The 51,339-nt window shown below is 41.1% G+C and overlaps 2 protein-coding genes and 1 long non-coding RNA gene across 6 annotated transcripts; 1 reads left to right on the top strand and 2 right to left on the bottom strand.

Annotated features, from left to right (window-relative positions):
• Positions 1–2,641: 2,641 nt before the first annotated feature.
• On the bottom strand, positions 2,642–26,663 carry PLEKHS1 (pleckstrin homology domain containing S1). 3 transcript variants are annotated; one of them, XM_054206473.1, is made up of 16 exons: positions 26,537–26,663; positions 24,857–24,972; positions 20,905–21,044; positions 19,766–19,857; positions 19,554–19,660; positions 18,070–18,204; positions 16,690–16,765; positions 15,907–16,014; positions 15,130–15,213; positions 11,532–11,642; positions 10,407–10,522; positions 8,906–9,115; positions 8,694–8,795; positions 6,658–6,793; positions 5,770–5,858; positions 2,642–4,079 (listed from the first exon to the last, which is right to left on the bottom strand). In XM_054206473.1, exons 3-15 carry the CDS (start codon positions 20,933–20,935, stop codon positions 5,790–5,792), a joined length of 1,377 nt encoding a protein of 458 aa, XP_054062448.1. In that variant the 5' UTR covers positions 20,936–21,044; positions 24,857–24,972; positions 26,537–26,663; the 3' UTR covers positions 2,642–4,079; positions 5,770–5,789. The 3 variants fall into 3 exon arrangements, with proteins under 3 accessions (XP_054062448.1, XP_054062447.1, XP_054062449.1); XM_054206472.1 differs by lacking the exons at positions 24,857–24,972; positions 26,537–26,663 and adding an exon at positions 23,471–24,843 and having other exon boundaries at positions 2,643–4,079; XM_054206474.1 differs by lacking the exons at positions 15,130–15,213; positions 24,857–24,972; positions 26,537–26,663 and adding an exon at positions 23,471–24,843 and having other exon boundaries at positions 2,644–4,079.
• On the top strand, positions 8,472–11,522 carry LOC128911483 (uncharacterized). Its single transcript, XR_008467093.1, has 4 exons — positions 8,472–8,939; positions 9,022–9,162; positions 10,043–10,212; positions 10,459–11,522. It is a non-coding gene; the product is annotated as an uncharacterized LOC128911483 (long non-coding RNA).
• CASP7 (caspase 7) lies at positions 25,390–49,573 on the bottom strand. 2 transcript variants are annotated; one of them, XM_054206477.1, is made up of 7 exons: positions 47,406–47,435; positions 47,181–47,293; positions 30,417–30,562; positions 29,393–29,521; positions 28,710–28,885; positions 27,811–27,949; positions 25,390–27,193 (listed from the first exon to the last, which is right to left on the bottom strand). In XM_054206477.1, exons 1-7 carry the CDS (start codon positions 47,418–47,420, stop codon positions 26,970–26,972), a joined length of 942 nt encoding a protein of 313 aa, XP_054062452.1. In that variant the 5' UTR covers positions 47,421–47,435; the 3' UTR covers positions 25,390–26,969. The 2 variants fall into 2 exon arrangements, with proteins under 2 accessions (XP_054062452.1, XP_054062451.1); XM_054206476.1 differs by lacking the exon at positions 47,406–47,435 and adding an exon at positions 49,460–49,573 and having other exon boundaries at positions 25,391–27,193.
• Between the last annotated feature and the right edge of the window lie 1,766 nt (positions 49,574–51,339).

Here is a 51,339-nt window from a genome sequence, read left to right as displayed (position 1 = left end):
GAGCTGGGCTGGTGGCCTGTGCCTAGGGCTCTGGAGCACCTCTCGAATGACGATAATAGCAAACATTTGGCATTTTAAACCACAGAGTAGCACCACTGGTAGCCACGGTCTTAGTGTGCCCACTGACTGCTCAACTTCACCCTCCAGTGCTGGGTTAGAGAAGAAACCAGTTCCCTGGCGCAGAGTGACCCAGGCGCCCCAGGAGGGAAGATTCAACACGGCCGGACACTCGCTGCTGCAAGTCCAGCCCTGCTCCCACCACGGGGGCTTGGTGGCCCCTGAAGAGCTGGTCCCGCTGCGAGACGGCGGTGGGACGGCTGCGTCCCTGAGCTGCTGTTGCCAGCGAGCAAAGGGCTCCTGGCCGCTGAATATCCTCCCTGTTTCTCTTCAGGTGCTTTTGCTGAATGAAAGATTTGTATCAAGCTTGGCTGGCCTCTCCTTGTCTTTAAATGATGCAATAAATTAGGAAGTGATAAGGGGCCAAGGGGAACATTTAAAATTCCAGTGGCATTTCTAGGAACTGCCCGGCACGCTCCAAGTTCCTCGCAGGAGGGAAGCGGCTGGCTACGGCAAGGCACGTAAGTGGGACGGCTGTTCGTCCCTGGGAAGCAAACCAAAAAAGTCCTCAGCGCATCTCAGATTACGCTGACAGCTCCCCAAACCTGAAGGTAGGCGGTCCCGTGGCTAAGGCTTTCTGCGGAGGAGGCAGTACCCTGTCTGTCTGGCCCCTGCACTCACAAAGGGAGCGCCAGCGAGGAAGTACCCTTGTAAATATTAGTATTTTCCCTAATGGGGCCTGAAGTACTGGACGAATCCGTTTGACTGAGGAGATTTCTATAGACCCTGCTCGGTGCGGCTCTCTGGGGCGAGCCAGTTCCCTGCAGGGAAGCGGGAGCATCACCCAATGTTCGCTCGCGACGGTGCTGTCTGAGGGGTGACTGAGGGTAAGCCGCCTTTCTGCAGGGCACTGGGGACGGCTTCTCCCTTAGCACTGGATGGGCACATCAGCATCTCTCCGTAGCATGGGGCATTGAGGAACCGGCCTCCGCACCTGTAGCGTACAAGCCTGATGGAGGCGTCTCCAGCAGATGTTCTGGGAGGAGCAGATGTTCTCCGGAGCAATTCATAGTATTGAATGTGATGCTGGAGATCGCGTTCATTGTAAGAGATAGCGTGATGCCAACGTGTCCGAAATCACTTTTTAATTTTACTGAGTGCGTGCGAGGAAATGGCTCCCCTGAGGTCACGGGAAAATTTGTGGCAAAACATAGATTAAGCACCTGGTGTCCTCAGCTCACTCCTGACCCACTCCTCGGTGTGCAAGGTGAGATCGCTCTCCTTTATTGCCGCCGCTCCTCTATGGACTCCGTTTGCTGGAAGTCCAGCCACAGTGCAGCCAGCCTGGCTGGGTACCGCAGCTTGGAGGGACGCTCCGTAACGCCCAGTCCTGCGCATTGCCGCCACAGCCTGCGCAGAGCTTCTCTCCAGCATGGACACAGACAGAACCTTTCCTGGCTGGACTCGTTCTCCCGCAGGACTCCTGCTCTCCTTGATCGGCGTATGACTCCAAGCCCGGTTCTCGGCAGCGTTGCCCTTGAGAGGAAGCGCGGGGGCTGTGTGGGCTGGTTTGTGCTTGCTGCACAATGGGCTTTTTAGTTTCTTAACTTCAATGACCTCACACCGATTTGGAGACTTCTCTTACCAATACTTTCTTTCTGTTCCGGGACTTGTTTTTCTCCTGGACAGTTTTTTTCTGGCTGGAGAAGGGTACTACCGTGGTAGAAAGAGCATGATTCATTTTTGGGAATTCAGGGGGGCGGAAATTAGCAGCCACTAATGAGTGAGTGTGGCATGGGAATGTGCCATGAATTAAGAGCCAGGGAAACAACCTAGAGGCAGTGGTTGTATTCAATGACAGGAAATAAAGAAGTTAGTGAGGAGCATGTTAAACATTAGCTAATCAGGTAATCTGTGTTGCAGTCCGTTGGGTTTTGTCTCTTGCACACCCAGTTGGCAGATGCTGAGCGATTCAACGTGACGTGCGTTGCAGCCAGCACTGGCCCCTGCGTCCAAACAGGTGACTTCATGGGGTCAGCAGTGCAAGACGGTTTCAGGATCTGCAGCCTTCTTCCAGCTGTGTTTTATGTAGATGTGCCAGTCTGTGGATTCACTGAATTTCAGCATGATGTAGAATCATAGAATGGTTGGGATTGGAAGGGACCTTAAAAGTCACCTAGTCCCACCCCCGCTGCCCTGGGCAGGGACACCTCCCGCTAGACCAGGCTGCTCAAAGCCTGGCCTCAAACACCTCCAGCAATGGGGCATCCACAACTTCCCTGGGCAACCCAAATTTAAGCATCTGTGTCAAGAACCTTCCACAACCCAAAACTTACCTGGAGACTGGCTGAGAAAAGATTTTGACACCACAGACCACGCTGCAACAAGAAGCCACGTTATCACCTATTTCCTTAAGAGTGTGTGCTTATACGACGCATTTAAAATGCCAGTAGGTGATCTAAAAAATTACCAGTTACCCCTCAGACACCGTGGGTTTAAAGACATTCCTGTCAGGTCTGAAAGCGAGCACTGGGTAACGCCGTGCACGTAGCCATTTCCCTCTGTTGTTGCTTCTAGAAGCAGTCCAGAGATTTAGCGGAATTTGCTCATTTGAAGGAAAGGTAAAATTTTCACATTGGGAAAAACGTTACAGAATGAGGTTGATCTTGTTTTTTAAGGGTAGCTTTTTTTAAAAAAGGTTGTTTGGTGACTCAGCTGCAGGTTTCTGGGAAATTACAGGTAGTCTTCGGAGAATGAGGAGAGGCTGTGTCAGGACAAAGTGAGGTATTTGCAGAATACAATGTGTTGTAAAGCGTTAATGCATTTATTAATCACATGTGGGCAGACAACTTCACACACCCTACCAGAATTTACTGTACCGATGTCAATTCCATATTGTATTTGTCTAAGTGTTATGAATCAGCCAATATGTGACATTAATTATCTGCATTTATCACTGTGTAAACTGACATAATGATCAATTATGGGGTAACACATCAGTAACTGTTTACCGACGTACAGAATTAATCCCTCAGTTTTCTGAAATGTTCTGGAATTATCCTGTGTGGGTTATATCTACCCAAATCCTATTTTTGTCCAAAGGTAACATTCGTCCACGGCGGAGAGGTGCAGCATGCGTTGCGCAACCCCTGCTTGGGCAGCAATGCCGCGTGCGGGTGCCACGGTGGTGGGTCTCCTCCACCCCATCACCATGTACGGGTCACAGCTGCTTTGCTAGTTCACCTCTTTTTGGAAACGTTTCTCTATGAAGTGCCAGGAAATTGCGTTACAGCTGATCTCACCTCTTTTGCTCACCCATAACTGGAGAACAAGGTATTTGTCTCACAGTTCAGTGACATATATGACCACTTTCAGGAAACGTTTGAAAAAATGTTGAAAGAATGCAGGATGTTTGGTCTAAGAAAGGAGAGAAGGAAGAACAGGCAGAAGAAAACACCTTCCAGAATGAAGATTTCTCTGGAGGCAGTGGAAATCAAGCATTCCCCATGCCCACTGACAACAGGGCAAGAAAAAATCAGGTTAATTTTCTAAAAAGACCGTCTAGGATAAATACTAGAAAAAAACTTCCTAATTATACAGAGAGATGAGTCTTGGAACAACACAGGAAAGTTTGGACTTCCCTTTTCTGAAGCTCAGTAGAAGAGCTCAGGCAAACCGTGGGCAGGAAAGGTTGAAGGTGACATCTTCAGTGGATACTCTTGAACTAGGTGATCTGTGATTTTAGGATTCAGGCCTAGAGGACTGTCCCAGCAGGCTGACACAGTTACAGAGCTGGAAGAAGCCTTGTGTGGTGATGGCAAGCCATCCCACCTCTCAGAGACTCCTCAGGCAGCAACGGATTTGTTGTGCTCCAAAAGGGAGGGCGGAGCAAAGGAGTCCCATGGCAGCTTTGGAGGAGAGCTCCCAAGGAATGTCTTTTCTTCCATTGTCAGCCTCTGTAGTTCCAGAACTGGGGTGTCCCTCTGTCTTCATGCAGAATTCAGCACAAACAGGCCTCTGAACTGAACAGAAACAGAAATAGCAAAAAGTGATCCTTTCCTGCCATGAGAAATACGCGTGTCCCAAACGCTCTTAGCTCAAAAGCAGAAGAGACAGGCTGTGGACACATTCAATCTGGAAATTAATCTTTCGAATAGGAGCTGAGTCTGAATAGACTGTATGAATATTTGGGTTTATAACGATTTTTTTAAAGTCCAGACTGGATTTTAAAGGATGTATACAAAGCAAATTCACTACTGGAGTAAGTGGCACCGATGCTGATTTTAGTGAGCGTAGGCTCTTTCTATAGTAACTGACTCGGCCTAATTCAATTGGAAGCCGGACAAATACCTCCTTTGGGCCTAATCCATCTTAATCAAAGCTTATATAAATCTCTTAAGATCAATAATCCTATGCCTGCTAAACCCAGTAGTTATTTTGGTTCTACCTGGCAAGACAAAATTATTTGTACTCAAAACCAGTGATTCGTTTTGTTGCCACATCATTGTATATGAACCCAACCTATTTTACAGCAATATCTATGTATGTCAATATGTCCGAACACAAGCACATATACACAAATGTGTACACATCCATAGGTATGTGTTCTGCACACACGCCATGTCACACCATGTTTCTGTGAGCAACAGAGGTCACTGTAGCACAGCACAAAGCTCCCTTTTGGCATCCAGCAAAGGCACCCCTGCAGCAGCTCCACGTCAAGGACCAACAGGTTTTGGTGTGATATTAGCCGAAAATCAGTCGCGTTTCTATGATAGCAATGGAAGCAAGACATATTCGCAAATAAATATTGACAGGAAATGTCCTTGTTTGGGATACAAATAAGCACTTGCTCTGGAAGTGCTGCAATACCGGGGGCGTCCCCGTGGTCGTACTTGGTAGCATCGAAACTCTTTCAGTGAACTCTGTTTGCGCTGTGCTGAGTGCACGTGCCTTCCTGTCTATCCCATTTCTCTCTCGGGTTTTCCCAGCTGTCTTTACCAGTAGCACTTCCACAGAGCAGGCCAGCCCTCCTCTCTCCCAAATCCATTCATTCATTCTTCACTTAGGGCTTATTTTGGCTGCCAATGAAACCACAGGTGCTCCAGACACATTCCATTTCTCCCACCAGATCTTTTTCCTGTCGTGCCTTGAATGTATTTTTGCGGTTGTAACCTAAGAGGGGCATAACACAAAAGGAGGCCCCCCCGAATCACTACACAACGCTCTCTTCACCAGCCTTCCTTCCAACACTACAGCTCTCAGCTTGCCTGTGCCTTTCTGGAGTTAAGGGAGAACATGGGAACACATGGCTTTGTTCCAAATGTAAGTTGTTTCCACACCCCTAACTGATTAGGAGCACAGTCTAAATCAACGTGACTCAGCGTAAAGTGGTGAGCAGAGGTGTGAACCAGTATTTTCTACTGAAGTACTGAGTTTACACGGGGCAAAAGTTTCATAAATTACTTGGCCCGCAGGTTTTTTCACGTAGCTGAAATACACGCCAACATGAAATACAAGCCAAACACATGCCATTCATGTCCACAAAACAAAAGTCATTAGGACATACAATGAAAATGAAACCCACGTTCTCTATTCTTTGTACTTTAGCAACAAAAGACATCTGGCAGCTCTAGAAGATAAAGATTTACCTCCATACACTATATATCATGTTCTTCTCCCTGATCTTTTCCCTTGAACTTTGGCACTTACTTAATCATCGAGGTCATCTTTCAGGAACATGAGCAGCCTTTAACATGGAAGATATCTGAATGTGGAATCCTACATACAGTAAGTTTCACCTTAAAAAAGGAAAAAAATAAGAGAAATTTTAATAGCTTGTTATACCTGATCAACGTTTGTGCTACTACCTAACTTGTATTTTAACTAGCTAAATAAAAATGCCCAGTTAAGAGAGATGAGTATTTTTTTCTTGCAGAGACTGGCTTTCTTTTCTTTAGATTGCCACAGCATCTGGAGACCTCAACCTTCTCAGCAAAACTCAAATGGGAATGTGTTCAGGTATGGGTCAGAGAACCTGGATACTGAAATATGAGTCCATCTGACAAAAAGGTAGGTATCAACATGTAGCAGATCACAGTGGTGTTAAGGCATCACTTAGAAATCTCCCACGTTCCTCAAAAAAAGTGGTATCACACAAGGAGATGTGTAGTGCTTGACACCCAATAGGAGGTGGGTATCTAGGGCTCTGCCCTCAATACCTAAAACCACTATAAGCAACTACACATCCACTGGAGGCAATTGTTTATTTCCCAAAGTTTGCAATTCATGGGCCTTAACAAAAAATACCAAGTAACTCTCATTTATGGTTGCCCGGTAGTATCTCCTGGGGTTGCTCAGACTCTTTGAGATCAAGTCCTTAAACACAGCAGTGCTGATCTTGCATTCCCCAAATAGCCCAGAAATAAGAGATGCTACATCAGAATGATGCTGAGGAGCTATTTGGTACTGAAGTTATTCATGCCAAACTGAAACTAGAGTAAACTGGTTTGAATGGAGCAGCTTGAAATGCAAGAAGCTACTCGCTTTCTCATTCGGCTTGATTCATTTGACTATCACCTTCAGGTTTGTCAAGCTTACCTCCTTTCTTGTGGACCTGCTGATGAAGAAGTAAGCCTCCTCCACGTCCTGCGGTTGCAGGTCATTCACAGCCACTATATGGTCTCCGTGGTTAAACAAACATCCCAGATGGCGAGGACCAGTCCACTGTGAGACGCTAGGGTATTTGGAGGACAGATAATAAAGGAAACATACGCGATATCCAGTTACTGCTAATAGAACGGCGATGGTTAAACAGGATTGCATTTATGGTACTGCCCTCTGGAAATAACACACAGGCTGAATGACTTTGCAGCTTTTTGATTTGGTTCTAGCTGAAACCAAGCTGCTTCACCCATCTCCACCCGTCCTCCTAAAAGCGCACGTGACACTGACATTGCAGCACGTTAACAAGTGAGAATGGTGCTAGCAAGGTCACCGGTGAAAGCCGGGGATTCCGGTTCAAAAGCAGCGGGCCAGACACGCTGCAGATGTTCTAGCTTGATGTTTGAGTGAGATGATTTCCGAAGTCATCCCAAAAGAATGAAATTAAAACTTATTACCATGTGTTTTATCTATGATCTAACTGCAAGGCTCAGAGACCCATTGCTGTCCTGACAGGACCCTTATGCAAATTCCAGTGTCTCTTTCGTGCTGGTCTCTGATAGACTCTTCTTAACAACAAGCTATTTAGGACTAGCTGAGCTGTCAGATCTAGTGCTCTCCCTCCCGGAACAAGCCCCGAATTCTTTCAATATGAATTTTCACTGAGAAAGCTCTGTAAATTTAGATATCGATCGAATTATTGAGGTGGAGGCCCGTTTCCAGTCCCTTTTACAATGCTGTTTTTCCTTCTTGCTGACAGTGGCTGAAACAAAATGTGACTTGCTGTGCACACAGTGCATCTGATTAGTGTAAACACGAGAGCAACAGCAAAAGGCAGTCTCCGTGATGTGTGGTGGTGAAAGATCAACAGGCAGAACAGGAGTATGCACCGAATGGTTTTTCTGCTCCCACTGCTTCATCCTAGTTATTGATATTGAAGGTCTAAGGAGAACACTGATTTCCAGTGAGGCTAATAAACAGATGTATGTGCTCTAGCCCTTAACACCCACTTGTGAAAATCTCTGCCTAGCACTCATTCCTAGCACTGAACCAGCGCTGGGATTAATTTGGATTAATTCCAACTCATGGCAACTTGATCTATGTAACGTCATTTAAGTTTTCGCTTACAGCTCATGCTTCACTGGAGAGACTCAGAGTGCTTTGCAGGTGCTACTGCTTAAATGACAAAATGATGTGATGGAGGTCTATATGAGGGACACAGGCTAATAAGTTAAAGGAAAAAAGATAAGAAAGGGTGAGAGGAAAGAGAGTGAATCACTGAATTTATTAGGTTTGGAAATGGTTCCCTCTGTGCCAGTGGGTTCCATATTGTCACCCTTTCCAGTGTTTTATGGTATATGGCTTTCCGAAGATCTGTCATCTCTTTCCACAAATTCTCCTTTTCTTCATAAGACTTAAGTATACATAAGGGGGTACAGAAGTCAAATGAATGGGACTTGAAATCTGTCCCTTGTATGTGCTTCCTAATTTTTGGCTTTATCATCAATAACAAAGTGTTATTGGCCACCTATGCTAAAGCCTGTAAGATTTTTGGTTGAAAGGCCCTATTTACCCTATCACAAGATATATCCCCTCACTATATCTCTGAGACACGCCACCATAATGATTCACCAGATCAAAGGTAAAACTGGCTAGCAGTGATTAGGTGACTTCACATCAACATTAGAAGATTAGCATTTGGGGTGGGACTTCCTTGCAAATTATTACACAGCACGGCAAGGTATCTTGGTTCTACATAGCCCTTTTCAACAGCAGTTGAAATAACAACTCAAGTACATTAAGAGTTAGAAAGAGCAGAAAGGAATCACTGAAGTTCCAGCACAGACTGACCCTGCTCTGTTCTGCACTGCCAAAACTGTACATGGATGTGTGTGGTTGTACCCTTCTGTACCTACACTGATTGTCTCTCGTTCACATCTGACAAGCACCATCAGAAGACATCCAGAACTTACCATATTTGTCCTGCAGCTTCGGTAAGTTTTAGGTAGCTGTTAATATCAGCCAGGGGGACAAAAATATCCAACATCTGCAGTTTGGTCTCATCTTTAACTTGACTGTGAGAGAAAACATCAGAGAGCAGGAACACTCTACCAGTACCTCAACTGAAACCCACAAAGAAGACACATCTGTCTTCTCTGCAACGAAAAATGGAGAGGACACTTACTTGAGCAGTATAGACAACTGAACCACTGAAAGCGGTAATGAATTTTGCCTTCCCTGGAGGGCTGGCTGCTGGCTGGGGCTGCTTTCAGGGAGTTTTAGGTCTCTCTTTGCTTCCAGGTCTCTTGGACATGCACCGTTGTCTTGGTGTTTGGGAAGAGATGGGAGCCCATCACGTCTGCATGGGAACTGGCAGCTCTCATCCAGCAACCTACTGAAGAGGAACCGTGATACAAAAATTAACTCGTTTGGCCATTCCAGGTAATCTTGCTGTGTTTGAAGCTGGATCAAATAGCTGTCAGTGAAGCAAAAGAATAACAAGTTCTTGTAGAATATCCAGTGGACAAAATTACAGCTAAGTAAAATAAACAGTCCATCCAAAAATGGACCATAAATCCCAAATAAACCTTTTCATTATTTAAAGACTATTTATTAAGCCTGAAAACATTCCAGCTAACAACACGCCTTGACGAAGAAACTGAGTACAGATTGTTGGCCTTGGCTGTACTGGCTTCTGCAAGGATGTAATGCTGTCCCATGGGAGATACAATAACTCAGATGTGCTTGAATGCTTTTTATTTGATGAGCCACGTAATTCCTGGAGCCAACTCCCCTCCATGCCCCAAACAGCACCAGGGTTAGTAGCAGAAGCTGCTCCTGGTACATTTTAACTGAGATGGCATAGGCTAGCGAGGTTTTTACAGTAATTCCCTCCAGGGGCTCCCAAAGAAATAGATGAGCTTGAATAAGTCTACTGGAATAAGCTGTTTTGTGGGTCTGCATTTCCAATTGCCTCCCACTATGTGGCATAAGACCTGACTGTCTGTAGCTGGCAGGCCATAGCGAACAGCTAAGGACCAGTCTTCTGGCTCAGGAGGTAGGCTTATAGCATGTAGGCACACTTCTCTTCAGTATACTGTGCTATATCGCGGAGGTTGTAAAGTTTCCTTGTGGCCCTACAACTGTCATACAAAGTTCAGGTCTTTCTTTGTGTCATGCCGAACACTGTACCTTCAAAGTACACAGCATCAGACCCATTCTTTGGATGGGAAAACGGAAGGAAAGAGACAACCTACTCAGGATCACATAACTTCTTACTGGAGTTAATGCCCCATGTCTACCCTTCTCTTTTAACCCCTAGATAACATTGCCTGCTCTGAAGAGCACCTGTCTGAAATGTTGCTGGAGCTTAGCTGCGGTATCTGAGTCAAGTGGCGGGCTGTTATGTCAAGAAAACCTAGAAAAAGTGTGAATCAACAACAAGCGCTGCATCCTACAGTCAGAGCCTGTCTGAATGCAGGAGTTTGCAATGTGAGTTTTAATTTCACTTTGATGAGTTCGAATTTCGCTCTGGTATTTCCACAAGTTCTGAACCAAGACTAAAGAAGGACTCATTCTAACAAGATGCAACCTCTAGATATTGTTATGTAAATACCATAAATGATAGTTCTATCTGTACCACCATATCACTTTTAATTTGCAAACCTTAATGAAGTTTTACTTACAGTGATTTCATTGACATATAAATGTTCTCCTTTACTGGGTTCTTCTGCACAGGCTTCTCTTGCACAGAGACATCAGACTCAGCTGTATGGTCAGGCTTTGATACTTCAGCAGCGCACTGTTGGAAACACATAACAACATAAGACGTACATATCCTTGCCCTGCCTGCAGAAAAAAAATCTTAATTTCCTTATTTCGTTCAGTGATTGTGCTGTTTAAAGACATCGGCTAATATAGCTTGGCTTTCCCCACATAACTCGCTTCCCAGAAGCCGCGAACAAGAAAGGTGGCTCAAACTTACAAGTTAATGTTGTCTGGTATTATTGACTCTACCATTTGCTTCCCTTTCAGTTTGGACATAACCAGCTTATTCAAAAAATACCATCACAAAAATTTTGTTACGTTTTCATTTACGCACTTTGAAAAAAGTCTTGTGGTTTGGGTGTACTTAACTTAAAGCACTTCGATTATGTGACAAAATCACGTTGCTAATGTCCTTCAGTTAGCTGTACGGTCTTGGGAGAGAGGCAGTGACTTCTGCAGGAGCTGGAGTCCATTCCTCCTGACCACCATATGGGAAGCCTGGAGAAATCAGCCTCCCAAATTACATGCCAAGATTCGTTTAAAATAACCAGTATGATTCCTCCCGTTCCTTTGTTTCACAGTGAAATGCAGACACCAAAATGTTTCACAGTGTTTTTAAATTACTGCTTGGTTTTATGCAGCTTAACGATGCTTCAACCGAATTATATTTTAAAAGATATGAAAATAATATACAGCTACATTTTCTAAATGAAGCTTTCGCTTTTGAAAAAAAAAAAACAACAACCCAACCTTGTGATGCAATAGGCAAAAGCCATTTACAATGAAACAGTCAATTTGGGGAATTTCAACAAAATCAGCAATGTTTTTGTCAAAATGCCACTTTCTACCAGAAAGATCCTTTTAATGAGTCTAGTGTATTTTTTCTTGTACAAATGAAACCTCTGTTATCTACTGCTTTATCTACATATTCCTTTTGCAAGGTACTAGTGGTTCCTCATACTGGTTCCTTTTTGGCTCATTAAATGTCTCCTGTCTCCTTGGAGCTATTAACAAACCAGCAGAACCCACAACCAATAAACTACCTTTGCTAAAACACTGCGGGGAGTTTGGTAATAGTCTTCTTCGTCCTTTTTGATGTCTTCATCTGTATCTGACGACAGCAGGTTTTCCTCACTCTTTCCGAGATCTTCATCCTGTTAAAAGAATGGGTTTGTATTTAGCAAGGTCAGTTATACAGATTAACAATGTATTTTTCCATTTACATTGTTAATTTAATAGAATCAGCAAATATCCACAGAGAACCGAGGGAGACATGTTTCTCCTTGAAGTGAGATACGCCTCAGAGCCAGTCTGTTTTAGAAACAAGGTTTCTGTGTTCGTGGTCCTTCTTGTATTTTTGAGATTCGCTGCACACGGACAAAACCGGCTACTGGCATTAGTACTTCTCATGGATGGATCCGTGGTAACCGGGCAGTTGCAATTGACTGCGTGCTCACAACCGGTTAATTTGTAGAAAAATCAAGTGGGTTGAACATGTCATGCAGGCATTTAGGGTCACTTGCGTGGAAAAGACTTTTTACTTGCGCTCAGTTCTGAAGTCCTTACACTAGGAAAAACATCTGTAGGAAATCTCGAAGTGTATCGGGATATATTTGTCCTTTTTAAGCACCTTTTAACGGCTACCAAGTGAAGAATGGATCTGGGACTTCCCTGACTAATGAGAAGTCTGTTAACTCATACTTCTCCATGATCAGGAACATACTCTGGAGATCTGACATTGAATCCTTCGTGTCCTGAGTGATATTTTGCCTTATTAAATACCTGAAATACTAGAGTTTGTGGTAATTTGGTAAAACAAGGAGACATGAATTGCTCCGGTAAGTTTACCTTTCTAAGTCACAAATATAAATTATTTATTTTTATGTCTCCTTGTTGACTTCACTATAATGAAGAGTATGGTAATTAGTATTTAGCTGCCTCCTAATGCAATTCTCCATGCCGTGTTTGTGATGCAGCAGTTGTTTGTCTCTCCACTTACATCCTTGGTTTCCATGGTAATCATTTTAATAATTGCTAAATATGCCACAGAATATATTACTGTTTTCAAGGTAAAGTAAATTAAACTAATTACTTTCTTACATGTAAAGAGAAGAAACTGGCATTGAATAGGAATTAAAGATGATGAATGTATTTTTGTTCCTTCTTGGTATAAATGCCATAAAAAGCAGCTTATGCTGTAGGAGTCAGAACAAACCTGCAAATGGCCCTTCAAGAATTGCATAACAAAACCACAGCAGGACCCAGACTGGCTCTGTGGTCATGATTTAAAATCATCAACGAGTTTCCTAGTGACTTTTCAGGGGCTTTGGATCAATCAAACAAGTAAGCACTTGGGGAAAAGGGGGAAGAGGAGCTGATTTTATGGTTTTCAGATCCTCAGTCTCCTAGGAAATCTCAGAGAGCAGATGACACTCATCAGCTTCCCAAACTGAGCCTTCAGTCACTGACAGTGGCTACCTTTTGCCAAATAAAGGGTTTCTCCTTGGCACCATTGCAGACATTGGGGACAATGGGAAGGAGAAGGTTATGCTGCAGCACTGTGTTTCCCTAACGTGTTTTGCTGTTCCTCCAGGCGCTTTACAACCAGAGCAATACAGTTAACCCCAGTGTATAATTATTCGCAGACATACAGCTAAATGAGTACTTGAAGCCTCTGTTGAACCATGGTGTCGATCTACATTAGAGAGAAAGAGATTATGGAGAAAACTGGCTGTAGAGGAGAGTTATGTGTTGCCCTTGGACAGAGGAACTTCTCTTTCAGAAAATCAGGTGTGTCTAACAGATGTTGAAGACAGACTTCTGACGAGGATGCCTTGGTGCCTGCAATACACTAACGAGCAGTATGGGGTGATGCAAGTCAGGGCTCCTTATTTCGATGTATTTGAGGTATTGAAAGCTGTGTGTCAAAATAGCTGGTATTGAGTTGCTGAGCCGGATGTGGTTTGGTAGCTCCAAAACGTGGGCTGAAAGGGAGCCAGGTCCCTAGACATCTCCAGGGTCCCTGCCTGCGTGACGAGACTCAGCTGACATTGACAGGCCTGTTTGCATGAGTAATGGCTGCTGACCAAAGAGTTTTCAAGATCTGGGGCTGGATGAGGGAACCACTGATCAAAAGCAAAATTAATCAGATGATACTAGAAATGTGGAGTCATACTTCTAACAGGAAGTAAATACAAGGATTAATCTGGAAGTCAGCTGTCTAGGTATCACTGAGCAGAGAATAGATCCGGAGATGTTAGCGGATGCTAAACTTGTGAGGGAAGTGAGATATTTTTAGGAAATGAATAAACATTTTTGTTTCTGGTTAGCTGGATGGCAAGCTGCTTTGTTTTCACACCTGCTGAAACAGAAATATGATCTTCCTGCTATTCCTTCTGCTTCAGGCTAGAAAGGTAAAATCCAAACTCCTTATCTTTTAACCCTCATGGTCTGTCTGTCCTAGTCTGAACAGCTGCATATAACGCGTGATCTCTGAGTCACCTTAAGTTTGAAAAGAATTAATGAATGAGACAGAAAAGGCATGTCTAAGAAAGGGACAGAAAGAGAGCCTTGGTATGCATCCAGAGCTGCACTAGTTGAAATCAGACGCGGTGCATTTCAGAGGTCAGACCCACAACTGAACTATTGCAGCTTCACAAAGTACTGTGCATCAGCTGAGCTATGCTAACTGCCCATAGCATTGCAATGTAGTTTCAACTATTTTTTACTACTTTCCACTAAGTTTAGTTGTATTATCTCATACTTGCTGCCAGCCTACATACATGGGTGGTGACTGGAGCACATGATTTACCACCCTGTTAGCTATGATAGCAGAACAGATTCTTTTCCCTGTGTCTCAGACAATCCAGATCATAGTCCAATGCATAAACTGTTAATAAAGATGGGTTTAAACTCATCTGCCAAACTGTGTACTGGTGTGGTAGAGCCTTGGCTGTGCCTTCTGTTCTGTTGACTCTGCTGCAAAGGCAGTAAACCAGGGCAGAGGAATGGTGAAAACTATCTGAAACTGCTGCAGGTGTTTGTTCAGGGAACACAGGTCAGAACACTCAGGCAACAATACATGATAACATCCATCGTTCCATCTTTTTAAATCATTCCTGCCAGATATGGAAGCTAAATTACTTGAAGCTACATTTATGCCGACAGAAAGTCAGGCCTGAGGTGTGCCCCCATTTAACGAGCCCTTGTTCTGTACTTCAGTTACATTGATTCAATTGCTACTGGCAGAGGCTGGAGAAAGAAACCCTTTAGGAAGAATATGGCACAGCTGAGAAATGTGAGGGAAGGAGCAAATCCTCAAGCAGCGCAACTTCATAATTTTCTTGATCAAGTTTGCGACAGCTGCTACAAGTTGCAACAGCTGCACAGAAATTCTGAGGATCCACCTCTAAGAAACAAAGTAAACAAAGGATATTCCAACTGAGTTCGTAGAGGGTTATTTTCAGTGCTAAAGGAGACAACAGGCTAACCATATTTAGGATACTTCACAGTGAAAACCAACTCAGTGTGCTGGGAAAGTAGGTGAATGATCTATAGTTACAGATACTCAGGTGAGATGAGAGCCAATCGTCAATTCTGCAGACTGAACAAGTCAAGAGCCGATTGGTTTGTTCTGCTCACCAGGCTTGGAAAAACTCTTCTTGGAGCCTGATGAGGGCCAGGATCTGAATTAGGCCTGTTCTTGTCTTCTGAGGGACCATTCTCCTGTATACAAAAGAGAAATGTTGACTCCTCCTAAAGATAACACCGGAGGTGCTTCACCTGCATTCCGCTTCCTCCAGCTGGGCCGTTTGCTCACAGCTTTGTGACTGGAGAAAACCAACACTCCCCTGGCTGCTGTTCAGCTGTCACCAGAGGATGGGGACTGCAATTGCTCGGTGACAGCAGCCATGCTTTCCTTCCTTTCAATTTAAGTATCGAGGGAGAAGAGCTGGAAGGCACAGCAGAACTGGACCCAAACTCCTCTCTAGGCTTTACAGCCTGAGGAGGGAGACAAAGAAAAGCACAGTCACAAACCAGGAGGAATGTGGGAGGCAGCTGCCAAAACAATCATCACATGGCTTTGCCAAGGCATGTCAAAGCGAAGCCGCAGTGGCTTATTTCATGCCCACTAATCTTTGCCAGTCAGTTGAGAAAGCCAATGAATATCGTTGCTTATTGCCATCAAGACCTGCCTTTATTACGTGCAGACTTTACTCAAAAGTCTTTCCTTTGTGGGGATTCTCTGATGTTACCATCCAGGTCCTGCTCAGAAATCCCACCAGGGAGCAGAACAGACCGGGCACCCATTGCACAAGCTCTGAAGAACTTTTAAACGGAAAAAAGCAACTACACAAATCAAATTTCACAGTCACCCTTAGGACCAAACTCATCAGTAAGGATGGTGAATCTGTTTACCTTCTGGTAGCTTTGCCTTTCCAGGGAACTGATTGTACTTGAAGAATTCAAGAACAGTGGCAAAGAGGAGGGCCGGCTTCTGAATTCTGGATTTGGAAGATCTTGGGTCTACAAATAAAATGACAGCAGTATAAGAAGAGAAGCACCTGATGGGCACGGACTACCGTGCAACAACACACCCCACTTGTCCACATTTCACTTCGAATGGCTCAGAGAGGTTGTCTGCACGGCGTTTTTCCGGCAGACGTGGATTTGCCCTGCCTGCACTCTGAGCTGAGTGGGAGCTGTCGGGGTGCAAGTAGCTTAGTGCTGACTCTGAACTAGCAGGTCTGGCTGGCTGACAAGGTGCAGAAACTTGGGCCAGAGCTTCAACTAACAGAGCTTCCAGCTGCTCCTACACTGACAGACTAGATGTGGATCAGTTTGTAAAAGAGCATGTAAATATAACCAAAAAGCACACAGTAAGAATATCGCACAAGTTTTCATTCTGATGCATCAAAGGGGCAATTCATTGCAGCATAATGTCAGTCATCTCCTAATTTCCATGTGGCTTGCTCTTCAAAGAGATTCCTTCAATGTAAAATCAATCCCAGCGCAGACAGACGGTGCAATGCCTGCTTAATGCATAAAGCCAGGGTACAGGATTTATATGGAAAATGAATTTCTGATTAACCAAGGCAAGAGCCAACTTGCAAAGGCAAAACCAGGAAAAACTCTTTGCACGGGTTTCCAATGAAATGACAAAGTTCTTTCTTTCTAAAATCAAGTGCAGTAACACGTCACCTGAGGGCAGCATCCACCTCGTTCGGCCTCCCCGCAGACTGAAGACAACACAGTGACCCAGTCCTCTGTTTCCTGCCTGTAGGTTGGAACAACAGAAATGAGAACCTGCTCACAGGTAAAACACAAGCAAAGTCCGTTTGCCTCCCTACTTCTTCCTATGGGGCCCAAAATAACACTTCCTGAAATCAACGGGGAAAATCTGCACCTTCCTTTCAAGAGAGGGTGCTGGGGTGGCCACAGCCAGACGGGAAAGTGGCAAAGTTTGACGGCAGAGAGGTGCAGCCCGGGACTGGGAGCTAAAACATGTGCGGGGTGGGTACGTGTTGTGGGGGGAGGTTGGTGTACACAAGAGACATGGAGAGGTGGGACGGTGCTTTCTGCTTCATTTTCTGCGTGTAATACTTGGGCAAGCAGGATGAGAAACATGCCATGAAAGGAATCCTGAAGCCCTGTTCCACGCTTGCGGTGGAGTGAGTTGGATTAATTCTGGAACACTTCCCACGGAGCGAGGGCCGTGAGAGCGGTGCCCCGGGGGAAGGCGTGGGGTGGCACGCTCAAGTAACACAGAGGTATGTGTTTTTCTTCTGCGCTTACCAGCATTTCACACATCAGCTGCTCTTCTGCATAAAGGCAGAAAAAAAACCTGGAATGCTCGTGGCTGGGAAACTGAAGAGGAGAAGCTGGGAAGCAGCAGTAGAGGAGCACTCTGCCAAATGTCCTCCCTCACCTAACTGAGCTTTGGCTGTTCAGCTCGACAGCAGCAGTTTCTGCCCTTGCTGAGGACTGGACTTCGGTCTGGGAGAGCAGGGAGCACATCACCCCGCTGCAGTAACAGCCCCAGGCATTCCTTTTGGGATCTGTTTTCCCTCAGGGGAGTTTTCCCCTTAAATCTGCTGCCCTTGATTAACAATCTACTTCCCAGGGCAAGATTATTTCCTGTGATTTATCCATAAGGACCAGAAGCTTTCCTTAACTCTCAGGAGCCGCTGGGTGAGAAGACAAAGCTCTCTGCTCTTCCTTGACCCTTAGCCGGTACGGTTTGACACGGCACCGCCACCCCGATGTGCTGCCGCTGCCACCCCCACTCCCAGCTGCACGCTCCCACTACTTCCACATGTTGGACGTTGTAACCTGAACCCGCAAAAATTAACCTGGACGCAGGGGCAAAAAAACCCCCAAACGACTCAGAAAAGAGCAGTTTTCCATTGGATCAACCAGCTGAATCATTTCATCCCAGAGCTGCGCCATCCGCAGCCGGGACACAGGAATGGATGGGAGCGGCTGTGAAGCGGTAGGACCTTGCCTTGGGGCAGTGGCTTAGTGTTACATTAGCTTAACTGTAATGTCATGCTGCATACATACGCGTCTTTCTATGCCTACCTGCTGCTCCCGATGAGGTAGTAACATCTGTTTCCAGTACTGATGGACATCACCTGTTCAGGAACGCATTTAAACATCTTCCTCACCGTTTCCATAATTTCATAATTGCTTATGCCAACTTCGATATTTATGATTCTGTTGAGACAACCACACAAAACATCCTGTATAACTATACATACAAGCATACACACACACATATGTGTGTATGTGCATACTTTACTCGAAGTACAGCATAGCATGGTGAGATCTACATGGGAAAAGGTAAACATTTTCCCACAGAAAAAATTCTCAAGAAAATAAGCATGCACGTTCAAAACGGATGGTTGTTCAATGAAGAAAACTTCCAAGCAATAAAATAAAATCAACTTTTGCAAAGACTCATGTTCAGATTTTAGATCCTCATTTCTGAAAAAAGGGGCCGTTGGCCTAACACAGAATCTTGAAAAGCAATGATAGTAAGAAAAATTCCTGGCAAATGTTTTTGAACCACTACAGGACAATACATTTGATTTGAAACTAATTGTATATTAACAGTGTTTTAATGGAGGGGAAAAGGAACAGACAAAAAGTATTCTTAATGGATACTTAAATGGAAGCACTTCTTCCATTAACTTCCAAGAAGTTAAATTAGTAAAAATAATAACAACAATAATGATGGTAATAACGTAACCACAAAACATTGAGCAAGCAGAATTTTTTCAAAAGCTTCACAATGTAAATCCTTTTAATAGACGAAGCTCAACAGCAATGGGAGTCCAGTGACCTCCAAGCCTAACAATTCCAGGAGCCTGGAGCTCCAGGTCTGACTGGTAAAATCTTTACATTTACTGTTTCCTTTCTATGTATCTCACACCACATGTGACATGGTAAAGAGCGCTAGTACAAAGCCAAAGATACGCAGCCTTGCTGCAGTGGGCACCGTGCTGAGAAGAACGAAATGACGAACTCAAACAAGCCAAGCAGAGCAATTCCTTGTCGGATTAAGAGGCATCGGGGCAGCCAGCATCAGCCCACAGCGCTACGTGAAAGCCAGGAGAGCTCTGCACAACTTGCAAAGCACTTTGTAAAGGCGTAAGGTGGGAAAGGTTGTGTGCCACAGTTCAGAGTGGCGTAGCCCATCCTTACTCGCATGTAAGTGAATGCATAGCACTGTCCTCACAGGAGATAAAATACCTTCTACTACAGGAATACAGCCTTTGGGATCACGGAGACAAGACATCTGGTTTGCAGATACCACATCACCACAATCACTCGCGTAAACGTATCAAATTTCATCAAAACAATTTAGGATTTTTACTTCTCCATATATCACACGCTGTAACTTGCACCCACAGCCTACAAAAGACCAAAGGACTATTTTCTGGACTTCAGCAGGAGTTGGATCAAGAACCTCAATCGGGAACAAGTGTCTATATAATCAGTGGCCATTTAAGAGTGCTGATACATGATTTAAAATAGAAAGGTGATGCATTTGAGTTACATACTGATCAACAGCTATGGAGCCTTTTATGTTCTGGCCTTTTAGATACTTCAGGATGTATTTGCCCTTGCTGGATTTGGACAGGATGAAAAAACGCCTCTTCCAGGAATTCTGCCGAAGAGAAAGTAATTTGTCTCTCATTAAAATTTAGGATAGCAGAAAAAACAGGTGCTTGTTGAGGGATTGCTGGAACATGACTGATCTGTGCTAGCATACCTGCGAGTTGAGAAGTTGAAGAGGTGGTGATTTGATGAGGAAGCCGTGCTTGCAGACTGCACCTTCAGGGCAAAACGTATTTTGAGTCGTCACTAATCAAAGAGAAACGAACAGCACCATTACTTAATTTGTTGCCAATTAATCTCTTCCAAAGACCTGCTTGAACTGGAAATTGTTGCTGAGCACGGGGTTTCTGTGCTTAAATGGCCATAAAGCACGTTACAGTTAGAGAAGACAAACACAAATCAAGGCTATAAACCGTAGGGCCAGGCCATGCTCCTCTGTTAGTTTCCTGCTGACAATTGGCCCAAACTGTAAACAAATAATAGTGACTATGTATGTAGGGCGCTTGAAAGACATCATGAGTCTCTGACTTATTTAACTGGTCTTACTTAACTTCTGGAGTCTGGTCTTATTTAACTTCACAATCAGCGATCTGAAAGACAGTAAACAGCCCCCTAATGAAATCTGCAGATGGCATTCAATTCGGATAGGTTGCAAACGCAGCCAAGGGTAGATTTATCTTACACCCTGAATCATGATGTGACAACAGGCAAAAGTCTTACAAGTGAAATATGAGCTAAAACCTTCAGGGGGAAAATGCCTGACTCTATTTGCTTACAACCCTGCGTACTCTGTGGCCAGCTGTAGTTTAAGATCTGCATTTTCTAGTCACTGGTGGATTTCTGATCACAATCTCATTTTTATTAAGGCACTTTAACATTGGACGAAAGGAGTGACAATCCCATTACATTTTGTAAGCTATAAACTGTGTATGGGAAATTAAGATTTTTCTAAGAATCCAGTGACTGAAAGGAGCACGGTTTTAACGTTTTTTACAAATGGCAGTTCAACCTCTGCGTCAGGGACAAGAAAAATTCTGCTATAAAGGGAAATGCTGCATTTAGGACAGATTCTTTCAGGAAGGAAGCAGAGGGGCAGAATTAACACACGGTGTAAGTCCAGATGAGATCTCAACATTTTTCTGTAGGCTATTTTCCCTTGTTTTTCACCTCTTGTTTACTACAAAATCCTTGGCAGGTGGAGGGCAAAGAGAATGGTATCACATATGGATAAGAATGGATTGAAACCTGATTCAACCTTACTACTGCCAAATCTTAGCAAATGAAATTTTGTACCTGCAGAATTTCTTTTACTTGAAGAAGCCATCCTGATTGATTCTTCCACCCAGATAGGTAGTGAGGAGAGCAAAAACCTTGAAGCTAATCCCTTTCGCTTTGCTTGCTGCCGAGCAGCATCTCACTGCATGCATGGTTGCCTGAGAAAATAACAAAAATCTCACAAGTGTTTATTTTCATAATGATGATTAAACTATATAATATAAACATAGACCAATCTATAATAAACTATACAAATAATTAAAACAATTATTATTCATTTAAGCATAGTATTATACATAACGATATATTATAAAGTAAATTATCCATTATATGCTATAATATTATATTTATTCTACTATAATATAATTATAAAATTGCGAATAGTCAGAGACGATTTGCCTAGGAAGTGGCGAGACCTGCCAACAGAACTTCATTTTGCCCCTTCCTTTGCAGTAGACACAACACCTGTAACCTGGGAATATTGCATCCCATATATGTTTCTGACACTGCCTTAGCAGTGTGATCAGCCCTCTATAAAATAGGCATTGCTTGGCCTAAAGAGGTCAAAATCTATCTAGAAAATCTAATCATAACACTATAGTAATCACAATAAATTGCAAGTCTGTAGCATTCTTAATACAATGCCCTCAGAGCAGTTTATAAACAGTGATGAAATAAACTTTGCAGCTTTTGTAGAGGCGGAATAGTATTCTGATTTTTCAGAGGGGTACACAGAGAGTATCTGTTTTTATTTATCTCAACTTATTTTTGCAATGTCTCCTCCAATATTGCCAGGGAAATGGGATTCTCACTGTAAAGCTGAGCAGCAGTTAAATAACCTGCTCATCGGTATTAGCCAGGCTGCGGCAGAGACGGGAACAGAGGCTGGCAGGGAGGCAGAACCCACCGATGCATTTCCATGGTCTTCTCCGAAGTTTTTGTTAAATAACCCTTCAATAAAACATGCGGGTAGCGCGGTCTGTGGGATTTGGTAAGTGCAGGAACACAGGGATGGAGCATTTAAGTAAAAGGTGGGTTTGGTTAATGGGCTTCCATTGTGGGTTTTTTGAGCTAATTTGCCTTTTGGTGGTTTCCTTCGAGAGAACACCATTTGGGTGTCAGGGTAACAGAGCCAGACCTCCGCAGCACTGCTGTTCCTTTGGAATTCGTATGCGAGCTCTGCATTCTTCCCAAAGAATTGCATGCATGGTACCATGGCACTACATTTTGCACACTGGGCAGTTTTTTATTGTCTCGCAATTGCTTTCTTGTTTATTTAAAATCAGATCTAGTTTCTCTCATACACTTACATTTCCAATTTGTAATAGCATGTCTGTTTGTAACACCATTCAGGGAACTTTTCAAGTTTCCCTTTGCCTTACCCCAAAGCTCTCATTCCTTGCAAAATCAAATATTTTCCTTTCAGTAATTTGGCTTGAAGTTGTCCATTAGGTACGACAAGGTTACACAGTCTCCCAACATGTGTGCCACCTGAAGCTGCAAAGCCTCTTCTGGGAACGTTTGAAGGACGGCAAGTGCTGTTCTGTAGCTCTTTGCCGAGCTCCCTGGCCGGACTGAGAGACTTGAGGGGTCTCTTTTGCTTCTGTTTCGCCAGTGATTTACTCCATGGTGCCAGAAGTAAACACGGTATGGTCAGAAGTGGTGGTCAGAAATGGTTGGCTATTTTCTGGCCTCACTCACCTGACGTGGGGTGGGTTACATGCAATATTTCACCTCTGACACACAATTGAAGCTACCGACTTCCACACCTCCTGTTCCAGGCAATACCATACTGTAAATGAGAATGACCCCCTGCAAATTTAGGTCCGCTGGGGATCTCTGCAGAGCATTTCTGCCTGTCGTTTTTTGTTGTTTTTTTTTTCCGAGGGAAACCTTTGCGATTCTGCCTTTTTGGGAGAAAGATGAGTTGTACAAATGCTGGACAGACTGTGATAAAATTTACTGCTAAGGTTTTCATCTATAGCCTACCAAAAAAAAAAAAAGGACAAAAAAGCAATTTCCAAAACAAAAAATGACTGCACACAAAGTCAAACTTTTAGTGTCAATAGTTGCCTGGGGTTGCAATGAAAGGCAATGTAATATTCTTTTCAACGTCACTGACAGAGCCACCAGACTGACAGACTGGCAAACAATGCAAGTCTTGCGAAACAATGTTCCGAGAGCCTATGACAGGATAAAAATCTCTTCTAGGTTTCAGTAGAAGTCAAGATTTGCAGGTGAAAAGACAAAAACCCATGATATTACAGTTGTGCTATCTCACTCTGCATTTTGGGAAAAAGTTTTTAATTGTTGCGTTTAATTGTCTTTCCTGTTCAATGGAAAGCCATATTTTAAACAGATTACGTCTCGTTCAGAACAGACAATGCCGATTCCATGATTACACCCCCTCAGATTTTTGTATGCCTGGTATTAAGAGATTTGATTGCTTTCAACCTTTTGAAAGGCAATGAGGCACTTCAGTCTAAATGCAAATAAAATGCGGCAAACGATCAAGACATAGGCTATTATAAAACTTCAAAAATATAATACCAAGAGAAGGAAAACAAACTATGTTAATACTTACAGGCAAAATGTCTTCATGGCGTAGAAGGTCTTAGAGAAAAACACCTTGAATTATTTCCAGATTCCCTGTGTTGCCTCCTGCAGCAAAACTCGATGTGACCTTGCCCTGCCTTGGGACTGCCTTCTTATAGTCCGTGTATAAATACAAACACCCTGAACTATGACCCACAAGGAAATTCCTGTTTCTGCCACAGGAAGCAAATTAAAAACTATTCTGAAAGGGGAAATCCAGAAGCTTAATATTCACTTACAAGCAATGAAAAAGTATGCACATTTGAGGCAGCCATCAATGTCTCCTGTGCAGAAAAAAGCCTGGAGACAACTTGCTTTTACTGGTTCAGCTTTCTAAACAGTCCCTTTATTTCCCCCGAGCTGTGTCTGAAATATCATATCCATGACTAGAAGATAAAGCAACATCAAGAACCCTAAAAGAACATAAAGTACTGTAAAATGTAACCAAGCTCAGATTTAAAGAACAGAATTTACTTAACATGCAAGAGTGAAGCAGGATTTCTTATGCTACCTACGTAATGACAATTACATCGGGGGTCAATGTCTGTCTTGGTTATAAGTGAATATTTTGGATTCTATTATACATTATATAATATTAATGCTTTTTGGACACAATCTACAGTAATGCTCCATCTGGCAGAGACACTGGTCCCAACACAAGGGAATGTTTTAGTCTCTCTCTTGCTACCACTGTAACTTACCTTTCCTCCCTGTAAGTTGCTTTTCCTCTCTGGCAGCATCTTCAGGTATTTTATGCTGATCTCTGTATATTTCATATACTAGAACTAGTGCAAAGGTTGTTTAAGATTCAGCCTCAACTTCTTCCTTTCGTTGTACGTCAGCAGGTAGAACTCCTGCGCTTCTTTGCGCCTATCGTCTTTTTTCCAGGAAACCTTTGGTCTAGCAGGAGATCTCTTGCAAGTGCTGAGAGTGCCTTGTTTGCTTGCCACATCAGAGCACTGAAGAGCTTCGACTAACACTACAACTTTGCCTTGTTTCTTAGACAGAGAGCTACCATCTCACCTGTAAGTTGAAAATTCCCAAGCTGTCCTTATTTAGATTCTGTCATGGTAAATGTACAATAAAATCTGATAAAGATCTGCTTTGTCCACCTTTTTCTTTTTTCCTTTAAACATTGTGTCCAATAGGGCGAACAGCTTTTCCTGGTCCTAGAGAAAACTCACTAATAGTAACTCCTGATTCTTTCTCAGCAGTCCCTTGGAGGCTGGACCAGGGACTATTTCTAGTAAGTTTTATATTTTCCCAATGCTTCTAAGCTGAGATAAATTTGCTATAGCTATTTTTTTAAATAAAATATCAATCTCAAAGAACTTTTAAGAAAAAAGCACGACGCAAGAGGAAATGTTCTCCTTACCTTTTATGTTGTTACATTCCTTGTCATTATTTTAAAAACTTAAATGACCTGTTTCAGAGCCCCTACTTGCTGCTTTATTGTTCCCAAGGCTCTCTGGCTTCAGAGCTACAATGTATCTGAATAAAAGCATAGTTTTGGAGACAGCGGAATATTGTTATCAGACATTTAAAAACAGGCTAAACCTTAAGCAAATAAACACTAATGAACTCTAAAGAGCTTCCAGAGAAGTAACAAATACTGAAACGTCGCCTGGCCATCCGGTTGGACTCGATGATCTTAAAGGTCTTTTCCAACCTAAATGATTCCATGACACGTTTCTCACGCTAAAACAGGAGTATCTCTAATGCCAGAAAACAGTTAAAGATGGAGCTATTTGCCAGAAGTAATAGAAAGAACATTTTCATAGGAACTGCTAGACCACTGTACAGTTTACTATATAAAGGCATTTTATACACAGGGCAAGATGAAGTGCTGGCAGATCAGGATACTTCCATTAAAATATTTTCAATAATTTTGGTTTGCTCTAAGAGAGGACGTGGCCTGCCTAAGCCAAGTCACCCAATGCCAGCTTACTTTTCTAAACTACTTTTCAACTGACACTGTAAACCTCGTCTTGAAAAGATGCTGAAGACCATCTGCATTCTCGGCTGAGAAAGGTTTTGGGTTGTATTTTGTTTGGTTTCCACTTCACCAGATTGAGTGACAAACATGCAGATATTCATAGGAAATTTTAAAAAAAGGTCTTTATTGATTTCATACGTCCATAACGCAATAATTTATTTAATTCGAACAACTGTAAATTTGACTTATGAAAAAAAAATATATGTCTCACTATGCCACAATATTTGTAAGAAAATAAACCTATTAATTTGGTAACTTGGCTTTAATAGTATGCACTTATTTTATTAGAAGATTTCAAAAGTGTAGAGAGTACATTAACTGGGAAAAGGGTGAACAACTAATCATTTATCAGTTTAACCAAATCATTAAGCTTACTTTTTTTGAGCTAGCTACCAACTTTAAAGGGAATATAAAAGGTAGGGATATAAACATCACTGACATAACGCCAAAATACAAAATCAAGACTGTAGAGTAACTAAAAAGACACTTCTGGTTTCTGATTCAAGCAAGTATTTCCAGTCTTGGCAAAAGTCCTCACAAATAGAAGCTAAATCTAAACATACATTTGTTACTGGTACATATAATTTTATCATTTCAGCATTAAATTTTAATGTTTTATAAAAAAGCCTTGGCATTAAGTTTCTGTTGGTTCAAAACTTGTCAATCAATAACCAGACATTCTCATTTCTACAAGCAGAAAAACTGCAATACCACTGTTTCAGGCCATTCTGTCAGTTAATTGTAATTTGCAAGGCAAAAATCTTTACAATGGTGCTTTAATAAGGCATCATCCAATTACTGTTTGCCAATCTTTTACAAAGATTTTCATTTTGATTTTTCTATTTGTTACATTTCCATACTATTCACGTAAATCATCCACAAATATTGATTTTTTTATTTATCCATCTTATGCTAGTGACAAGTAAATTGACTTCCAGATTAAGCACAGAGCAACCATTAATAATAATCTCATTAATGATGTTCATAAAAGGAAATGAATATATTAGACTAAGAAACACCCTTTTAAGTAGCTACAAACTGTTTCATCACAGGACATACCCATAATATGGTGGTCTTTGGACATTTCAGAGGAAGTTATGGTTCCATGAGCTATCAGTGAAAGAAAAGTTGGAGTCTCACAATTTAATTTTTTTGTCCTTAAGTTACAATCTGTTTTCTTGAATAAACCTCTATGGGTCAGGTAGCTGACTCTCAAAACATCTTCAATTGCCATAAATCATGACAGCCACACTGAGGGAAATCAAGATACAGTAATTAGTATCAGCTATCAAGTCAGCCCACAGCATTTATTTCTGCTTTGAAATCTTGCATATTGTCCATCCATCAGATACCCCAGCTTATACAATATAAAAATCTAGTGTAATTACAATATAAAAATCTAGTGTAAAAATGTATTACTCCAGTTTATAATCAAATCTCCACCCAAAACCATATCCTGATCTTTCATCACTGCCTGCATTAAAATACACTTTCAGAAGTAAAGTTCCTTAGTGAGCATAGAGACCACGCAGGGAATCTGCTTCTTCTCACTGAAGCGTGGATCATCAGACTGTGATTCAAAATTTGTGGCAACCACATAGTTGACCCGTGTGAGGATCTGCATGATCTCAAGTTGTTTTCCATGCTCATTTAGCACAGAGCACAGAGACTGCACAAACCAGGAGCCTCTTCCAGGATTCCTCCAGGAGTAATAACCTTACAGGAAAGACAGATAAGAAAGCACATGGGGTTATTTTTCCTCTTTTTTTTTTCTTATTATCTTGTGCTGAAGAATGGAATTGCAGAGAGATATGTACTAATTAGTGTGAAAGATTCTGGGCAAAAAGTAACAATGCACAGACAGAAAGTTTAATTCTTAGCGCTTGTGTCACATATCCTACTTCATTAAAGTGTAGAATAATGTATATTAACTGTCCAAACCGCTTCTCTACTTTTGCATTTGGGAAATTGCAAGAAGTTTTAATGTTTTTCCTCTCCAAGAATAAGTTTTGTGCTGTAACTGTTCCTCTTCCTGCCTTCATCCCATACTCACTAAACTGGGACATGGAAGGGCAGGTTTCCCAGAAAATGGTACTGCCTTCGCCATCTGTAATGTCTGTGTCTTCTCACCTGACAAATCCGGGCTTTCTCCTGTTTCCGCTATAGCTTGTGTAAAAGGGGTGGATGCAACACACTGGCCCCACATACACTGGGCCTTAGTGTTTTGCCCCTCAATGTACAACATATCATCGATAAGGGTCAGTCAAAGATCAAGTCAATACGGGTGATAAATTGTTAAGCTTCTGTCCCCACCCTGACCCCCTTTTCTTTACCTGGCACTGTGGAATACGCAAACAGAAAATCTGCTTCTACTGGGATTTTGTATCTCGGATTGGCGTCTGTTTCCAGAGTCTCATTTGCAGGTCCAGAGTCAGTTTGTATACCTTCATCAAATTCGGAGCCTCTGCATGCCTGAAAGCAGCGAAGACAAAGATAACTTGTCCAATAAGGAGAAACAAGGTTTTAGAAAAATAAGTATAACTACATCTGCTGCAACTCCCATATAATAAAAAAGAGAATTCAGACCCATGGTATGACAGTTAATACTGTTTGAAAAACAGCTGTCTTTAAAAGCTTAAGAAATATAGAATTAATTATTTGCTAATGCAACAATGCAATATAAATTTTTAGGCTACTGAGGGAGAGAAAAAAATATTTCTTTTAGCATAATGCAGTAATTTGTAGAGACAGCCTTTATTCAGAGACCTGGACGGTATTATTTCTATTGATAACCACATACTGTCCTCAGCTCTGTCTGCACAAGAGTTTATCTTTCTGCGTCGAAGTTCATATATTACTAAGCTCAAAGAGAAACCGTGTACAAAATTACAATGACAGGATAGAATCACAGAATGGTTAGAGTTGGAAGGGACACCTCCCACTAGACCAGGTTGCTCAAAGCCCCATCCAACCTGGCCTTGAACACTTCCAGGGATGGAGCATCCACAACTTCCCTGGGTGTTCTTTACATCTGTAAATTTGTATATAATTTATCTTCTAAAAGCAAACAATACAAGTCACCCACAGTCAACTTCCCTCAACACTTTTTTTCACAAAACCCACAGCAAAATTCAGTAAGTTAACCTACAAGGCTCTTCTAGAGCAGACAACCAACTTAGCATGTTTTCCCCACTGCAGCAGTAGGATACTATATTTACTTTAGGGCTATTACCTGAATGAAAAATAATTTGGGTTTGCCTATAAGGCTTTTACACTTGTCTCCTCTGAATAGTGCAGTCAAACTCTTGATAGCCATGGGTCCATCAGTGCCATAGATGAGGCCTTCTTCCCCATGGCTTAGAAGGATACAGGCAAAGCAAGCGGCATCACTGTGATTCTCCTCAGCAGCTACAAATCAAATACTTCTTAATCAAAAGGAAGCAACATTTTAAAAGAAAATTATATTTATCAAACACATTTTTCTGAGACTAAATATACATTGGGCCTCTACTGGAAGGTGTAAGGAGTGGATAAAGATGACACAACCCACTTGTTAGTAATGTGATAAATACCTTGAATACGTGAATGCATCCTTCCCTTGACTTCGAGTCTAGCCCACTGGAGTCAACAGGCTGGACTCTTTATCTAGTATGACAAGGCTCTTCACCTAATACACAGGACAGGCTCTTCACCTAATATGACAAGAAAACTGAGTATTGCTGAATTGAGGTTCGAGCAAGAGGTGGGGAATTAAGCCTAACCCATTCAGAAACTGAATCCTCCTATACAGGAAATTGCATGTGGTGGGGCCTAAGCAATCTGGTTCTAATTTGACGTACTTTGAGCAGGGGGTAGTTTCCGTGACTAACAGAGGACTTTTCCACTCTAAATTATTCTATGATTCTAAATTTTTACCTTTCTTCAGTAATTTTTCCATATCGTCACGGCTTCGATCATTGTATGTGTAAACGTCAAAACCTAAGTATCTAAAACTCTTAGCCAGATCTCCAGCATCTTTATCAGTGCCATTGCGTGTACCCATTCCTGCCAGAAAACAAAGAATATTGTTAATTGGACATTACACAATTCAAAATAATTCACATGTTCAAAGGTAAATTTTTAGGTTTATAATTAATAAATCTAAACAATGTCACGGCGACATGATTTTAAAACAATCCTCTAACAGCATTCTCAGCATTGAGAACAAATTGTGAAATTTGTTTTAATGCAAAACAATGCAAGGTTCAATGTTAATATGTGTCTTATCCTGAAAAATGTTGGCATGCCTCCAGCACCTTGGAATATAGGACCTCTATGGATGATCCTATCTCCTTTTGGTTATGCAGTAATGCATAACCATGGTTATTGGTAACGCATGCATAAAGCTCCCCAAGGTGAAACTGTTGAAAAGAGTCACATGTAAAAGAAACTGCTGTAAATTCTTTGGGGTAAACACTTCATTTAGTGTCTTTGCCAAGTGTATAGGAAAAGACCTATAAAGTTGACTGTAAGACAAGGATCTGTCTGCTTTGGAACCATACGTGGTCCGAAAAGTTAAATGCAGGAGTGTGAACAGAGCACAGCTATAGCTACTAGCTTCTGTAGCTCGTAGCTGTAGCTCAGGGACACAGAAGTTCTAACGTGGGCTGCAGGTGCCAAAGTTCACATTTTACCAACACAGCCTTAACCTCTGGGACAAAGGTTTAGTTTGTTCAAACTTCAGTTTGAAGTTGGTAGAGCAAGGTGACATGCTCTTTGAAATGTATACTGCAAAGAAGCTGCAAAGAGCCACTCTAACATAAGTGTTAAAGAACAGGAATAAATTGTATGAACAACTATTTCTCAAAAAAGATGAATATATTCATTAAAATTCCATGTCCTAAAAATAAAATCCTTATTGATTAATGAAAGCAAGAATGACAGCAAGGAAGAACATTACCTGTTTTGTCTTCAAAATTTTTGTTGTTTATAATAATACATTTGCCAACTTTCTTGTAGTCCATATTATACTGGAATGTGGGTGTAACAATTCGGTACTGATTACTGAGAGAGGACTTTGGCTGTTCTTCTCCATTCTTTTTTTTTCTAGGTGAACCAAATGAAACTATTGTCAGTGGCCAGTCACATGCAGCGTGCCTATTAATCTTAATTCAAACCCTTCAGGCAGCCCCACCCAATGTTTATTCTTCTCTAATATTTGTTTTCTTCCCTTAGTATTTCAGATCAAGGCATAAAGATCTTGGGATTTCCATGAAGCGATTAACCGTATGTGATAGGATTCTGATGATGGTAAAATGACTCTAGAGCAAACTGCGGCCAAGAGTAATATATGCAGATCCTGACCCACAGATAAAACAAATGGCCTACACATGAAGTCAGGCTGCCAGTAACCTTTTGCAAACTATGGTTCTGGACAATTAATGGAAAGACAGACACATCTCCCTTAATAGCTATTTCAAGCACAAGAATATATGTGGTTTACCCAATGGTGTGATAGGATTTGTTTACTGAATCACCATCATCCCTAAATTCTCTGAAGATTACGACCAAGCAACAGGTAGTTTCTACTGATAAAGGTTATAGATGTGAACAGGTCATGTGTTAATTTTGTCTGACAAACAGCAGTCTGAATCTATGCAAAAAACTAAGCACATTTTAGTGCAATCATCTATACCCAGACCTCACTTCAAAAAAAAAAACCAACCCAAAAAACCCCACCCAAAACCAAAACAAGCTATAAATGTTCTCTGTTAATATGACTATGTACTGACCTTTCTGCTATGTGCAGGGGTCTTAGATTGGATTTGAAAGAGATGCGAAGGGATAGCACAGAGATTACTCACCAATTTATGCTAAATGAATTCCTAAAAACAAATCAGTTACAGCCTGCACACACACCTGAAGTATAAGCATGAGGAACTCGGCAGTACTTGCTTTTACAGGTGGACTTTTTGGTCCAAGCAGGTGGCTTCAGATGTTGGCAAGATCTCCTCAAGCAGAACCGAGGTCTGATTCAACCTCAGAGCTACAAACAAGTTTTGGAGCAAGCCCAGTTGGAAGCAATGCTCAGGAAAAGGCAGAAGTTATCGGCACGTCTCTTACTTATTTGGTCCAGCATCCTGCTTCCAATAGTATTTATTGCTGAAGTTTGAGAGGAAAACATAACCTGCTTTCACAGCACAAATAACTGTATAATGCAGTTTGGTTTTAACAGAATTAGATTTTTCCCATAATCTCAATTAATTTAAGCACTTTCACTATTCTCACTCTGACATCTTTCTAAAGAATTACTAAGCTATTTGCTTCAATAATAGCCTGTAGTCAGACACGAGATTGCTGCAAATTGATTAAATGTTGTTTAGGAAATCTACTTTCTTACCTTCCTGATTTAACAATTGTTCTCTTTTAGCTTTAAGTGTCCTCTTTTTGATTACCAGAAGACAAGACTAATTGGAAACTATAACAAATCTTCTCTAGGTGATTCATCATGTTTAAACACTACTGCAATTCAATTTTCAAACAGCTTCTTATCTTTGAGTGTCCTCACGTTCTGTTATAAAGGGACAAATTAAATAGCTGCACCTGGCAGGCTTTCTCTGTACTTTTTACATGTGACCATCCTAATTTCATCTCCTCTCTTAGACTTGTCTTAGAGACTACAAAACAAGATACTGAATTGTACCTACTTCAGGATTTTGTCTGATACTCTGGAAGTACAGTTTTTTCTGGCAAATTGCAAGTATTAGTATTCTCCTTGCATACTGCTTCTTGAGGGCTCTGGGAGCAATAATTAAATATGCTTTGCCTCAAGAAAAGATTTTAGCCATTTTAAAGGATTATCCACAGCTGTATGATGTTAATATTACATTTGACTTTCAAAGAGATCTTGGATTCTTATTTTAGCCTAAAATTCCCCCTGGTCCTACATCATTAGACAGCTCTCTGGCAAAGAGAGAAAAAGACAAAACAACAAATAACCACTCAGGTCGATGAAGAGGCTAATTTCCTCAGTCCACACTGCATTCAAGTTTCTACAGATTTATCTGGCTTCAGTGGCTTCCTGAAAAAGCCGTATGACTAACAGTGGCTAACAGTTACACACAATAGGATATTTTCAAGGGGATTGTACACAAATTTCTGTTTATGTCCAACCCACGAACAGTTGTGAACACTCGGGACAGATCCATACAAGCAGTACAGTATCATGTTTGCACTGTCTGCTCTCCTACAATGCTGGAAGTGATCTAATACTAGTCCAGAAGTCACGCAGCCACGTTACCCCACAAAAAGCCCCACTGAAAATAGCAGCTGGGGTTAAGTGGCATAATAACGTAGCCACAATTTCGCTGAAACCACTTCACTTCCGAGTTCAATAGTTTGCACTCATTCATGCAGAAATACTTGGGAGTTTAAGGGATCTAGCCACTACTGCTGGTGTTCCCAAAAGTACACCAGAAGCTCTGTGCCAGTCAACGTCAAATGTCACAGACGAGCCTCGCCAGCACAGTAGCACACATAACTCTATCATTGCCCCATTCCTTTACAGAGGATAGTATGGTTTTGTTCTACTGATTCCTTCCATGCTGAACAAGCTAATGAAATACCAAGCAACCACAGCATGCTTTGTAGGGTTACGCCTTTCATTTCTTTACTGGCAGACAACAAAAAGTTCCAGAAATCTTTTGGTATCTGTCCAACTGAACAAATAAGGAAGCAAAGGTTATGGAATATACATATCTTGGGCCTGCAGTCTAGAGATAAATTTTTTGAAGATTCTGTTTTCTGTGCCAACATAGCGCAATATGGGAATTGCCTGACTGGACTAAACCGTCAGTATAAGGTCCAACTCTCCAGTTTCAACACGCTAAATCAGACCCTGTAATAATGACTAATAAAGTAATAAATATGGAATAATCAGTCCTTAGGGCAAACGCCTTGTCAGTGACAGGCTGGCTTATGACTGAAAGCCTAAAGCTGTCCAGCTAAATTTTTATTTTGTAAGTTTTGAACTGGACACATGTTAAAATAAATGCTTACTGCTGTTGTTCTTACTAAGCATTCTAATCACCGTATTTTCTGAAAGGGTTTCCACAGGTTAGTTACATGCTGTTATAAAATGTTTTAAACTATTTTGCCCTCAGTTTTATTTCATTCTACTTCTCTGACATCTGGTGTCTTTAATTTCCCTCTTTTGGGTTTCCAACTTGCCCAGATTAAATAGAAACTTGAATTTTATGACTGTTTACTCTTTCTTCAGCTTTTAACTACAAACTGTGATGTAACTCCTCACTCCACTAATGGTCACTGATCTTCCCTTTAGACAGAAATATTGTTCCTATCAGTGCTGTCACATATTTCATGTTCTCTCCTCTTGGTCAAGAGTTCAGCAAAATTGAACCTCCACTCTGGCACCCTCACATAGGTTGCACATTTTCACCCCTGCTGTGTCTCTAAATCCAGGCCTTGGGCTTGACAACAGTATGTCTGGGAATGTGATTTCATCAAGTCTAGACTCAACTGCTGTCAATCCTGGGAAAACCATTGTTATCAATTTCTCACTTTCCAAACATAAAATTAAATTTACCCATTCCATTTATCATTTTGATATTGAACTTTTAAATAGTAAAGGCCAAATTTCTTATCACCTTGAGTGGCTAAAATTCTGTCAAAGTCAATGCAGACACATCACTTGCACCAGTAGTGAACTTGATTGTCTACGGACTGCTACTTATCACAACAAACTTTCTTTTCTGTTAGACTTTGGGTAAATTATGATTTCAGTATGTACAGATATCAAAACTTAAGGATAAAAATATCACTGTTAACATTTAACTATACCTAAAGATTGCTTTCAATAACAATTTTACTGAAAGCAGTACCTCTTAGCAGCTGAGATTTCCTCTCCTTTGGCTTCCTTTCCATTGGCATCTTCCTGCACTTTCTTTGCTACTGTATATTAGTATGACATACCAACATACTAAGAATCCACATGCAGAAGAATGGCTTCCTTGAGTGTTGCAGTGTTGTAGCACCTGCTACAGCCAAGCTCTGGGGCTCCGGTCTGCCAGCCCTCCAGAGTAATAAGTGTTTCAGAGAGAACCAGCTGCTTTACTTCAAGTGTAGCGTGATATATTTCCATGGGGAGGGTCTTCACTTCACATTCCATAATTAATGTCAGCTGTGTAGTCTGGTATTGTCTACCTTTGTGAAAGACGTAAAGGCCAGTGAATGTAAAAAAACCCTTCTGCTCTAAGGAAGCTGGTCTGCTGTAACTATATGAACTCCCCTTGGAACAGTACCAGCATAATGCAGGGAAAGTTCTCAAGAGAAGAGTGAATGAAATGGAAACATTAAGAAGAAAGTGCAATCTCTAGGGTAGAAACTGTTACACCAATCCATTTACTAAACCTCTACATTAACAGTGATTAAAAAGAAGATGATAGTAATTGACATACAATAGAGCTCTTCTGAAAACATGAGCTGCTTGGCCTTAAAGCAATATGGCACTCAGCACACAGACGAAATATCTCTTCCTGGAAAAGAACAGTCACTTAAGTAGCCTCACAGGCAGAGGGTTAGATGAATAAAGACAAATTTCACTATCATCACTTCCCAGTCACAGAATGGCAATGATTTCCTGTTTTTTGTTTTTGGTTTTTTTTTTTTCTTTCCTGTTTGTTTGCTTTTCTAAGAGGAAATTAATGTGTTAATCAAAATGAACTCTAAAAATTATATTACAGAGGGATAGCCAGGTTTTGAAAACAGCTATAGTCCCTTTCTCTCCCAGGGAAGTTAGGGACTTTTGTTGCTCTACTGAAAAATGTAAGCAGATTAAAAAATTCTACAATTTTGATACTATTCAATTTAAGGAAGTTGACATTTAGACGTTTACATTCATTTCTGTTTGAATGACACACACACAAAAGAAGAGAACTCTGTCTTACTCTTGTTCTCTGATGTTCAGTAAATTTGGGCTTTACTTGATAAGGAACATCACAGAACACTGTAATAGTTTTTACTCTGGCATGCTTCTTTAATACAATGTACAATCATACATTAATTTTTGAATGACCGATAACAGCTTTCTGTTAAAAAGAAAATTTGCCTTAAAAAACGTGCTATCTTTACAGAACACAGTATCTCAAGATCCCTTCTGGAGTCCCCATGCTTTTTGGCACTGGAGAATAGTTTTATTCTAGTTTCCGTCACATTGTCAGCCTTTCTGTCGAGCCCGGAAAAGAAGATTATAACAGTGCCACAGTGACAAAGACCACAGTACAAATCTTCTCAGGTAATACATCAACATCCCCTGGACCTTACATTCCACAACAATAAGTGTATGAAAGTTATCTCAAAACTGCAGCCCTCTTTATTCTGTTTCAAATAACTGAGGTGTTTCCCTCATGACTTTTACATTTGTGTGCCTCTTTAAAGGCCTCGTTTGAATAAATTCTCCATTGAGTTACAATACTGTGGAATAAGTATCGGACAATACATTAGTTTTAAGACCTCTGAGAAACTTACATAGCCCATATCGCTGATTTAATTTTATGCAGTTTATGTGGCTCTATGCTGCTCTTTCTGACTAAAACCCCCCACTCCTTCCATTATTGCCTGCACAGTACAAATGGTGATGAGCAGTAGTCATAAACTAAGTGCTATGTTTGCTCTCTTGGGGAAAAAGGGCTGAACTGGATTTATTTTTTTTAAATAGGTAGTTAAAGGACAGACAGGAAACAATGAAAATGCAAAGAAGATTGTGTTTGAATTCATGAAGCATCACCAAGCTGTGTGTAGTAAAATTGGGTGTGCTGGAGACCAATTCAGGGTTATTCTTTGAAGAGAAGTGAACAGGAAACAGGATTCATAAATTACACTTGTGAAGGCTCAATATTTTGTTCTATTTTTCTACCTTAGTCTCAATAATTAGTGGTCTATTCATATGTCTGATGTTGTCTGATGATCATGCATTAATACGTCTCACTCCTACATAACCTTCTCTCCAAACTGCCGGGTTTAATAGTTTTATCCAGCTTTAATACTTTTATCCAGTCTAATTCCACCATATTTAGTACACCTCTAATTACTGTACACTCTCCCCTCTTTGATTTTTTTTTCTCTTGAAACCTATTGGCAATAAGAAGCAAAAGACACTTGTTAAACCTGACTAGAGCTTTTTAGATCTTAAGTTCTTCAAGGCAGACTCTTTGTTCTTTGTCAGATCTGTTTTGGTAAAGTGTCATGCAGATTTAAAGCTGCATGCAAATAATAGATTATCCTGTTGCCTTTTCTCATTAATATTGCATCAGGTTGGCAGAACAACAACACTTCTGGACAAGAAGAATGTGTCACTACTTGAATTGTCTTTTATAAAAATGAATATTCCTTTACCGTTAAAAATCAGAAAGCATAAATTTTACGGGACAAGGACTAAGCAATAACAATACGGGCTAAACCAAACACTAAAAGGGTATTACACTGCATTTGAGGGTGTGATCGTGGGTCACACACTAAGGAAGCAGCGTGCTAGAACACTAACTGAAGCCTCTAACAAACACTAACAGGAGCCACTGCAGAAGACACTGGCATTTGGGAGATCTCAATTCTGTTTCCAACCTGACTGTCACACGCTATGGGCTTACAAACCTTTTCTTCTGAATATACTCCCATGGCAGGTGCAATTTCCACCTCTCTTTTTTCAGACTGTTAACACCTTACCAAGGACTCTTTTGAAAGAGGTTAAATATAATTGTAAACCAAGAAAATAAATACTACCCTTCACAATCTTTTTTCTAAACACAGGTTACTCGGGCCTACAAATTATGTGCCAGTAGATAAACTGAAAAAGAGCTTGATAGTTGAAGCAAAAACCTCATGAGGAAAAAGGAGCAATACTAATTATATAGGAGGAAGTTCAAATAAACATTGCATACTTTCAGTTTCCCTACTAAAGTAAATAGCAAATGACTGCTGACTTTGATAGACTAGCACAACCAAAACAACCAGTCCTTAGAAGGCTATTTTTAAGTATGATCCAGATAAATGTCAAAAGAAAATTTTAAAAATTTCTAATATTAAAGTCAGACTCTTTTCAACATAATAGAAAGTATTCGTTTAGAAGAGAGAAGAAAGGTGGTCCTACAAAACTGAACATAAAAGTTCCTGCAAAAGCATCTACACATTATTTCACCTATATTGCTTACGACAGCAATGAGATGTCTTACACAAAAGGCATGAAAACTGACAGCTGCAATTTAGAATAGTGAACATAAAGAACACAATACAACCCCCCACAGAACATTAAAACGTAAAAACGGTCCTAAATATCTGTTTCCTCTAATGGTCTTGTTTTGTCCGTTAAATAAATTTTAAATTATGGTGAAACATGCCAAATTGATAATACCAGAGTCTAACGTTCATATTTATCAATGACAAAGTCTGTGCAACCCTTGCATCTTCATATACTACTCTGACAAGGTGCCTAAACCTTGGGAGTCATTTTTGGGAAGCGGTGGAGTAAAGGGAAATGGCAAGTGTGCTTACTCAAACACCGCAGCCCCTAATGAACGCACCCTGCTTTCCTCCTGGGAGCAGACCTACTAAAAGTAACAGGACCAGTCAGGCAGTAAAATAATGCCTGTTTGTAACTGTTCTCAAGATCAAGGCCATAGTAATTATTTAGCCTCTAGCTTGTTTTTCAACTGCCAATTAGTTCATGACCTCTTAAGGACATCTTTGGAATTAGATTGTCAGCTGACTAAACAAAGCCAATTTCAAAGTCACCAGAGGCAAAGCCTTTTGCTTGAATGAACCTGAAACAATGAAGCTAATGGAGACGGTACCTCTTCTTTCTTTGGAAACCCATGTCCCAAGCCCTCCTTATAACCATAAACACACTAATTTTGAAAGGAAAATATTGCTGTAGCAGTCTTGAAAGGAAGGAGTTAAGTAAACAATTGGATTATTTTCTTGAATTTATAAAGACAATAATAGAGCTGAGAGGGACCTAAGCTATCATTAACAACTTCTTCGCCCAAAACAGGACTGAGTTCATTCCGGTGAGGCACTGGCACAGGTTGCCCAGAGAGGCGGTGGAGACCCTATCCCTGGAGACATTCAAGAGCAGGCTTGATGAGGCTCTGAGCAACCTGATCTAGTTGAAGATGTCCCTGCTTACTGCAGGGGGGTTGGACTAGATGACCTTTAAAGGTCCCTTCCAACCCAACACATTCTATGATTCATTCATCCAATAAAACAGTATCCTATTAAAAACCTACTTTTGTTCTTACTATGACATATGAACCAGTACCGTTACAGATTTTGCAGAAAATTCACAAAATACAACGCTTTAATTTTTTTAAAGAAATCCTGGCATTTCCCTAAGTTTCCTGTAGCATGCTATATCACCTCCAACAGTAGAACACAAGCTATAAAAATATTTATTAAGATTATATGTTAGCTATGCTTTGATCAATTAACTTTATGAAAAGCATTAAACAAACCAAAATGCTCAGTTGGTGGGATATGTTCTGTTATCCAGTAAGAGCCACTTTAATTGTGCTTTGGATGGAGAACTGAGTGTGAATCCTGCTTCTGCTAGTGAATAACTTTGGGAAAGTAACTCTTGGTCTTAGTTTTTCTATTACAAAATGGAGCCTAAACAAACGTATTTCATAAAACAATTGCAGATCTCATGGCTTCTTTCCAGGGGGACAGTAGTGTACAGTAAATTAGAGAATGAATTTAAAATCCACTATTTTGTACATCTCCACAAAAATCAAGTGTGTGAGGCAGCCTACTGCTACGTGCCTCCTGGAAAAAAAATGCTTGAAGCAAAGGCATTCTCACTGTCCACTATGGAGGTTTACAGTGGATCTCAGTCCAGAGAAAAATTCCTATCTTTGGTTACTGCACATTAGCTTCCCTGAAGAGACAAAACTGCTAGTGCCTGCACACCATTATTTAACGTCAACTGCAAAAATGACAGGGTTGTAGTCCACAAAATATGGCGTTTCCCCCAAAGTATATTATAGCCCTAAAGGCCTCTGGGACCTCGTCTTACCAGCCAAGATATCACAGTTTATCACACTGCAGATACTCTGCTGAACTACAGCAATGGCTATTTGTACGTTTCTTTGAAACCACAATCTAAAGTGTATTAGCTTGAATCACAATAAGGCCTCACCTACCACAAAGCTTCACAACTGCAACAGTCTCAGAGATGAACAACATCAATTAGCGAGCTTCAGCATGCTAATTGCAGTAACTGACTCACCTGAGTGGGAGCACATTTTTCATTTGATCTCTTGCAAAGCAAGCCACAAACCCTCATTCAGTAGATTCGATAAACCCGCAGCTTCTGCTTAATCTGCAGAACATCTTTTAGATTTATACCCAACCTTTTTTTAAAAGATCCATTTATGGATCCACTGGATACATTTATGAATTCTTTGCTTATGAAAAGTGTCTCCTATCTTCTGATCTTCCATCACTTATATATATAGTATAGTACACTATATATTTGTATAGTACAAGCAAATTATCTTTCAACTTTAGCCAGAGAAACTAAATACATTTTGAATCCCTCATTATAAGATGTTTTTCAGACCCTGAGCTACTCTTGTAGCTTTTGTGTCACATTTCCGTTTCAGACCCTTCTTCAATTAGGAAGGAGAATCTCCTCTAAGAACTTGGAAAACAGAGAAACCTGTTCCAGGACAACTGGAAACTCATCATGTAATGAAAGGAGTTGAACTGTTCAAAAGAGCCAGACTCAGACTACAACTTCTGGCACTGGGCGTTGGACTAGATGACCTTTAAAGGTCCCTTCCAATCCAAACTATTCTATGATTCTATGATTCTACTTTGTATATTATATATATCTTTGGAGTTCTGATAATTACATCTAAATATGTCTTCCTCTTCTTTTAATTATGTGTTAGTGATGGCCTTAGCATAATTCAAATCAAAACCATGGCTGCAATTTTATTATATACAAATGAAGCAGACAAAGTACACTGGGGCTAAGCCAGCTACACTTTTTAAAAAAAGTTTCAACACAGACTATTATGTCTAATATTGTCCACATTTTGCAACAGTATCCTAGTCTTTGTGCACTAAATATGTTAAGTACTATTTACAGCCTACATGACAATTTTGTGGTGTAATGCTTGCAGCAGAGAGGACCAAAACAGAGTAAGTTCTAAACTCTCAACCATCAATTTGTAATTTATCTTCAGCTTCCTAATTAGCTGCATAGTGCCGGCTGTGCAGGCCTCACAACACTGTATGCAACACAATATTCAAATAATAGCATTCAAAAGGTAAAATTTTACAAATAGAGAATATTGTTTGCTGAAAGGCTTTCTGTTCATTTCTAGAAAACCTGCACATGCATACTTTCTGTTCTGGAAATTGAAATCTTGCATGATCATGTCCTAGGTAGTATATTGTACATAGGTAACTGCCAATTAAATGAAAAAAAAAAAAAAGATGAAGCCTCTCTTATCTATCATAGGTACTAAGAGCAATTAACAGGTTGCTATATGGATTGCTTGGAAAATGAGTCAAAGCAACCCCCTCAAATACTATTTCTCAGAGAACACTGTGGCTAGGATTAGCAATTGCAGAATGCCAGCAGAGTTATAATTATCTTGATATAAGCACTGAAACTAAACTCTTTTAGGGTATTCATTCATAGGATTTCCAAACAGGTGGCAGAGAAGGGAGGAGATAAATAACATTCTACAGTACCTTGGCTCATCATCAAATAGTACTCCACACTGCATCTGAGAACAGCTTCAGCTTGTCCTAAAGAGCAAGTCTAATCTTCTTTGCTAATGCTAGGAGCCCACCATGCTCAGGGTTACACTGGGGAGTGAAACAGGATGCTCTCTGTGTTCAGGCCCAAAGATTCGCATGTGTCAGCAGTGGGTCACGCTGGACTTTTCTATGGGGCTATTCAAACCCTCATAGCTATCACCCTGCAAGCTGAGGTCATGCAGGCCTGATCTACCTTTGCTGACAAGCAGAAACCACGCTCCCATCACTCTGATTCTGTCACTGTTCTTATGTAAGAGTGTAGCAAAATACAGCAGATCTTGAGACGGAGGTGGGACAGCAGACTTCACTTTTTAATACGTCTTTCTTCCTTCTCTCAAAACCTTTACTACATTGCTGTAGTAATCCACCATTACTACAATATTTACACAATGAATATTTCTTAGGAAATAATGCAAATTAACATGCACAGTTTACAAAACCTCCTTGTATTCTAATTCATAGAACTATTTCCCTATATTTACCCTTGAACAGCTTTGGTTTATTATAACTTTATTAGAACTTAATTTGGTTTTGATTCCTTTGAAAGCTTAAAAATTACACTACATAATAGCTTTCCTCCAAATTTTGTATGATGACAGCCCAGAATTTGTTGTACTGAAGGAAATAAATTACTACACTAGAAAGGAATTAGGATACTTGCCTCACTGTTGTGATTGCTACAGATACAGTTCATGGATAAGCCAGTGCTTCCCGTGCTTCACAAGATAAAGTCTCTAAGGAGACTGGAAACAAATATTGACTGTGAATTAATGACTTCTTACACATTAGATCAGATACTATTTCAAGATACTTGGGAATTTCCTATACGGTACTTCCAGTAAGTGTCCAAGGGAAAGTACCAGCACTGACCACACACTAATTGTTAAATAATCCTGCAATGTTCTCCAGAAGCTGAGTTACGGATCTAACAAAAACTGCAATAACAAAAAATAAAAAATCACCTTTAGCTTAAAGGACAGTAATGAAAATGAAACATCCCTATTACACTATGTTAAAATCTCTTGTCTTTTTAGGAATTAACATTAACAGACTATAGATGCCAGAACCTATTGCTTCTGAAATTTTATGTTCAGCACTTTGGGGGAGAATACACTGATATTTAGCTTGTGAAAAGCAGAACCCAAAAACTCCAAAGCAAATTAAAATGATACTGTGACTTTAGAGTCAGGATAGTAAAAGGAAAGATCATCATCCATTTACAGGACAGATTAAGGTGCACAGTAATTTGGTTAGAGATATAAAGGAAACCAGAGGCTGAACCAAGAGTTCTGGTCAGACCTCTGAGTTGCAGCCCAGAGCATAACTTCAGATGACTCATCAGCTGTTATTTGTTTTAAAATAACTTGCCATTTTTTATTCTACCTAATTTAAGGATAAAAGAGATACTTTTCTTAGCAGTATTTATTTTTGAAAGGTCTGTAATATTCTGCTGCTGAAAAACCTGTAACAGAACTGTATTTTTAATTTTAAAACTGTAGAAGTTATGATAAAAAAGATGAGGTATAATTCAAAGCATCATCTGGATTTGAACACGTTAATTTCAAGGCAGAACAGCTGAATTCAGGCAGTGGAGGCCAATACAGTTTCTTCATAAGCATACAATGCCAGCAGTAGTACTTTTTTTATAAAGAAAGCAATTTATAAGATCAGGCTCAGTGTTTTCAAATGGCCCAAAAACTACAAAATGGGCAACTCTGGAAAACATATGTATCTGCATCACTGTGAAACTGTTCTTCATAAAGTTCTATCTGCAAAGCAGCTTCTTACAAACCAAATAAAAATAAGCTGTTGGTAATCAATTGTGGATGGAAAATGGCTCCCCAAAAGACGGAAGAACAACAGAAGAGGAAAGCTGAAACAAAAACAATTTTCCACACCTGTTACAGCTCCAAAGCTGAGGTTCAGCTGAGGTAGAATCTCAAAAATGAATATCTATTCTTTGAAGGACAAGGTTCTTTACTTTGAGAAATACGGCTATACTGAGATAAGGGACATAAAGTTAAAACAGACAGCTTTGGTAACATCTGTGCTTCCCCTCTTTGATAGTCTGCAACTCAAATAAACACGATACAAATGAAAAGAAAACCTATGTATCCGTGAATCTTTTTGATCTAAATACTAGTTTACAAACCTGGTAGATATCATAACCACATAACTATCATAACTGTTGAACTACAGAAGGCAAGATACATATTGATGTTTCCAGCAAACTTTCCAATTAATTAAAATGAAAAAAGTCTCAAACTTTATACTGGCCGGACTTGCTAGAAATAAATACCTTCTAGGTATTTTGGGTTTGCAGTGTTAAACAGTGGAAGTACTCTTGGTGACTACACATCAGTGCACCTTACAAGCATCTCCAGTTCCTCAGTGGGATTTTCTTACAATATATTTCATGTTTCTGCATTAAGGGCGCTAAAGAATCACACAGTTTCAATTGTAACTAGTTATTTGTAAGAATTCTTCAATATATATTTAAATTATGTTTTTCTGTTTCCAGATGAGAAGGGGAATATTGACTGTAAACAGTAAGGCTGGAGTAGATAAAAATAAACAGAAGACAAATGGTTCTACACAAGTAAATTAGAATAAAACTTGTACCTTGATACTACTAACAACCACCTTCTGCATTATGCTTCTTCACGGAAGAAGCTTCACTGAAGCCCACAGTCATCATTATTGACAGTGCAAGTACCAAGCCTTGGGAATTTTCAGATGCAGCTTTTTAAAAAAGAACAACTTTCATTAGGAGTAAGAGAAGTCTTGGCTCTACTTACATTGGAACACACACAATACATTGGAACCACAATTTTGTTCTGTTTCATTATGTTTCCTGGATGCTAAAATCAGCTTGCTGCTATCAATCTCCCTAACAAATTCTCCAATAAAAGACAAAAGATACCGAATGAAGACATTAAATTATCCTGTGGAGAAGTGAGACTATTTTCAAAGCCTTGAAAGTGTAACAGGAGCACATACAGCATAGAAAAGAAAACTTTCTATGGGAAAAATTCTATTAGTTTCTAACAATCACATAAAGAATTAAAACACAGGTTTGAAATCCTCAGCTCAATCTTTGTTTAACCGTTTTTTAAAATTTTGTTGAGTGCAGGCTTGCCAAAGCGTATCCAGCTATTTCTGCTTTATGAAACATAACTTTTTGCTCAACTGCGAAGCTCACAAATTTTTGTTCACATTTTTGCAGTAAACAAAATTGATATCCTCCTGCCATCTAGTGGCTAAAAAAACCTACACCAAATACTACCGGCAGATGTTCACTAAAAACTTTTTTTTTTTTTTAAACTTTCTTTGCCCACCGAACAGTTGTTCCCCACCACCATTAACTAAGTACTAGCACTTTTTCAAAGAAAAGGAAATACGTAGAAGATAATTCCCCTGGACTGTGGTGCAGCCAGAAGAACCTGCCCACTCTGCAGTTTGTTCTGAGCCTCATGGCCTTCATGGTAAAGCAGGCTCACAGGCTTCTCGCAGAGAAATATGCTGTAGTGAAGAAGATTTTCACATATTTCTATGTACTGCTCTTGCTACATAAATCTCCAGTCGCAGCCAGAGAATGACGAATTGGAGCTATGAAGCTGCTGGAAACAGCTGGTCTTTTTGCACAGCTTTGAATTCAGTTTCTCACTGCTCTGTTCTCTGAAATTAAAATTGATGTGCTTACTTAACAATACAAGTTACTTGTAACAAAAATAAATTAAATACTATGTAGAATTTCATTGAAAGTACTGCATAGCTGGTAAAAACTGGGTTGCTAAAACAAAACAAGGTACCATAAAACTGTAGTCTATCTAAAGCCTTCTAGACATCTTATTTTACAAGTATTAATTTCATGCTGCCAAAATGAAGCCTTGGCAATCAAGACACAGAGCCATGCTTGTTCCAACTAAAAGTACATCTAGGCTAGTATCTTGTAATGACTAGTAATGAGTTTTAAGGAAACAAACAAAAGAAACTGGATACAGGATATATTCTCACAGAAACCTGATTTAGGAATATCTTGCACCAAAGATTTTAACATCAATATTCCCCACAAATACATTTAATCTCTTCTGAACTCATCTAAAAACTCGACATCTGCATATCTTGTGCCTTTGAGTTCTGCAATTGCATTCTGCACTACGTGTTTAAAACAACTACTGGTTGTTTTAAACCTACTGCATGAACTTCTCATTGGATTTCCTGTGAGGCACAAGGAATGATTGTTCTCTATTCACTTTCTGCTCCATTATGTCATGATTTTAGATCATATCCCATCTTCCTTTATCCTCTCACATTCCTCTCCTATCAAGACAAAGACCTTGTCACTGTGCTTGGATTTTTAAGACCTCCTCTGACAACCAGCTCATTCCTCTTCGCACAATTATCACAATAATCACCTGATGGATTTCTATCCTAAGATAGATTTCTCACTTTTTTTTTCTACAAAATCTAAGTTGAATCTTCTCAATTACCTCATATTTAATGTGACCAATTTTTTACTTCTAAAGAAAAATGTTTCAAATTGTATCTTCAAGGACTTCCCAAAAGATGAATGCCCCAAACTGACACATAGCCAAATTATTTGAAAAATTTCTTACCAGAAAAAAGTGCTAGAAATGCTGATTGTGGCCTTTCCTTCAGGAATGATTTACTTCGAGTTGCATAATTTAATAATAGTACTAGCATTAGTATATAATAATTAGTAATTAACGTAAATTAATAATAGTAAAAGACCAATTCAGATATTAAAACAAACATTTTATAAAGTTTAAAAGAAACCTTTCAAACATGTTTGGCAATATTTAGAAATAGATGTTACATTGTCTATTTTGCATGACGTGATTCTGTTAAAATTAATAATACACAGACACATCATAAAACAAATTTGAGGAATGAGAAAATGAGACAGAGAAAGTAAAGTGATTTGCTTAACAGCACATCAAAAGTCTTCTAAGACTAAAGCATCTTCATGTCTCTCTCAGATTTGTTAACCCCATTAGACTCATGTAATAAGCAGCAAAAATAAAATTATGTTCTCTATGTACTTACTCTGAATTATACTGTTCACTTGAATGTGAATGTCCAATAGTAAAAAAAATAAATAAATAAAAACCTCTCTGTAAATACAATAGTCTTTGTAACAAACACCTTTAATAAAATCTTTCTAAATCCATGAAGTTCACAATGTGAAGTAGCCATTTGCTGACATTCAATAGCATTTGTAAATTTTGCATGTTCATTTTTCAACTTCTGCATTTTCAATCACATTTATCTAGCGTTTTCGGGAGTACAGACAAGCAGAACGTAGTTCTTGCTTCCTATACATTTAATGAAAGTAAGCTTATGCTTCAGTGAGACCGCTATGTTTTAAAATTAAAGGCTTTTAACTTATTCTGTAACGGGTTACATGTCTAGAATCAGGGAGGCTTCTTTGTGCTACAACCTGGATGGCACATCCAGGCTTTAAACTAACTTAAATAGTCAACAGGGGATTTCAATGATGCAGGAGATTAGCTGAGCTGAATGCAGTAAAATAGATAATTAATGGCATATTGAATTCCCAGCTCCACCAAAGGGCAATGTTTAAGATGAAGGACTGTAATTGATGCTAAATGAACTTAGTGGTCTCTTGACTACGAAATAAAGCTTATGCGAGATACTATAGCTCTCCCTATAGGAAGATACTATAGAAAGATAGCTTTAAGGTAAAGACTAGATACACTAAATAGATAACACAAACCATCTCCCTATCCAGACCATCTATGATATTGTGGACATGGCAAACTGAACACCAAAATCCCATTAGAAGGGTAGTATCACAACCGATACAACAATAACAGGAATAAAAGTAGTAACTTACTTTCCAAAAAGCGAGAATCTGCTACTTCTGTCTGGCCTTGCATCGACGACATCATCATGAACTTCATCACCTCTCTCTTGAGTAGAGCAATCAACATGCTGATCCCCTGACATCTACAAATAAAAGTACAAGAATGAACCTGTCCCTCAATGAACACTATCATTTCAGAAATACTTCCATAAACCAAACCGTTAGACCAGATACATGTGAGGTTGTTAGTTACACCATATAATCCTTCATCGAGTAAGAGTGACTACAGATTTCTGGCCCTGAATTAACACGACATTGCACACGCCTAGCCGTCTGTGTTACCTCGTGGCAGTTACCAAAAGTGACTTGTCTAACACCACCCTCAAAAATGCAGAGAAGAACAAAACTAAAAACCATTTTATGGTGAAATATCTTACGACTAATTCCCAGAAAATTTTTCCTGGTCTGGAAAGATGTTAGGAAGACCAAGGACAACTAACATCAAAATATTTGTAATTGAAATCCTGTCCAGTACTATGACACCCAGAGAGCTCCTGTGTTTTCACTTGCAGATACACAGTCAAATGTGCATAAGAGAAAAAAACCTGTATTATCTTCCATGGATGGGATCCTAGGTTTTCATTTCTCTGTTTTGGCTATATCAACGCTTATACAAATTTTGTATTCTTCTAATGATTAATTAACACGTGTACAGTTGTTAGGAAAAAAAACAGTTGTGAAGTGTTTCTTGGAAATTAAAAGGTATTCTCATTACATAAAGCAGCCTCTTACACAAATTGCTGTATTTCAGCCAATTTTTTTTCCCACTACTCCAGTGCAAGCTTGGAACACCTTCACTCGTCTCAAAAGCGACACAGGGCACTGCTAGACAACAAGGCTGAGCTGACCTAATGACTTTTTCCTCATGAAAAAATGGTTTCTCATTCCTCTTCTTCCATGTACTGAGTTGCCTGCTCAGTACGGTTACTTAGATCATTAAGCCAGCAGAAAACTACAAGAATAAAGGAGTCATTTTACTGACAGCGCAGTGATCTGCGCCAGCATAGTGCAGGGTGAGAAGAGAAGGCAGCGCGGGACCCCCACCCTCGCTCATGGTGGGATGCGCTGAGCCACCTTGTCCAACTCCGGTTCCAGGTTTTCATGAGGAAAAACAGCCCCTTCCCCATATTTAGGCAGATTAAACACAGAATCATAGACTCATAGAATGGTTTGGGTTGGAAGGGACCTTAAAGATCACCTAGTTCCAACCCCCTGCCACAGGCAGGGACACCTCCTACTAGACCAGGCTGCTCAAAGCCTCATCTAACCTGGCCTTGGACACCTCCTGGGATGGGGCATCCACAGCTTCTCTGGGCAACCTGTTCCAGTGTCTCACCACCCTCACAGTAAAGAATTTCTTCTTAATATCTAATCTAAATCTACCCTCTTTCAGTTTAAAACCATTAACCCTTGTCCTGTTGCTACACTCCCTCATAACAAGCCCCTCCCCATCTGTCCTGTAGCCTTTAGGTACTGGAAGGGGCTATAAGGTCTCCCTGGAGCCTTCGCTTCTCCAGGCTGAACAACCCCAACTCTCTCAGCGTGTCCTCACAGCAGAGGTGCTCCAGCCCTCTGATCATCTTTGTGGCCCTCCTCTGGACCTGCTCCAACAGGTCCATGTCCTTCTTGTGCTAAGGAACACGTACTCAGGAGCGTATACATTACATCTAGCTTGCAAGCCACCCTGGTGACATGGCAGCAGCAGCTCGAAGGCCACCCACCGGGCCGTGTGGCTACATAGCTAGCAGCACCGCCCCAGCTCGGGTCCAGCTCCCTGAAAGCAACAGCAGTTCCTGAAAGCTGGAGTCTAGATTCAGCTTTGACAAATACATTTTTGAATCATCTCTTAAAAAAAGATAAGACTGGAGGAGCACGCAGGCCGCAGGTGAGCAGCGAGGCCCCAAGGCGGAGCGCGGGGGGCTGCCCCACACCGAGGCAGGGGCACGGGGGAAGCCAGCACCGCCAACTCTGCCGACCACAGACATGGGACACCCCGCTGCCAGCGCTTCTGCCCTCTCTCAGGACACGGCTGTGGAGCCAGTCAGATAAGAGCAGGGGCCGGGCCCCGGGGCTGCCGGCCGGAGAGGCCGGGGAAGCAGAAGGGGCGGGGGAGCGGGAAGGCGGCGGTCGGCTGAAGGAAAGGCGGGAGGCGGGAAGGCGGCGGGCCGGGGAGCGGAGCGGTCTGCCTGAGGCCAGCGGGGAGGGAAAGCGGCCGGTGTGGACGCGGAGGGGAAGGGGCCAGGGCTTGCCTTGACGCTGGGCTCCGGAGAGGTCGAAGGGAAAGCGAAAGCGGTGGGGCGGGCTCCGCTGAGGCGGGACCGCGGGCCCGTCCCCCGGGGCGGGGGAAACGGCCTCAGCCTTCGCCCGGCGGCAGGTTGGGGAATACGAAGGGCCCGTCCGCCTGGCTTCCCGGGCGGCTGCCCCAGCAGAGGGGCTCGGGCCCCGCCCCGGGGCCTTCCCGGCTGCCCGACTAATGACGGCTTCATCACAGCAAAAAGCAAATTGCCACGTTTTAATGGCTGTGCTCCGCCGTGCCCCTGCGAAAAGAAGAGCCTCAAGTTTCATGGTGACACGAGATTGTCTAGATCTAAGGGAATTTTTTCCCGTGTATAAACTTCAGTGGCATTTCCTTATCTTTCCAATTATTCAGTGTGTTGCATCTCTGCTAATTACGATGTCCTACTGTGCAGCCGCTGCATCAGGCCCAGCAGTCCGGTACATGGACTGATGATTGGCACAGTCTTGCTAATTACTCCCGGATGTGGGCTCCAATCCTGCAAAATCACACACCTGCCCAGCAGTGCATGGTGTTTAACATTCACTACCTGAAGAGATTTACATCAAAGCGACATTTTTCCAGTGCAGCTGCCTCATAATTGGCACAAAACACAGGCATGGTAACAAAACAGCCTTTTGCTTCCCGACAGGTCACTGCTTTGGTGTGATGGAGGAGCCTCTGAACAGTGCGGTGGCCCTTGCCGTGTGTCTGCGTGCTGCCGTGGGGCTGGTCTCTGCTTCCTGGGATTATGCCTGTAGCTCCTGGTTGGATACGTGGCCAAAGTTTTCTCCTGAAAATCAAACTAGCAGAATCCCATGGTTCCTCTCACGCCATCTGTTAGCTGCCTTTTTTCAAGAAGCCAGCACCACTTCCAAATCCATAATGGACCGTTATGGACAAGAGAGATACTGGAAATGTATAGGTCCTCAAGTAAATGCATGGAGAGGAGATGAGGGAGACTGTGCTGTCACCAGCAGTGAGTGGCAGTGGCACCTGAACTTCAGGACATCTAAATGTGCTTTCCTGATGATGTGTATGGGGGTTACCTAGGAAATCCAGAAGCTGTTTGCCATCTGTGACTTTCTGTATCTTGATGAAAAAGTTTATCCATTGCCATCTGGTCGCCACAGCTGGATTAGCAGACCTAGAAATGGCTTTTTTCTAAAAGTCATTGCATTGCTGTTGAAAAAGTGGTATTGTATGTGATAATGCTTGCCAGTTTTCAAGAGGTTACTAATAGATTTGTGTATGGGGAATTTCTGACTCAAACTGTTGATGAGACCTCTATTTTCTTTTCATGTCAATTGCTGGCATTCACAAAGAGAAAGGTTGATTCCTCAGTGCACTGCAATACCTTTCTTAACTACATGTTGGATTAACTGTTTTTAATGCTGTGTAAGGTGCTAGATTTTTCAGAAAATCTTGCTTGTTTTCAGTAATGAGTAAGGGAGAAATTAGATAGTGGAAGTAGAAGGAAGTACCTTGCTTCAGGGCATGGAGTGATTGCTACCTGGGGAAGGGTCAGGAAGGAAGAAATTTCTCATGTATAATATGGCACAGCTGGCCGTATGCATTACTGGGCGGGGGAAGAGCCAGCAGTGTGATACCTATAGCATCAGCATTCCTTTTCTTATCTCGGGAGACTCACTCTACTCCCTAAAAACATTAACAATGAAGCCTTTGACTGGATATTTGCATTGTAGAAAATAAGCGTTTAACTACCAAGTAAGCAGCTGCAGGATGACAATGGAGTGTGCCTTTGGGAAATTGAAAGGTAGATGGCAGGTACAAACTAGAAGGCTTGAGGCAACTAAATAGTACCTGTCTGGAATAACAACTGTGTGCTGTGTT

The sequence above is a fragment of the Rissa tridactyla genome, chromosome 6, assembly GCF_028500815.1.
Source record: "Rissa tridactyla isolate bRisTri1 chromosome 6, bRisTri1.patW.cur.20221130, whole genome shotgun sequence".
NCBI classification, from domain to species: domain Eukaryota; kingdom Metazoa; phylum Chordata; class Aves; order Charadriiformes; family Laridae; genus Rissa; species Rissa tridactyla.
This window is presented reverse-complemented; position numbering and strand designations above follow the sequence as displayed.

Excerpts from the sequence above, each read along its gene's own strand:
- PLEKHS1 (XM_054206473.1), bottom strand. The coding sequence starts at position 20,935 with ATGGCTTCTTCAAGTAAAAGAAATTCTGCAG. Across the intron at positions 15,214-15,906 it reads AAAGGCAAAGCTACCAGAAG|GAGAATGGTCCCTCAGAAGA; the intron begins GTAAACAGATTC and ends TTTTGTATACAG. Across the intron at positions 8,796-8,905 it reads CAGTTGTCTATACTGCTCAA|TCAAGTTAAAGATGAGACCA; the intron begins GTAAGTGTCCTC and ends TTTCTCTCACAG.
- CASP7 (XM_054206477.1), bottom strand. Across the intron at positions 28,886-29,392 it reads GGAAAAATTACTGAAGAAAG|CTGCTGAGGAGAATCACAGT; the intron begins GTAAAAATTTAG and ends TTTGATTTGTAG. Across the intron at positions 27,950-28,709 it reads CCAAATTATTTTTCATTCAG|GCATGCAGAGGCTCCGAATT; the intron begins GTAATAGCCCTA and ends CGCTGCTTTCAG.